We start from the raw sequence: 72,089 nt of genomic DNA, 5'->3' as shown, positions 1-72,089 counted from the left end.
GAGTCCGAACCGGACGTCTGACTAAAGAAGGTGGATCTTCAAGTGGAATCAAAAAGTTTGGAAGTGGTTTCCCAAAGAAGAAAGAACAAAGTGTTGACATGGTATCCCAAGGAAAGCCAAGAGGAAATGTCAATCGTCAACGACAGGTTGCTTCTATCACACCAGTCGTTAACACAACACCGAATCCAGGATTCACTCCTCAGTTTCAACAACAACAGCCTCGACAACAGGCTCAGCAGTTAAACAATAATCAGAATCGAGTACAAAGAGCTCCACAGTTTGATCCAATTCCAATGACATACACGGAGTTGTACCCTGCTTTGATTGAAAGAGGTCTTGTTCAAACTAAAGCACCACCACCAGTACCTGAGAAACTCCCATGGTGGTACAAAGCTGAGGTCTTATGCCCTTATCATCAAGGAGCACCTGGCCATGATCTTGAGCATTGCATAGCTTTGAAATATGAAGTCCAGAGGTTGGTTAGGTTTAATCTCCTCTCTTTCAAAAATTTGAATCCGAATGTGCAAGCAAATCCACTGCCCAATCATGGAGGGCATGTTGTAAACCTGATACAAGGAGGCCCTGGCCAATACCGGATCCACGACATAAACTTGTCAAGAGCAGATTTGGTACAAATGCATGCCATTCTTTGTCAAGGGCAGAATTTTCTCCAACATCACTATGGTTCCTGCAGAATATGTTGCATAGATCCTCATGGATGTTCTACTGTGAGAAGAGATCTTCAACAATTGCTAGATAATGATACTATTCGGATCTATAGAAATAGGAATGAAAATGAAGTTAACATGATAGGATGTTATCCGCATGAGCTTTTAGTCTCAGATATCAACTCGGAAATGCCTAAAGTTAACGTCATCGTTCCTCATTTCAACATGCCTGAGCGCATAGAAGTTACCTACAACAAGCCAAAGGTCCCTATTGCTCCTTTGATCATTTGTCTACCTGGACCTGTTCCTTATGACTCTGACAAGGCAGTTCCATACAACTATAATGCAACAATGATAAAGAATGGACAAGAAGTTCCTTTACCAACTCTTTCATCTGTCGTGAACATCGCTGATGTGAGTCGAGTAACAAGAAGTGGACGTGTGTGTACTCCACTACCTCCAAAGCAGCCTGTTGCTCCTGCAACCGGACAAAATCCTGTCAATACACCAATAGGGAATCCTGAGATAACTCCTGTCAGTAATACAAACACTGATGTTGGTCAATCCAGTGGAACCAATGTGAATCCTGATTTTGATTAAATTTTGAAGCTTATCAAAGGAAGTGAATATAAGATTGTGGATCAGCTTATGCAGACTCCTTCAAAAATCTCAATACTTTCATTGCTGTTGAATTCAGAAGCCCACAGGGAAGCCCTGGTGAGAGTCTTAGATCAAGCTTTTGTAGACCATGATGTGACTGTTGATCACTTTGATGGGATAATAGCCAACATAACAGCTTGCAACAATTTAAGCTTCTGTGATGAAGAACTCCCCGAGGAGGGTAGAAATCACAATCTTGCTTTGCACATTTCTATGAACTGTCAGTCAGACTCTTTGTCCAATGTGTTAGTAGACACCGGATCTTCCTTGAATGTTATGCCAAAGACGACTCTTGCTCGTTTGTCTTACCAAGGAATGCCTATGAAATTCAGTGGTGTGGTAGTCAAAGCATTTGATGGATCGCGAAAATCTGTTATCGGCGAAGTCAACCTTCCCATGACAATTGGTCCACATACATTTCAAATCACCTTCCAGGTCATGGACATTCAAGCTGCTTATAGCTGTCTGTTAGGACGACCATGGATCCATGAAGCAGGGGCAGTAACTTCTACGCTCCACCAAAAGTTGAAATTTGTAACAAATGGAAAATTGGTAACAGTAAGTGGAGAACAAGCCTTGATGGTGAGCCATTTATCCAATTTCTCTTTTATCAGTGCTGATGATGTGGAAGGAACGCAGTTCCAAGGTCTCTCTTTAGAAGACGAGTCTTCCAAAAAGAAAGCATCAATTTCTTCATATAAAGAGGCAGTAAAAGTAGTGAAAGATGGAACTACCACTGGCTGGGGGCAAGTTGTGATCCCTACCAAGAATGAAACTAGAGCAGGGCTCGGATGTTCACCGATGTTCTCAAACTGCACCAAGAAGGATGAAACCCTTCGTCCGATCAAAGAAACATTCATTAGTGGAGGATTCCTTAACCCAATTCCTCAAGAGGTTAATGTCCTTATTGAAGAATGCATCGAAGAAGGTCTCTCCAATGATGAAGAAGAATGGAAATGTTATCTCAATGACTCGGGATACGTATCTCAGGAAGAACCATGTCCTCCTTCAGAGAAATCCAAAGGCAAAGAAATTGAACCTGTTCCTGCAGAAATATGGGACACATTGGGACAACCAAGTGGAAAATTTGATTACATGGTGAAGTATACTGCACCTGAAAGTTACAAGATTGCGATTGAGGATATCCAACCAACTGGATGAGGAGATTCCTTTGAATATAATAGTCAACCAGAAGAGGCTTATCAGCCCTGTCAATTTTCTCAGCAGCCTAAAATTACTGAAAATTTCAACTACAATGTATCTGCCAAGGTTCATAATCTTGAAGATGGTTATTATCACATAAATGCCATTTTTGAAGATGAAGGGGAAGATGGCCCCGCAGTTGACTCGGAAAGTGTCGCTGATAATGAGTCTCTTCATCCTGAAGACTGGGAAATACATCCTGAAAATTCTGAAGATTGTGACTCGTCTTATGCTCTTCAAGAAGTAGAAGGAGACCGTTTCAACTCTACAAAGAACAAGGTTGACAAACCAGGACCTTCGAATCCTGCTCGACCAGCAGTCGATGTCAATACTGAAGACAATTCTGGGGAGATTTTTCCTGAATACATAATACACAGAGGAGTTCGTTGCTACTGGAAAGCTGTCGACGTTCCGAATGTTGTTCGCCGCTCAAAGTAATCACCTCGCTGTTATTTTGACCTCCTGCCTTGCCCAAAGCAGAGAGATGTTTTATAGGGCTTTGCTTTTAAATGTTCCGCCCAAATAACTTTGTGTATAGGGCTTTGTTTTAAAAGTTTCCCTCTTTGTCCTGCCCAAGGCAAATGAGTTTGTGTTTAGGGCTTTGTTTCAAAAATGAATCATAAATAAAGCGTCATTTTGAATTCCCTAAATTATGTGTTTTATTTTTTGCTTTTTTCTGGAAATGGTAATCCTAAAAAACCAAAATAAAAGAAAAAAAAAACTTTTTCAAAAAAAATCTGCATACACTCTTGCATTCATAAATTTTCTGAAATAAATATAAATCACATGTGCAGATTTACTATTGATAAACCCATTGAATGCAATAACCCTATGCCCTCTCCCAACTTTGAGTTTCCTGTGTTCGAAGCCGAAGAAGAGGAAGAAGAGGAGATCCCGGACGAGATCTCTCGATTACTTAAGCACGAGGAAAGAGCCATTCTGCCTCACAAAGAGCCTTTAGAAAAGATCAACTTGGGTTCTGAAGAAGACAAAAAAGAAGTGACCATTGGATCACTGCTTGATGCTGATATCAAGAGTAAGTTGACAGACCTTCTCAAAGAATATGTTGACGTGTTTGCCTGGTCCTACCAAGACATGCCTGGGTTGGATACCAATATTGTTCAGCATTACTTGCCATTGAAACCAGAATGTCCGCCAGTTAAGCAGAAATTGCGAAGGACTCACCCTGATATGGCTAACAAGATCAAAGTAGAAGTTCAAAAACAGCTCGACGCAGGTTTTCTTGTCACCTCAGAATATCCTCAATGGTTGGCTAACATAGTGCCAGTTCCGAAGAAAGATGGCAAAGTCAGAATGTGTGTTGACTACCGTGACTTGAACAAGGCCAGTCCAAAAGATGATTTTCCATTGCCTCATATTGACATGCTGGTTGATAACACTGCTAAGTTCAACGTCTTTTCCTTCATGGACGGGTTCTCCGGTTATAATCAGATCAAGATGGCTCCTGAAGACATGGAGAAGACATCTTTCATCACCCCATGGGGTACCTTTTGCTACAAAGTAATGCCGTTTGGATTGAAGAATGCAGGCGCAACTTACCAAAGGGCAATGACTACTCTCTTTCATGACATGATGCATAAAGAAATTGAAGTCTATGTGGACGACATGATAGCCAAATCCAGCACAGAAGAAGAACATATTGAATACCTTTTGAAGTTGTCTCAACGACTAAGGAAATATCAGCTTCGCTTGAATCCTAACAAATGTACTTTTGGGGTTAGATCTGGAAAACTCTTGGGTTTCATTGTCAGCCAAAGAGGTATTGAAGTAGATCCCGACAAAGTCAAAGCTATTCAAGAGATGCCTGCACCAAAAACTGAAAAGCAAGTAAGAGGGTTTCTCGGACGATTGAACTACATCTCCAGATTTATCTCTCAAATGACTGCTACATGTGGGCCAATTTTCAAGCTTCTCCGCAAAGATCAAGGGGTTGTATGGACTGAAGATTGCCAGAAAGCGTTCGACAGTATCAAAGAGTACCTGTTAGAACCACCAATATTGATTCCTCCAGTTGAAGGAAGACCATTAATCATGTACCTTACTGTGTTAGAAGAATCCATGGGTTGTATGCTTGGACAGCAAGATGAAACCGGTAAGAAGGAGCATGCCATCTATTACTTGAGTAAGAAATTCACAGACTGTGAGTCTCGTTACTCCATGCTCGAAAAAACATGTTGTGCTTTGGCTTGGGCTTCAAAACGTCTCCGCTAATACATGATCAACAATACTACTTGGTTAATCTCCAAAATGGATCCGATCAAGTATGTCTTTGAAAAGCCTGCATTAACCGGAAGGATTGCCCGGTGGCAAATGCTGTTATCTGAATATGACATTGAATACCGTGCTCAAAAAGCGGTCAAAGGAAGCATTCTCGCCGATCATTTGGCGCATCAACCAATTAATGAATATCAATCTCTCAAGTTTGACTTTCCTGATGAAGATGTCTTGTACTTGAAGATGAAAGATTGTGACGAACCATTACCCGAAGAAGGTCCTGACCCTGGATCAAGATGGGGCCTAATTTTTGATGGAGCAGTAAACGCTTTTGGCAACGGAATTGGGGCAATCATCATCACTCCCAAGGGTACTCATATCCCGTTCTCCGCCAGATTGCTATTTGATTGTACCAACAACATCGCAGAATATGAAGCTTGTATCATGGGTCTCGAAGAAGCCATTGACTTAAGGATCAAGATCCTCGACATATATGGAGATTCAGCCCTTGTGATCAACCAAATCAAAGACAAGTGGGAAACTTACCACCCTGGTTTGATTCCTTACAGAGATTATGCAAGACGTCTGTTGACTTTCTTCAACAAGGTTGAATTGCATCATATACCTCGAGATCAGAATCGAATGGCAGACGCCTTGGCTACTCTATCTTCCATGTTTAAAGTCAATCACTGGAATGATATGCCTACAGTCAGAATCACGCGCCTCGAAAGGCCCGCCTATGTGTTTGCAACTGAAGTAGTCATCGATGATAAACCGTGGTTCCACGACATCAAACGCTTCCTTCAAACTCAAGAGTACCCACTTGGGGCATCAAACAAAGATAAGAAAACTCTAAGGAGGCTTTCTGGCAGTTTCTTCCTGAACAGAGATGTGCTATACAAAAGAAACTTCGACATGGTTTTGCTCAGATGCGTGGACAGACACGAAGCAGACATGTTAATGCATGAAGTGCATGAAGGGTCCTTTGGAACTCATTCAAATGGGCATGCAATGTCCAAAAAGATCTTAAGAGCTGGATACTATTGGTTGACAATGGAATCTGACTGTTATAAACACGTGAAGAGATGTCACAAGTGCCAGATCTATGCAGATAAGATCCATGTGCCACCGACTCTACTCAACGTTCTCTCATCTCCGTGGCCTTTCTCCATGTGGGGTATTGACATGATTGGAATGATCGAACCAAAAGCTTCAAACGGTCATCGTTTCATCTTGGTAGCAATTGATTACTTCACCAAATGGGTCGAAGCAGCATCTTACGCCAATGTTACAAGACAAGTGGTTGTGAGGTTTATCAAGAATAACATCATTTGCCGATATGGTATTCCCAGCAAGATCATTACTGACAATGGTTCAAACATGAACAACAAGATGATGAAAGAATTATGTGAGGAATTCAAGATTGAGCATCATAACTCTTCTCCTTACAGACCAAAAATGAACGGCGCAGTTGAGGCTGCTAACAAGAACATTAAGAAGATCGTCCAGAAAATGGTCGTCACTTACAAAGACTGGCATGAAATGCTGCCATTTGCTTTACATGGATACCGTACTTCAGTGCGTACTTCAACAGGGGCAACTCCCTTTTCTCTAGTATACGGCATGGAAGCTGTGCTCCCCGTAGAAGTTGAAATCCCATCAATGAGAGTCCTCATGGAAACTAAGTTATCAGAGGCTGAATGGTGTCAAAGCAGATACGATCAGTTGAACTTAATCAAAGAAAAACGTATGACTGCTCTATGCCATGGACAGTTATACCAAGCAAGGATGAAACAAGCCTTCAACAAAAAGGTTCGACCTCGTGAATTTCGAGAAGGTGACCTCGTGCTTAAAAAGATCTTGTCTTTTCAACCAGATTCTAGGGGCAAATGGTCTCCTAATTACGAAGGCCCGTATGTTGTCAAAAGAACATTTTCTGGCGGCGCCATGACTCTTGCAACCATGGATGGTGATGAACTCCCACATCCTGTGAATGCTGATGCAGTCAAGAAATACTTTGTCTAAAAAATACAAAAGAACAGCTCGGTAAGTTGAAAACCCGCAAAGGGCGACTTAGGCAAAAATGAGCGTCTCGGTGGACTGAAAACCCGAAAGGGCGGTCCAGGCAAAAATTAGAGACAATAAACAGAAAAAATTCATCCTGGTAGATTGAAAACCTGAAAAGGCAATCTAGGCAAAAATTAAGGATTAATGACAAAGTAACTGCATCAGTCCATACTTCGTCACCTGAAAAGTCTGTACTTCATCGAAGAATCTACGAACAAACCATCGCCAATCTGAAGCGACAAACACAGTTGAAACTCAAAGTTGTTAAGGGGATAGTGGTTATTGCTTTCAATGTAGCCTTTTCCGCATAATTACCATTTCCAACTTTTGTAAATACTCTATGGAATCACGCCTTTGGCTGATCACCATCCTATTAAATAAATTTGAGCCTTGTGCCCATTTGTTTGCATTCTCTAATTCCTTTTAGCTTGCAAAATGACGCTTTAATCGTGTTATTCACTTTTGAAAAAAAAGAAAAAAGTTTTAAATGAATTTACCTTCACTTTTCTTTTCAAAATAAAAGCGAAATTTTCCTTTGAGTTGTGAACAACGGAAGGAACATCGGCAGTCGTCTCCATAGGATGAACAAAAGGGTTCTCCCTGAAAATTGTTGAAACAACGGTATTCTGGTCCCAGTAAAGAATTCTTGAAGCAATTACCCCTCGAGGTAAAAAAAAGCTCTTCTATCCCCAGTGAAGAAGGTCTTTTATCCCCAGTGACGAAGATTTTCCATATCCAGTGAAGAAGTTCTTTCATCTCAATAAGAAAAGATGCTTATCTTCCCCAGAGAAGTTTAAAGCACGCAGCATCATTCATCACCCGTGTTATCTACACCGTGTTGAAGAACATTTGCCAAGTATCTGGTTGTATTGCGACGTTGGTCCCTCTCCAGCATACTTCTTTGTCTGTCAGTATTGTCAGCATACATACGACATTCATGACATTCATCATTCATACATATTTGCATCATTTATGCATTCTTGCATTTTTCAATACTTACTTGTTTAGGATATATTTATCCTCAAAAAGAAAAAAAGAAAGAAAAAAGGAAAAAAGAAGAAAGAAAAAGAGGAAAAAGAAACAGATATGGGTGTGTCATCTCTCCAAGTAGGTTGTCACCCATAAACAGAAAGAACATCTTCTTTCTCCAATTCCCCACTGAAATCATTCCTCGTGGAAGAAGGTTGCTTTAGTTTTCTCCTCTCAAAACGAAAGAGAAAATCCCATCGAGTTCATTCCTCATGGGTACAAAGTCTTGTTTGACTGTCTCTTTCCAATTCATTCTTGGATAGAACCCTGTCTTTACCAAATATTCAAATTCCGATTCCTCAAACAGAGTCGTGAAAAATAGACAATAAGCAATAGCCTCATCATCTGAGCAGCTTATGTCTCTTCCAAAAGACTTTTCCTCTCTAGGAAATCAATCATGAAGACCATTTGACAAATCAGGGTCTTATTACTGTTCACAAGGCTGAATAACCAGTAATTTCCCTAGCAAAGTCTCCAGAATCATTTTATCACTCGGCTGATAATTGATCATGTCTTCAAAACCACTATCACAAGGCTGGTAGTCGGTAACCCTTTTGTTCTGGTTATATTATTTAACATGTCTATCACCATGCTGATAGTCGATAATATTAACCGAACCTTTGAAACTCTTTTTACCTTGTCAAGTCTATCACCATGCTGATAGTCGGTAATACAGTTTCATACCTCTCACCTTCGCAATATTAAACAAGTCTATCCCCATGCTGATAGTCGGTAATGTCGATAGGTAAGCTTTTCTTACAAAGCTATCATTCCCCAATGAAGCATACACTTGCTTTCCCGAAAAAACGGATTCTCTTCCTAAAACGGATTGAGATATCCTTCCCAATCTCTTTTCCCCAGCGGAGTCAGTTCTTGATATTCCCTCGGTAAAGATATCCTTGCATCATTCGCAATTTTGGTATCTTAGGTCCAAAATTTGCGTCTTCTGATATTTAAGTCTCTTCCACCCTATCAAAACGAAGATTTTTCAATCTTCATGTCTCAGGTTGAAGAAACTTAAATAGGGACATCTGTCATACCCCAATTTTTGACCTAAGATACCACCTCATATCATCTGCATATGCATCATTTGCATCTCTAACAAATTGCATAGCTTGTGTTTGCTACTTGTGACTCAGCAGGATTTGATCAGGAAATCACTCATCAGTACAAGTAACAATCAATTAGGGTTTTGTTCTCCCTTCATTTCAAATGAACCATCTTCATCAACAATCAACATTTGGTCCTCAGAGATTCATTTCAACAAGCTCAAAGGCTCTGAACCGACTGAATTAGGGTTTTGACTGAAGACAACATACTCTTGACTTTTACTCAGAATTTGACATAATGACTTGGGACATGACCTCAAGACCCCAAGTACATCATTTTGACCTAATCCATTAGCTCAAGACATCTCCTACACAAAGATTGATCAGACAAATCCTCAGATCAGGGTTTTGAATTATCAGGGACCAAAATCAGGGATCACATTTGGGAAACCCTAAAAATCTCCAGGAAGACAATCAAAGGTTTCAATCATCCTCAAATAATCCCTATGACAACATACAATGGAAATTACACCTCAATTCAAGACCTACAGTCATCAATTTCATCAGGTCGACAATTAGGGTTTTTTGACCTAATTCATCTGAACAACTGACTTTTTAATCAGGACATGGTGTCACAACTCAAACTATGGTTCAATATCCTCTAAAGCCTCAATGTGATTCATTCATACCATTCATTTGATAAGGATAGCTTGGTTCATTTGAAATCTCCAGAAACGCGATTCGTCTGAAAAAGTCAACTGTACAAGATCACCATGGACTTTTGGGGAATTTTGGTCAACCATGACTTTTGAAGTTTTAAATCATCAATATATGATATATGAAGTCATTTGATCAAGAAAAATCAAGAAAATCAATCAAGAATCAAAAAGTCAAAGTTTGACTTTCCATACTTAGAAAATTTTCTAAGTGTTTTTCAATGGTTTTTTCCAAACTTTGGAAGGGAATTTCTCAAAATTTCACCTACAAACTGAAAAAAACTTCCAACATGAAAGTTGTAGATTTTGATCCAATAAACAACTTTGACACATATAAATTTTTTCCATAAGATCAACCATTTAAGAGATATGGTGCTTCAAAGTTGGTACTTTTTGAAAACTTGACTTAAAACTTCATTTTTCTCAAAGTTCATGGATCTTTTTCACCCATTTCCTTAAAGGTCTTGAAGAAACTTTCAACTAGGGTTTTGAAGTGTGTAATATGAGCTTTCCAAAATGTCCAAGAGCATGAAAAAATATGGAGTGTAGCCATGGTTTTGAATTTTGACATTAGTGAACTTTTTCACTTGAATTTTCACCATTTTTCACTAAGTTTCAAGACTACATGACCTATAATCCAAGCAATGATGCATAGAAGCAATGATTGAATGATATTTTCTGATTTGAAGATCAGAATGGAAGAGGATAGGAAGCTTGGAAATTAACCATGGTTTAGTTACTTTTAACCATATGCATTAAATGCAAAAGATGCCATTTTATCTCTTAAGCCAAGTCATCATTCTTGATCAACTTGCAAGAGCTTTGTATTCAGAAACTTTGGCCTATAAATAGAGGTTCAAATCACTCTTCAATTCACACAAAAACCTCACAATTATAGGTTTTCTCTCTTCTTTCTTAGAATGCAAGTTTCTTAAGTTTCAAAGAGGTGAAATTCTCAACCTCTAAACCTTTGAAGTTCTGACCAAAGTGAGGGTTCTAACATCTCATAAACATCAAATGTGATGTGTTTGATCCATCCACACACCCCAAAAACACCTAAATCTCAGAGTCACTCTTCAACCACCATGTTTGCATAAAGAGAGCCTTATCATGCCAAAATTCACACCAGCCCATATATGTCCAAGTTAATCATCCAAACACATTCCATATATCATATATGAGCTATACCAATCATCATCCATGACCTGAAACACCTCCATCATCAAATTCGATCCTCACTTCAAAGCAACTGCAGATCGGGTTCCATGGATATACTCAGGTGAATTCAATCCATTCCAAGCATTCAAACATGTTCCATAAGGTCCACTGAAGCTGTTCAGATCATCAAACAACAACTGGAACTTCTCTTTTGCAGAAATCAATTTCCAGATTGGCCGTTTTTGAAGGTAAGTAACATGAGCTTCAAACTCTAACATACATGCATCATAAATGAAAAACTGGTTTACCATCATGTTTCTGCACTATCACTGATCATTAACCCTCAATCAATTGCATCATATCATGATCATACACGATTTCACATTGAATTTCAGTTTTAGGGTTCTTCGTGTTCATCACAAAATTGACCCCCTTAGAGTGAAAATAAATGAATTCTGAGATCACCATCATGTTCCTTGTGAAAAACCGAGTGAGATAGACCCTTTGATCGATCCAAACAACACAGTTTTGAAGATTTTTGAATTTCAGTTATGGTGTGTTCTTGGCGCCAGATTTTCGTTCAAAGAATTCAAATATTTGTTTTAAAATATAATGAGTTGAAAGCGTATCATAAACAAGCTGCACACGCAGCTCAGCTGGTTAGTGTTTTGGTTGGTAAGCACTAGGGCGTGGGTTCAAACCCTTTGGGAGACAAAACCAATTTTTTATCACCTTTTTTCTTCATTTTTTTTAACAAACTTTATCTAATTATTTAACCAATCAAATTAACTCATTTTTTATTCATTTTTTACACACTTCTTATTTAATATACCTATTTTGACAACATTAAAAAAAAATCACAAAAAAAGATTTATTTAATATGTTTTAATTAGGTTTAAAATGACATGTTTTTAAGTATTTTTAAATACTTTAAATATTGTTTTTTTCATTATTTGTTAACCTAATCACTTGTAAATATTTTTGTGATCAAACCCTAATCACTTAGGTCTTAATTAAGTATTAAAACTTGTTTTAACTTAATTAAGTTGACTTTTGTCAAATTCAAATCGTTTTAAAACGAGCGATCGCGATTCTTTTTCAAACGATAAACCACTTCTTTTTGATTAAATTCTTTTGACTAATCAATTAATTTTCAAAACAGTGGGGCCTCTCGAATATTAGAGAGTATAAGACCCACTCCTTTTTTTACACAGTCTTTTTATTCAAAATAAATAAACTTTCTTTCAAAACAAACTTTCAAACCGTTTTTCAAACGACGCGTCTGCTTTTCAAATATACCATGGGCCTCCATGTAGGTATAAGTCCCGAGCCCTTTCGTACATACCCATTCCAGTACATGAAATTAGGTATTTCATTGTACGCCTTTTTGTACATACACCTTTTTTGTACATACCTCGATCAGTTTGTTTTTTTTAAAACTTTGAATAACAAACCAAAAATGAAGGTTTTCTTTAAATCTTCCCAAAAAATACCATGGGCCTCCATGTAGGTATAAGTCCCAAGCCCCTTTGTAAATACCTGTTTACATAGCTTTGAGTAAATTCAAGTGGACCTCTCCCCGAGTGTGAGTCCCGAGCCCTGTGTATACAAATGGATCATGCTTACAGGTATATTTCCTTCATAAACTCCATTATATACACACACCTTGTCATATATATATGCTTATTCATAACCTGTTCATACTTGTTCATGTTTGTTCGTACTTGTTCATACTTGTGATTGTGTTATATGCTCATTCCACTTAGTACAACACTAGGTTCCCCATAGCCTCCTATTGGGCTTCGTGCAAAGAATCTCCACTAGTTTAGGTTAGGACATAGAGTATGGTTTCCCGGTGAAATCGCTCTAAGAGCTCAGACCAACTATACCATGCCTCCCCTTGGGCTTTGTACAAACGAGTGACCCTCCCATAGCCTCCTCTTGGGCTTACAATGCAAGGACCCTGGATTGTCCCTCCCATAGCCTCCTCTTGGGCTTACAATGCAAGGACCCTCGGATAGCCTCCTCTTGGGCTTCGTACAAGGACCCACGGGCTTCTTATAAGCATCCCCAATATCCAAAACAAATACCCTAGGAGATTAGACATTTATCATCTCTATGATAGGAGTATCTCATCTATATCATCACAAACAATCAAACAATCAATCAATCAATCAATCAATCAATCAAACTTTTTTGCCACAAGGTTGGCTAATCAATCAAACTGTTTTACCACCGTACTGGATGATTAATCAAAGTTTTTGTCACAAGGCTGACTTCATTGAAACTTTTGCCACAAGGCTGGCTGATTAATCAAAACTTTTTGTCACAAGGCTGACTTCATTGAAAGTTTTTGCCACAAGGCTGGTTAAACAACAAAAACATCTTTATCATTCTAAGCACCCTAAGTGGCATGGCCCCGGGCTTATAATGAAAAGATTTTCAAACAAAAATCAAACAGATGTATGTGATGATATAGATTAGATACATCGAACATTTAGATGACATTTGTCTCTTTTCCTTTGCTTCCACTAGCATAAGTGGGAACTACGATTGCTCTGACTTTCTCAACATCCCTTTGAGAATACGTAGGCACAAGGTCGATCCTTGGCGAGCAAAACAAAACAAAAAAAAACCATTCAAACCTTAGCACCCGTAGACCCCAAGCTACAGATGCTCTGATTCCCTCTAAGGGATATGTATGCAGAGGATATCGATGATCTTTGCGAGCATAATCAAACAAACACCTTAGGTCCCACCTATTTCACAACAGAACCTTCACCGTAGCATAGAATAAAAAACAATAAAGAACCCTGTAGAGTACTACAGATACGTTGGGTGCTAATACCTTCCCTTCGTATAACCAACCCTCTTACCCAAGATCTCCCCCCACTTTTAGGTTATTGCAGCTTTTTTCCTTTTCCTCCTTTGGAAATAATAAAAAGTTTGGTCGAAATAAAAGAAAAATCATTTTTTTTGAGCACTCGAGCCCAAAGAAGGCATCAGGTGTCTCATCCCACAAAAAAGAGGAACCAAACGATTTTTCGCCCGCGACAGACGCTATACTTAAACAAACTGGCCTATGAGCTATCCTCACCAAAGCCAAAAGCCGCTACTCGCCAATCTGAAAATGTCAACAGTAAGGGTGAGTCTCATTCAAATTAACAAATGTTATTGAATCATAAATAATAACACATCATAGTTACATCATTCACCCAATTGTTTCATAAACAGACATTCATACAAGTTTCATCATCACAAAACAATCAACCGACACATCATCAATATTTATAACACTGGAATACATCCAATCATGTTATAAAGGTCATGCATATGAATGCAACTGACACTATGCATGTGGTACCAACATCATCAAATGGGAATAACCCATGACCGATCCAACATCATCAAGATACGACCCTGCCAGCACAGATTCCACACAATGGGAATCATGCCCTTTACTGATCCAACACATCATCATGGATACAGCATCATCAATGAATATGAATGAATGCAAACATACATGAACATACTTATACCATCGTCAAGTCTAATGAGTAACATCTTCAAATACTCATTTCATCATCATCATCATCATCATCAACATCATCATCAAAGTATGTTTATATACATTAGCATCATTCAAATACAATCAATCATCATCATCATCATCATTAAAGAACATACATGTGTCCATATCAATCATCATCATCAATAAGAAGGAACATACATGTATCCACATCATTCCAAAACAAAGCAATCATCATCATACAATTCTCAACAAATCATCATATCATAATGTTTTTCAAAACGACATCTTATATTGTCACATTTCATCATATATGTCAATAATACATCATCCATCCAACAGACAAGATATTCACATCATCACGAAACTATCTCATAAGCTTCATCATACCAACAAACAAATCATCACATAATAATGTCTTAAACATAGATTGTGTCGTTACATCTCATCATATATGTCCACAACACAACATTCATCAAAACAAGCAAAGTCGTGATTTAAAAATAATCTCAAGCTACTAATCATTTCATCATCCTAACATAAAGAATAACTCATAAGCTTCATCCTGCTCGAAACGGCACTTAAAACAGGCCAACGGTTTGAAAGTTATGCATCTTAACATTTTTCAAAGAAAACAATTATCGCTACAGTACGCGGCGCCACACACAGTCTGCAGCGTGCAACGAATAGAAAACACGCCTTCGCGGCGCAAACAAAGGTTCACGGTGTGAAACGAGAAAAGAACTACGCCTTCGCAGCGCCAACCTACCTTCGCGGCGCGAACTGGCAAAAATCAGAGATCTCAATCGCAATTGACAGCATACGAACCTGAATCCCAAAATCCTCAACCTCGACCAAATCGATTCAAGTTGATCAAACACCACAAAACAGCCACACAACATATATCATACACACATATCACATATATTATGCATCATCAAACATCATACAACACCAAATTCATGGAACTCATCAAAATAGATAATTATCAACAAACATCCCCAAAATCCCAACTCTGTCATACGACTCAATTGACATGAAATAATATATCTATATCAGTCCTATTATCCATAACCCGATAATAGATGTTAATTGGAAGAGTCCCCCCTTACCTTAGCCAAGAATCTGGACTTTTCCCCTTCTTCTCCATCAAACCCGTAAGCCCTTTTCTTCACTTTCAGCAAGAATTCTCAATCTTCAAACTCGCTTATCTCCCTCATCGAGAACCTCCCTGACACAAATTAATATATCAAATCGAAGGAAATTTCGTGTAGAATCCGAATCTTCAAGAATTACCTGATTTGGAGTTACCAGCAGAGAGTTATGACCCATTTTGTGAGGGCTCCACCATGAATACAGAAATCTCTTTTCTCTATGAGCTCTCTCCTTCTTCCTCTTAGGTTTTCTTCTAATTTCCAATTTCATTCTTTTTTTCTTATTTTATGAAAATAAAGCAAAATAGCTTTAGTAATAGGGCCTACCAATCACACCCCCTCCATTACTAACCACAACTTGGCCCAATAGCTTATTTTACACAATTTCCAACTTAAGTCCAATTAAAATACCAATAATCCAAGAAATTAATTTAAACTCCCATTAAATTAATAAAATGTAAAATATGGGGTGTTACTGGTAACACCGCATCATGTCCATAAGTAAGTCGAAATGGAGTCATCCCAGTTGCCTCTTTTGGTGACGTCCTACATGCCCACAAAGCTTGATCTAACGTCTTATGCCAATTCTTGAGTTTCTTGCCTACATGTTTCTTAATCAGGCTAATTATCACTTTATTGGCTGCTTCAACTTGGCCATTTGCCTGAGCATGGTAAGGGGTAGAAGTCAACAACTTAATTCCAACCTCCTTTGTAAAATCTTGCATCTTTCGACCAGTGAATAGTGATCCTTGGTCGGTTGTAATAGTTTGTGGAACCCCAAGTTTGAACATGATGTGACTTTGAATGAAGTCTATAACGACCTCTTAGTCTACATTTACTAGTGCTACGGCTTCGACCCATTTTGTAAAATAATTGATGCCGACTAAAATATACCTTTGTTGTTTTGATGAAGCTGGCATTATTTCTTAAACCACATCCAACGCCCACCCTTGAAAAGGCCAGGGCTTTACAATTGTATGCAGCTCACTGGCAGGCACATGTTGTATGCCCCCATGCAACTAACATTCTTGACAACCTTTAGCAAACTCAATGCAATCTTTCAACATTGAAGGTCAATAAGCTCCTGAACGTACTAACAGCCACTTCATTTTATGTCCATCCTAATGTGCTCCATATGTTCCACTATGCACATTCGACACAACTACATATGCCTCACTTTCTCCAAGGCATTTAAGCAAAATCCCTCAGCTGTCATTTTGAATAATTTCTTCTCCATCATGACATAGCTGAGAGCCCGGTACTTGATCTTACGGTCTGTCAACCCTATAGAATCTCTCAAAAAGTCAACTATTGGCTTACACCAATCATTCTCTACTAAATCGTCGATGGTCAAGATATCAAAATTTTCACTATCTACAGCTCCTAACTTTATGATTGACAGATTTGAAGGTGACAATATAGTTGCCCTCACATTCTCTATTACTTAAATTGTCTCCTCATTTTGGTCTTTTAACACCTTGTACCCTGAAGCTTCTTGCGCTAAATTATTAGCTCTCTGATTCTCTTTCCGAGGTACATGCCGAATGTTTACTTGTTCAAACTTTTTGAGCAATCTGATGGTGATCATGAAGTACATGATTAGATTCTCTTTAAAAAAAACATTCAAAAGGAATAATCGAGAAGAAAGGAAATTGCATTGATATAAAATTGGTGATTCATGAACATTAGCACCCTTGAAAGCTCTCTCCTTCCTTATGCATAGAATGTGAAGTTTTTTACAAGTGATTTAGTACAAGTAAATACACAAAATCCTTCGTTGGATTCATTATTTATAATGACTACAAACTAACTGCCTACAGCATGAAACCTACTAAATGTCTGACACGTCTTAATGTAACCGCTCCCCAGGCGCTTATTTTGAAAAACTCCTGCGTAACTACTGGTGCTTTCAAATTTCAAATTTATCCCGATTAGGTGTTTGCTTCGACGGCAATCTCTAGCACATAAATATAATTAGAACTTTTTTATTAAGTCCCAATCTTCAACGTGGTCGACAGACACACTTCGACTATTTCACTTACACACTACGTCGACTTCTCCCTTTGCTACCTTATAACTTTTCAGCTCATTGTCGACCTTAACTCCTTACAAGTTGCACTTTGTAGAGTAGAATCCCTTAACTCATAGGACCCTTTCCTTAACTGCACTACTCAAATACCTTAAAGGATTTTAAAGGTAACAGGCATATGTCAATTTTATTAGGGCCCCATAGTGGGCGTTAATTATTCTTTCTAAAAGTTTAATGACTGGCAATCTTTGATTGTGTAGAGTTGTCTGAGGGTTTTAAGGTTATTGTTGTTTATAGAGAAAGCTTGCGCGAGATGGTGGGAATGTCTGTATTTATCTAGTTTCTAGGTTAATTGAATATCCTTTCTAAACCTCAAGGTTGAGATATTTATAGAGGTTTCTTGGGTCTTAATTCTTGGACCCACGGGGTGATTCTTCTGCCCCTCGTATAAGCGTGAAATCGTTATTTCCCATATTCTTTGGGAGAACGTGACTTTTCCCTTTGACTGAGCTTTCATACCATTAGGTGGGAATCAGGTAAATTTTACCCAAGCCTAAAGAGGAAGAGTGATGCAACTAATGAGCGAATGTTACGGTAAACGGGCGGCTAAAATAAAGCCCCCACTTTGGCCGATGTGTGGTATTCACCTACCCTTAGTAAATTTTGTATTATCTCATGTGGGCTATTTACAATTATACCGACATAAAAACACAAGGAATAAATTATGAAATCAAATAAGGGTGTACTAATCTATTTAAAAATATTAAAAAAAAAAAGAGTTGCTTCGAATAAGATTTAATCTAAAATAAAATAATATTTGATACTACAAATTTATGAGATCAAGAGGTGTGAAAAATAGATTGCTAAACGGAGGAGGTGGAGAAGGAAGATTTCTTTAGTTAAAGGATAATTTTAGATTCTAAAATCCATATACCATTTTGTCATTTCCAAATGCTTTGAAAATATCAAAGGATGTGAAAAGGAAATCACCTATTTTACAGACGATTTAACATGCCACCCTCTGAGTTGTTTCAGACACCCTCATTTTTGTTTAATTTCTAAATTGGCCATGAATAAATTTGGGGGTGGCAAGAACAAAATTTCCTGAAATTTGCGATAAATTGTGAAAAATACTGTAATTTATTGAAAATTTCAAAATTTAATGTAAATTTTTTATGTCGAAATGAACTACCGGATATTTTCAAAAAAATTCAATAATTTAAAAAAAATTTGTAAAAACCTAAGGGTAATAGCACCCATCATTGGGGGGACCAGATATAATATTTGAGGAGGAATATTAAATCCTCCCTTTTATGGCTGAAGAAGCCCATAAGTATGGAAGCCCAAATTTTCAGCCTAGCACACTAGCTGAGCTAGTTGATATTATAATAAGCACATATGTTATGTATGTGCATATAGTATTAGTATGAATTATTAGTTTGTTGATTTAATAGTTGATACTATTACTCATGTTATTCTCTATAATGAACTACTCACTTTCCATGTCAAATTTCACTTTCTTTTCAGTCAAACTCTGGTTTAATACCAAACTTGAGTATTCAAAAAGTTATGTCAGCAGATATTTCCCTTCTAGCACAAGAACTTACATAGATAATTATTATTGGTAATTATATTTACATGAGATTATGAGTTGAAACTATATCTATAAGTATGATATAGTAAATGAAAAGAAGGTATATCCCATCCCATGCATGCAATGCAACTAGGTAGCCCCATTGAAGCAGGTGAAAGTAATAAGTAACGTACTGCTATCTATCTTAAAAAGCTGTCATCATGGCACACAGAAACAGAAGCTCCAATATTCAATTTCATCATGTTTTCTTCAAGTCTATCCGACCAACCACGTGAACAATATTACTTCTTTATTTCACGTGTTTGTTTTCATTTCACACATAAAAAACGTGAGGAAATACAATGAACGGTTCAAACTTGACACAGAGTTACTTTTAAGATCAGTTTTCAAAGGCTATACATGTTACTGTCCTTGTTTCTTTATAAGGTATAGCAGAATCCCATGACAAGTCTGTTGAGTCACCTTCCATACCCTTTGTTTGTATAACTCTCGTTAGGTTTCAACTTTGGTACCTCATCAATGCTTTGTTTGCTTCTTACGATAAAAAAAACTCTATCTTATAGTTTATGTAACTTCAACAATATACCATCATCAAAAACTAATTTTGAATGTTTTACCACCGCATGCAACGATCCTGACGTTAAATTTTCGATGTTTACGACCGCATGCAACGACCCTGACGTTAAATTTTCAATGTTTACGACCGCATGCAACGATCCTGACGTTAAGTTTTCGATGTTTTTTTACGACTGCATGCATGGTTTTAAATTGCAGTTGCGATTTCGAGATATTTATGAGGGACATGTGATGTGATGAGATGAATTAATGATGACATAGAGCATGATGCATGTAAGTATAGACAAAGAGTTAGGTTTTGGTCTGTTTTGAAAAGTTGCATGGCAGGACGTGGATCACATTGGGCTAATGAAAAAGTTGGTTTCAATTTTTAACAAAGATAGCACTGGTTGGTGTTGAAACAGATGACACGTGTCGATTTCTTGTGGCTTTAGTTTGGCCATTTTATCAATGCATGTGCAATATCATCATCATCATATCAGTTTGGCAAAGAATATTTTTAATCAAAAGGACTTTATAAATTAAGCTCTTATATTATATATTACACAACATAAGCCATGATAAGTTCTTAAATATGAAAAGTACTTGTAACCAAACATGATCAAACTAGTTATATAAACAAACCTAATTAATAATATGCTTCATGGAAAAATAATTAAGCACATAGGTTTAAATATAATAATATATATAGGAAATTAAGCACTTAAATCTTAATTAATTAATCTCCATTAAGTAATTGCAAAGACAAGAGATCTTCCATGCTCCAGTAGTTATTGTCATTGGTGCAAGAACTTGATTGATCTGAGATTGTAGGAAACTGATGAGATGAAAATGGTTCCAAAATTCCTTGGTAAGAAGGAGGTGACATAATATTATTGCTGCTGGTGTCCATAGGTTCAGCTGTGTTGGGAATTTGGCTAGAGCTTGCTACTTGATTGTTATTATTTTCATTATTGTCATTTATTTGAACATCAGAAGAACTCTGTTGTTGTTGCTGAGAGTTTTGTTGATCAGCTTGTTTGATATGCTTCTGAATCCTTGTCCTCCAATAGTTCTTTATCTCGTTATCGGTTCGTCCCGGTAGATGTTTCGCGATTTTCGACCACCTGCATTGGTGAATCATTAATTTGCTAAAGAAAATCCTAAATATATAATCAAATACACTAAGTTTACACATCTTGTTTGTTTTTAGCCTCTCGATTTTTAGTTCACCGTCGAGAAGTAAGTATAGTCTGACAAATAATTGTTACGTTCAGAAATCGAACTAAACTTATTTAAAAATAAATGTTTTTAATAAATGTTAATGATAATTAATTAAAAAGGCTAATGATCATTTGTTTTACTAAATAAAAAAAATTGATTAACTAATGAAACTTTTTGTAGAGTGTAACTTACGTAGTGAAAAGTAAAAGCTAAAAAAAAGAAAAATATATTTCTTTTAATAATTCAACTAAGGTCATATATATACTTTTATATTGTGGTTTTAAAATAAAAACTATAAAGTGAAAATTTGTGTAATTTTTAGAGAGAAAAAATAACTTTAACTTTAACCGCAAAGTGAAAACTTGTGTAATTTATATTGAGAAAAAAAAGAAAATGTGAGGTTTTGAAAGTGGAGTATTTAAAGGTGGCAATGGTAGTGAGAGGCTAAGAATAAAAGTGAGGTAACATTTTTAGAGTGAGTTATATATATAAAACGGATCTTTGTTGAGATATAGATAAGATACTTGTTTTCCTTTGCTATATGGAGATAAATAATCTGTTTTCTTTGAAGAACAACTTGTCCAAGATGAATAATATTTCAGATTTCTCAATGCATCATGCATGCCTCAGGTAGAAACTATGGTTCACTTCAAACATCTCTTCTATTCTCTACATATAATAAAGATCTTTTTTGTTGTTATTCAATTATGGATTTTGTAGAGTATTTTCAACTCTTTGTATTAACTTCATAACTTGGAAAAATAATTTAAACTTCATTGTGTTGTTTTTTGTATTTTTTTATACTCAAACATTATTTGGTACATGTGCTTCTCTGTTTTTTAGTAGAATATAGGCACGTGTGACATTCATAACTTATTTTCTTTGTCTTAAAATAATAAATAAATAATAGTCATAAAAGCTAGTTTTGTTTTGTTAAAATGGTAGATTTTATATTTAAAAAATTTGTATGTTAATATTATTGAGTTAAGATTAAATAATTTGATTTTTGTTTGATAATTTACATTATCCTAAAAAATAATTAAAATTAAAATTGGGACTGTCAGATCTAAATTCGACGGTTACAAATACGATGAATACGTCTGATCTCGACTATCTGAAATATAGCTTCCTATTTAATTCTCGACTCTCAAATTTACAAGTACACCCTATGAAGATCCTAAATTTTATGTCATTAATTAATTATAACTAGAAGCTATATAAAGAAATCTAAAATGGATATTTGATGAGTTCTATGATATATAGATGAATCATAAAGATCCAACGGCTGAGATTATAAATTCTAAGAGTAGATAGATATACCTACACGAAACACCCATAGGTCAACTTTTGTATATGGGTTAGTTACTAACGTACAACATATTCGGTTTTCATTTACAATAAACCTAGATACTATATATTAAATTAAGAAAAAAACCTATGAAAAAATTTAAATTATTTTATGATCACATATAAAGTAAATATCACAAAAAAATATTTTTTTTATTTATTTAATTATCATTTAAGTAATGAATATTTTTTAACATGTTTGATTTTTTTAATTTCTTTTATTTTCAAACATTCTCTAATTTTCACTTTTTTTAATATTTTCAAAGCGATATCAAAGAATACAAGAAACTACTTAAAAAAGAGTAAAGCAACAATAAAACATAGAAAAAGAATAAGATAACTCGCTCTTTCTAGTGTTTTTTCGTTTCTTATTTCCACAAAAATCATCCATTATCTTTATTATAAATTGGAAGAAATACTGCCATAAAAAATGTTCATGCAAATATTTTCTATATGTTGGTTTTAATATACCATTATTTTAATTTTTTTTTTATGTTCTAAAAGCAAGAAACTTGCAAAATAGTAGATTTTTTTTATGATAATAAGTCTGACTTTTTTTTTTTATGGTCATCTTTCTGCTGTGGAGAATTTTATATTTAGACTGATAATTCATTTCATTAAATTTATCGATCTCTATAGTTTTTGTTGTTAACAAGAGAGTTTCTATGAGATTCAAACACCATAAATTATAAATATTATTTTGAACTTACTTCGTTCTAATATTTATTGTCTTTTTTTTCAGTCGTAGTGATAAGAGGAGAGAACTCAAATACAAAAATTTAGTGAAGACCTTAAAATCTTCTCCATCAAATTTTTTTCTCCAAAAATAATTTTCCGTAATTTTTTTAGGTGTTTACAAAATTTTTAATCATATATTTTCGCCTCTCTTGTTTTCTTGCATCATAGGCTACATATAAATATAATATATATTTTCAAAAAGTGTTTTATAACGTAGATATCTTATGGAAGTGTCATGCAATAACTATAGAAGTTTTAATTTAGGGTAATGATATTTGTACATTTTTCGTTTTTCAACCACATATTCTACAAATTATTTTATCTCTATCTCTTTCTTCGTATCACGTCAATATTTTATCACATTAACCAAACAATTTATTTTATTATTTTTTTTCTCAAAGTGTATACATCCATATAGGGTTGTACGTCAAATTTTTTTTCTTAAACCTATGGTATAACAAGAGTAAGAATATGATATGATTTCCTAATCAAGATCCTTAATGACATATACATTATTGTAGTCCTTTCTTTGAACTTGTAGAAACCCTAATTCTTTTAAATATTGTCGTAGTAAACTTTTTTTTTAATTAATATTGTAACCCTAATTGAACCATTATGCATCTTTTTATCATCATCATCATCTATGGCCTCCCTTTATTTCTTTCTATAAAACTTTCCTTCCTTACTATTTAATCAGCAATTTTTCCTAAACAAAATGTTAATGAATAATTACATATTATTATAACCTTTTTTTAATTATCAATTGTAGTTTGAGACATGGTCTTATTTATAGGGCGGGGTTGTTTAATTTTCTCTATAACCTAATTTCTTTTTTTTTTTTATTTAAAATGGTTAAGCATTCCTTAGGTACCTTTCTTTCTTATTCGTTTGAAATATATTATAATTTTCTTATTAAACTTATTAAAAAAATGTTTTAAAAAAATGATTTTGGGATGATTTTTTGGTACAAAGGAATTTCTTATTTTAATGGACCTAAAATACTCACTTCAAACTACATCTCAGGATATGGAAATTTATGAAACTTTTTCGCAGCCAATTACCACCAACTTTGTGATGAAGGGAGTACTTGGAATTGAAAACTATTACAATATAATTCAATTTGAATAAAGTTAAGAGCATTTTTATTAACTATTTCTCCTAAAAAAATAGATGATGCATTCAATTGCTCAAAATAAAATGTATGAAAACCTCCCACAAATATCATATTATATTAATGACATATAACTAGGTAGTTAGAGGGAAAGAGAGAGCATACAAAAAAAAGGAGAGATAAAAAGGAATTAAAAATAATGATATTTGGAGATTCGAAAATTTTATAAATAGATTTTGTACAAAGAATTAAAATTTGTAAACATAAAAAATGCTACAAACCCCAAAATATTGCATCTTTTCTCATGCAAAGAATTCCCTCCCACTTTATACACACTATTCCAAGTGTATACTACAAGCTCATCTATACCAAAAGCTAACAAGAAAGCTAAAGACTTTCTTTATCTTTTGAACTATGAAAAACAAAGATGGCAATTAAAACTTTTCTACATAAAATTAATTAAATCTTGATAAAAAGAATATTGATTTGTAGAGTTCATGGAAAACAAAACATGTCCATTTTTTCAATAACTAAATAATATAATTTAATATATATATATTAAAATTAAAATATTTTATATGGATTGACCTGTTTCCCCATTTTGCATGTAGTTCTATGATCAAGAGTTGTTCCTCGGGTGTAATATTCCCTCGTCTAACATCGGGTCGAAGATAATTTAGCCACCGAAGTCTGCAACTCTTTCCGGTACGTTTAAGACCTACCATGTATAAAAACATATTATTAATTATCATTTATGAAAAATATTATGGATCATAAGTAACCCTACCAAGCTAGGTCATTTTTTTAAGAATTAAAAGACACTAGTTTTTAGTATCATAATACAAGCCCTAAGTTAAACATAGTATTGTTTTATTTAATTAAAGAAAAGTAGAAGATTGATGATGAATATGTGATGTGAGATTAATTATTATTATTATTATTATTACCAGCAGATTTTGCCAAGGAGTTCCAAACACCTTCACCATGATTTGCAATATAGTTGATCAAGATCAAGTCTTCTTCCATTGTCCAAGGTCCCTTTCGAACATCAGGATCTTGTGAAGAACTGCACTCTTTTTTGTCCATTATATATTTGTATGAGAGAGAAAGAGAGAGAGAGGGAGAGAAGTAGTGTACATGAAGGAAGACATATGCTCATGACATATCATAATAATGGGAGTTGGAGCGTTTAAATAGAGGGAACACTAACATCATTTGTTAATTTTAAATTCCACTTTTTATACGTACCTAACTATGTTTCTAATACCAACATGCATGCATGCATGCATGCATGCATCACTATGTATGTGATTCTGTGTAGAGGCTATGTGTTTTTTTCTTTACGTTCTCTCAGTTTTAATTCTTGTGCACATGTATTCCAAATAACAAAAGGATATCAGTTTAACATATTTCTTGAAAAAGAGATAAGCTATTTGGACAAAAAAAAAAAAAACACATATCGTATATTATCTAGTTTTAAATTTTTAGTGTTTTTTTTCTTCCCATTCATTCTAAAGAAAACCTATATTTTGTTAAAATAGCATTGCTCATTGAAGAAATGCTATAAAACTACTCAACTGATTCGTAGTTAAGTAAAAGATTAATTTTTTTTTTTAAGCAAGATATTATATAAGGGAGAACTAAGGGTTCTCCAACCTATTTACACGAGAACACGGGCAAAACCCGACAAAAAAGAAAATTACAATTCAATTAAAATTACGAGAGAAATAATAGCGGATTTTTACTAAACTCGTAAAATGAATAAATGGAATGAGTAATTTTCCCGCAAAAAGACCACTTCCACACCTAAATCTTTATGTTCCAAACCGTATCATTGAAGTTCCACCCTTCCTCTCGAAAACACATCTCATTCCTAACCAACTATAAAGTCCAAGAAGTGGCGAGCCAAACTACATCTACCTTACTTTCTTTCACCTTTTGTCTATGAAAGAACAAATGTCAATCCATAAAAGTCGATAAACACTCATCCTCCAATCTATTTACTTTACCTACCCATAAAGCAATCTCACACCAAATGTTCTTTACCACTCTACAATCAAAAAAAGAATGATTCCTATTCTCTACATCATACACACAAAAAACGCATTTTAATTTATCTAGAGGAAAAGAAATACCTCTAATAACCAAAAGATCCTTCGTCGGAAGACGGTCAAGAAGGAGTCTCCAACCAAACGCCTTAATTTTGAATTATAATTACTTATAATTAATTAAACTTTATAATTATCTATGAGGTATCAATTTAATAATAAAAGTTTGACTTCAAGGATGAAATTTGAACCCAAGAAAAATTCCTTCGTTAGAGTTTACATCAAATTTATTAAGTTTGTCTTTACTGTTATTTAAAATAAAATATTTGTCTTGAAAATACAAAAATAGCAAATATTAGATTTTTTACCTTTAAGTAACTTAAAGGACGTCTTCTCTATGATAGGTCAAATAAATCCCCTATTTAAGACGTGATGTGTGTTGTTAATAGCATCCGTCCAAACGTATTATGATAAACTCATCTCACTTATCATCGTGTGCTAATTCTTTTAAAATATAATTTGTATGCTCTACAACATCATTTTATTGTGGAATGCACGAACATGAGTAGTTAGGAGTTATCCCGTTTTTATTGTAAAAGTTTTCAAACTGATGATGATTGACAAATTCACCACCATGATCACTTTGAAAAGTGGTTATTTTCAAACTAAAAAGGTTTTGGACAAGTTTAGCAAATTTAACAAAAGACTTTAAAGGTTTCTTCCTAATGTGTTAGGAATAGAGTCTAAGTAAATTTAGTATAGTCATCTACGATAACAAAGTTATAATAGTTACCAGCTATGGTTTGTGTCCTTAAGGGGCCAAAAAATCTAAATGGAGAAGCTCAAGAGATTTTGAAGTTGAAACTAAAAATTTTTCTATTTAAAAGAAACTCTTGTTCGTTTTTTCATTTGTCAAACATCACATAGCTTATCTTTTGAAAATTTTCTGTTAGGTAGACCTACTACTAAGTTTTTTGAAATTTTTTTCTATTTATCAAGTGAAAGTGTATGTATCCTAAACATCTGTGTCATTAGCATGAATATCCCTTCTTGGTAACCAAACATTTAGTATCATACCTTGACACATTATGTAGAACTAGCAAATAGATATTGTCAACCCCACTAGTACCCTTGACCACAAGAGTCTTACTAGGCTTATGTTCCATTAAGCAACTTAAGGTATGAAAGACAATCGAATAACCACTGTCACATAATTGACTAACTCTTAATAAGTTGTATTTAAGCCCTTAAGCTAACAAAAACATTTATGGTGATTGTGAAGAGATTTCCCACAACATATTCTCCTAGAATTTTCTCTTTATCGTTGCATCCATACGTGACGTGACTGCAATTTGTGGTCAAACTTGATAAACTTTAAAGTGTTCCTCGTCATATATCTTGAGCATCCGCTATCCAAGAACCACAATCCTTTTTGCATAGGCAAGACCATCCTATAAAGAATCAAACATATAATTTAGGTTTCCAGCTAGTGGGTCCTTGAGGGTTAATAAAAACACACTTAGGTATCCATACCATAACACTAGTATGAACCTTAATATTCCTAACATGACCAAGAGGCCTGGTGTGATCTTTATCACCCTAATAATGACAAGTTTTTTTAGATAAAATTTTTTTTTCTTATGAAGCAGGGTTTTTTTCTTAAAATTATTCTCTCAATCACTTGAAATTATAGAACTAACATTAGATAGTGAAATGATATGTGATAATTTTCCTTTTTAATTTTCATTTTTAATTTTTAAAGCTGGACAAGTATCACATTCCATTTTAACTACCTTTTCTTCTAAAGTATTTGAAACACATAATGCTCACTTACGAGAGATTTCATGTGCTTCCTTTAAGGATTCTAAGGCACTATTAAGATTTGAAATTTCTCTCTCAAGTTTTGAAATCATTTTTATTTGAATAAATATTTTCCTAATTGCGCCTAAAGCATCATCATGTATTTCTCAAAAATATTTCAATAATTGATTATAAGATGGTTTAAAATCATAATCAAAATCAGAATCATATATCTCTAAGCTTTTTTCTATTTGTGCCATTAAGCACATATTTTCATATTTGTTATCATCTGAGCTCGACTAAAAGAAGAAGAAATTTTGTCTTCTTCTTCTTCGTCTTTCCAAGTGAAATAACTTCTATGACCTTTGGTATGATTACCTTTTATCTTGTAAGACTCTTTCTTGTTGTTGTGTTTGCTCAGGCTTGGACATGTACTATAGTAATTGAAGGAGCGAGAAACACAAGAAACGAGGTTTAAATTGGGTTGCACCAAATATAATATTTTTCGCAACTTAAAAACAAAGTTAACAAGTGAATAAAAATATATGAACACAATGTAGGATCAAGCGCTTACCACTGCGCTAAAAGCAATTGCTGTTAGTGAGGGCGCAACTTTATTTCCTTATAGTATGAGCCCTCAGGGGCTGCACCTAAAGCGAGGTTTGTAAGCTCTCTCTAGGCACCATGGGTTGGGATGTTAAGACCCTTCAAATTCCTAAGGGTGACGCTGGATTTATTTATCCAACAATCTCCCCCCGTGTCAGCCGGGGGGATTCGAACCCATGACCATGCTCTGATACCACTTGTAGGATCAAGTGCTTACCACTGCGCTAAAAGCAATTGCTGTTAGTGAGGACGCAACTATATTTCCTTATAGTATGAGCCCTCAAGGGGCTGCACCTAAAGCAAGGTTTGTAAGCTCTCTCTAGGCACCATGGGTTGGGATGTTAAGCCCATTCGAATTCCTAAGGGTGACGCTGGATTTATTTATCCAACACACAATTATTTTTATCGTAGTTCACTATTAACGAAGTTACTCCATTCCACCTGCAAAGGTGATTTTGCCTTCTCAATAAGGACTTAATCCACTATAATCAAATTGATTACAGACAACCATATTGACTGCAACCAATGCCTTATTGAGACTCCTGACTAGCACCTAGCCTTCTCAAAGAAACAACCATCATAAGCTTCCGATCAACCTTGTTGAAAATGCCAACAAGTTCAGCTATTCCTTATCGTGAAACCACTATGACTGCAACCATACTCTTCTCAAGACTTCTAAATAGCACCTAGTCCCCCGAGGAAACAATCAGCCAAGTTGATTACAAGTGTGTATTACAAGATGCTTCAAATAAGAAGATTACACAATGTTTAAATACAACAACACAAAAGTGTTAACAAGTGTAATGTGGTGGGAGAACTGACTTTTTGTTTTGTTTTTTGCAAAACATGTTGCGGTTAGCAAGAGTCGCCAACGACTTTTATTTTATCCAATTTAGGAAAGGTATAAAAGAACAGGAAAGACCTTTAAAAGATTTTGATTTCGGGGGTAGGTTATACAAAGGAAGGTGTTAGCACCCTTTGTATCCATGGTTATCCATTGGCTCTTAAATTCTTAGTTCATTTTACTTGCTTTGTTTGATAAATGGTGTGTGTTTAGAAAATACTTCGAAAAAGTTTAACTTTATAATGATTCTCGTATGAATGTATACAAAGTGTTTATTTTTTGAAAGTATTTGTGAAAGAGTGGTGTTTGAAAATATTTTGTAAAAAAGCTTGACTTTGTAATGATTCGTGTAAGAATGTATACAAAATATTTGCTTTTGAAAATAACTTTGAAAATGTGAGGTGTGAAAAGTGATATGAATTTTTAGTTGTGAGCAAGCATTTAAGAGTGTCTTACCCATTCAAGGTCGTTTTTGTTATTTTCCTCTTCCTTTGTGGATAGGACTGTCCTTACCATTAGTTGGTAAGTAGTCTTATCTTTTGGATGTGACGGGACGGGCGTAGGTTCATCGCATGGTGTTAGGGACCAAATAGTAGTAAAATTCACATCTTTTATTGGTCCCTTTTAACTAATTTCTATTCAAATCATATGGTTTTAATCACACAATAGGTAAATATGTAATTAGTCGTGTTTTAATTCTATTTGAGTAGGTATTTCACTCTGTTTGCTAGTTTTGTAGAGTTTTTGTTTCAAGAAGTTGGAGATTTGAATCACAAAGAATGAGCCGAGCAAGAGAACCAAGAAATCAAGCCAAGAATTGGAAATCCACTCTGTTGGCGCCGCGTCCCCATGTTGGCGCCGCGAACTGAAGAAAATCCTACCAGCGTGTTTTAGTTCCAATTCTGACTTTTGAGTGGCATGTGCGCAAGGTGGCGTGAAAGACAGCAGAAAAGCACTTTTTGGAGTTATTGGTTTCTATTGGTCACTTAAGGAGGCAAGAGGAATAACAATCATTTCTTTTTGTCTTATTGGAAGGAAAAACTTTGTGTAATTTGAGATATATCTACATAACTTAGGTTTTTAATTTATTATTGATTGGGAAAAGACAGAATAGAGAGAAAATAGGAAAAAAAAAGCCAAAAATGAATTTCATCATTCTTGTGAGCTTGCAACCATGGTGATGAGGAACTAAACCCTTTTTCTTTGCTAAGATTAGAGGTTGCTATTCCTCATAACTCTATGTATCTCTCTTAAATATTCATGTATGTGAATCTCTCATTGATTGAATATAGTATGAATCTCTTGTTTTGAAATCTTATCTTTGATTTATATTATTGTTGAAAAAGATAATATAAATATTGTTTTAGAGATTTATTCAAACAATGCATGAATTGTAGAAATAGATCTATGTATTGTTTCTCACTTGTATTGCTAGATAATGATGGTTAGATGCATGTTTAGGTGAAGAAATTACCTAAAGTTTTATTTAACAATTATTACAATATTATTTAGGAATAAATGATATTGAGGCAATACTAGATTGTATTCATGAAATTAGAATTCATATACATGGTTTGAGGGAATGCATTAGTTTGGAATAGTGAACACTAATCTTGGCAAAGCACTTTTTATTTGAGAAAATCATATTTTACTATCTTAGTTTGTTTCTAAAATTCGAGATAAATTCCAAACGCAAATCAAACCAATTTTTATTTATCAACTTAAAATGATTGCAACTATAGAACAGCGGTAATATCACCCAATCTCTGTGGATACGATACAAAAAATATTTGTCTTGAAAATACTATTCAACAAATTGGCGCCGTTGCCGGGGATTGGCGTTTGATATTGCCAGCATTGCAATAGTTCATTGTTTTAAGTTGTTACTTTATTCTTAACTCTTTTGTGTTTCACTTGGTTTGCTAGTTTTGTAGATTCTTTTGTATGCGAGAAAAAGCTACCGAAGAGCAATTTCATTTCGACCCCGAAATTGAAAGAACACTCTGAAAGCTTAATAGCAAGACACGAAGAAGAAGAAAGTTAGCCCAAGAGAAGAGACAAAGAGAGGAGACATCTAATTCTTCTAACAATAAAATTGAAGAAGTAGTTGTAGACACCTTTGAAGGAGTTATGGCGGGTGTTGTTCCAACCGAAATGTCTGCAAATAGTCCAAGACGCGCCGCCCAATTTGCACGCAATGCTCAAGGTGGAGCAAATACGGAGATGAAGACCGGAATCCTTCAACTTGTTTATGCAAGTCCATTCACCGGAATGGATCATGAGGATCCTTTCGCACATCTCACCAAATTTTATGAGATTGCGGGTTCAACGGGAGTCGATGCGGCGAATGAAGAGTCATTGTTCAAGAGGCTATTTCCACATTCATTAGTGGGGAAATCCAAGGAGTGGTATCTTGATCAACCACCAAACGTGATGACGGATTGAAATCTATTGGAAGAGAAATTTTTAGAGAGATTTTTTCCTCAATCCTGATTCATGGAAGCCAAAACGGCAATTGCGGTTTTCACTCAAGGAGGCAATGAATCCTTAAATGAGGCTTGGGAAAGATTCAAATCCATGCTTAGAAAATGCAAGGGTCATGGTTTTGATGATCTCACACAAATTCACATCTTCCGCAATGGGCTTCAACCGGTGCACAAGACACTTTTGGATGCTACCGCATGTGGATCTTTAATGTCAAAAAGCGCGGAGGATGCAACAATGATAATTGATCGTATGGCACTCAATAATCTCCAAACTCAACATGATAGGAGTCCATCACAAAGGAAGTCGGGTGTTCTTGAATTAAAAACCAATGATGCTATCCTCGCTCAAAACAAAATTCATTCTCAACAAGTTGAGTTACTCACCAAGCAAATGTCAAAGCTCCCACAACAAATGAAGGAAATTCATGGAATGCAAATGACTTCTCAAGTAGCAAGTTGTGAACTTTGCAAAGGTGACCACCCTACCGGCTTTTGTCCACCACCCGACGGAGAGGAAGTTAATTATGTGAACAACCAACATCAAGGCTATCAAAGACAACCTCCGTACCAACATCAAGGTTATCAAAGGAACAACCAAGGATTTCAACCTTCAAGATTCAACAACCAACACAATCAACATCAAAGTCCGTATCAAAGTCCAAATCCACAAGGTCAAGGTCAACAAACTCAAGGCGGAATCTCAAAATTGGAAGACACTCTCAACCAATTCATGCAAGTTTCTATGGAGAATCAAAAGACTAATGTGACTGCCATAAAGAACTTAGAAAATCAAGTGGGGCAGCTTGCAAAACAATTGGCCGAACAACAAACGGGACCTTCTTTTTCCACAAACACTCAACCTAACCCAAAGGAGTATTGCAAGGCAATCCTTACAAGGAGTGGCAAGGAGGTGAGTAATAGGGAGAGGAAGGAAATAGTAGTGGAGGATGATGGATTTGTTGTTGTTGAAGATGAGAAGGATGAGATAGTGGTGGAAAAAGAAAAAGAAAAAGAAGGGGAGGAAGTAGCCGAAAAAGAGAAAAATGTGAAGAAGAAGAAAAGAGAAGGAAAAGGAGTGAGTACAAATCCCGTTCAAAACCTACCCTACCCACATGCACATCAAGGAAGGAGAATGCAAGACATTATGCTAGGTTCATGGATATATTTAAGCAACTTCAAATAAATATTCCATTCGCCGAAGCATTAGAACACATGCCAAAATATGCAAAATTCTTGAAGGACATTCTCACCAAAAAGAAACGATATCCGGACAACGAAACCATTATGCTTGATGCTCAATGTAGTGCTATCATTCAAAGAACTCTTCCAAGAAAAGAAACCGATCTGGGACGAGTCATCTTACCGGTCACCATTGGAGGTACTTATATTGGCAATGGTCTAATTGATTTGGGTTCTAGCATTAATCTCATTCCTTTGTCTATCATAAAGAGATTGGGGAATATTGAAATGAAGTCTACCCGAATGACATTACAACTAGCCGATAAGTCCACAATCTCACCTTATGGAGTTGCTCAAGACATATTGGTAAAAGTTGACAAATTTTTGTTTCCGGTAGATTTTGTGGTGGTGGATATGGAAGAAGATAGAGATGTTCCGTTGATTCTTGGAAGGCCATTTATGAAAACAGCCCGGATGATGATAGACATTGATGACGGACTCATGAAAGTGCGGGTGCAAGATGAGGAAGTCACCAAAAGAGGAAAATAGATTAATTGATGTGTTGAAGAGGAACGAGGGAGCTTTAGGTTGGGTGTTGTTCGATTTAAAGGGAATTAGCCCAGCTTATTGTATGCACAACATCATGATGGAAGACGATTTCAAGCCCGTAGCACAACCACAAATGCGTTTGAATCCGTCTATGAAGGAAGTCGTTAGGAAAGAGGTGATTAAACTATTGGAAGCCGGGATGATTTATCCCATTTCCGATAGCGCATGGGTGAGTCCGGTTCAAGTGGTACCAAAGAAAGGTGGGATGACGGTTATCCGAAATGATAAGAACGAGTTGATTCCTACAAGAACGGTGACCGGGTGGAGAATGTGTATTGACTATAGGCGGTTGAACCAAGCCACAAGAAAGGATCATTTTCCACTACCATTTATGGATCAAATGCTAGAGAGATTGGCCGGTAAAAACTTTTATTGCTTCTTGGATGGTTATTCGGGATATAACCAAATCACGGTAAACCCGGCGGATCATGAGAAAATGGCTTTTACATGCCCATTTGGTGTCTTTGCCTACCGAAGGATGCCATTCGTTTTATGTAATGCACCGGCAACATTTCAATGGTGTATGCAAGCTATTTTCTCGGACTTGATTGAGGAATGCATTGAAGTTTTTATGGACGATTTTTCCGTTTATGGTGCTTCTTTTGATCTATGCTTGAAGAATCTAGATGTGGTGTTAGGAAGATGTGTGGAAACCAACCTTGTGCTTAATTGGGATAAATGCCACTTCATGGTTATCGAGGGAGTGGTTCTTGGTAATAAAATCTCATCAAGGGGTTTGGAAGTTGACAAGGCCAAAGTAGAGGTGATCGAGAAGCTGCCCCCTCCAGTCAACATCAAGGGAGTACGAAGCTTTCTTGGTCATGCGGGTTTCTATAGGAGGTTCATTAAAGACTTTTCGAAGATAGCCAAGCCATTGAGCAACTTGCTCAACAAAGGTATGACCTTTAATTTTGATGAGTCATGTTTAGAAGCTTTTCAAGAGCTAAAAGAAAAGTTAGTCACCTCACCCGTAATCGTTGAACCTAATTGGAAACTCAATTTTGAACTTATGTGTGATGCTAGCGATTACGCGGTCGGGGCTGTTTTGGGTCAAAGAAGGTCTAAAGTTTTTCATGCTATTCACTACGCTAGTAAAGTTTTAAATGAAGCACAAATAAATTATGCAACAACGGAAAAGGAATTACTAGCCATAGTGTACGCATTGGAAAAATTTAGAGCTTACTTGATTGGCTCAAAAGTTGTTGTCTACACGGACCACTCGGCTATCAAATTTTTGTTGACCAAACCGGACTCTAAGCAAAGATTAATTCGATGGATTCTTTTGTTGCAAGAATTTGACTTAGAGATTCGCGATAAAAAAGGGTCCGAAAATTTGGTAGCGGATCATTTGTCTCGTTTGGCCAATGTAGATGTGACGATGAAAGAAAGTGAAGTGAGAGAGGAGTTCCCGGACGAGAAAATCTATGCGATAAAAGTGAGGCCTTGGTATGCCGATTTTGCAAATTTTAAGGCAACCGGTTTGATACCGGAAGACCTCACTAGTAATCAAAAGAAGAAGTTCTTGTCCGATGTCAAGCAATATGTGTGGGATGATCCATATCTTTTCAAGGTAGGAGTGGACAGCATTTTGAGAAGGTGTGTCACAAGTGAAGAGTCCAAAGACATTCTTTGGCATTGTCATAACTCTCCATACGGAGGGCATTATAGCGGTTTACGTACAGCCACGAAAGTCCTACAACCGGGATTTTATTGGCCGTCATTATTTAAAGATGCCCATGAACACGCTAAAAGTTGTGATCAATGTCAAATAAGTGGGGGAATAGGCAAACGAGATGAAATGCCACTAACCAACATGCTAGAAGTTGAAGTATTTGATTGTTGGGGTATTGATTTTGTTGGCCCGTTTCCTCCGTCTCTTGGTAATGAATATATTCTAGTTGTGGTTGACTATGTGTCCAAATGGGTTGAAGTGAGTGCCTCACCTAAGGCCGACTCCAAAACGGTAATCAAACTTTTAAAGAAAAACATATTTTCCCGTTTTGGTGTGCCTAGAGTTTTGGTAAGTGATGGTGGTTCTCATTTTTGTAATGCACCACTGGAAAAAGTGTTAGAACATTATGGTGTCAAGCACAAAATCACTACTCCTTACCATCCTCAAGCTAATGGTCAAACCGAGGTCTCTAATAGGAAAATTAAACGGATTCTTGAGAAAACCGTTTCAAGTGCACGGAAAGATTGGTCTACAAAGTTGGATGAAGCCTTGTGGGCATATCGCACCGCACTTAAGGCTCCAATAGGTTTGACACCATTCCAAATGGTCTATGGTAAGACTTGCCATTTGCCGGTTGAATTGGAACATAGAGCACTTTGGGCTCTCAAATTTTTAAACTTTGATTCCAATTTAGCCGGGTTGAAACGGAAAGATCAGCTTCATAGAGTTGAAGAATTGAGAGACACCGCTTATCACTCGAATAAACTTTACAAAGAAAAAGTGAAAAAGTATCATGATGGTAAAGTGAGGTCAAAAGAATTTCATGAAGGGCAAATGGTACTCCTCTTCAACTCTAGGCTGAAAATTTTTCCGGGCAAATTGAAATCGAAATGGTCGGGACCATTTTTAGTAAGGGAAGTTCGGAGTTATGGAGCAATTGTTGTGGAGGACCCAAAGACTAAGGCAAACTGGACGGTAAATAGGCAAAGACTGAAGGTGTATCATGGTGGTGATTTCAATCGAGATGTAAGCGTAATTTCGCTTATCGAACCTTGAATCATCATGGACCGTCGAGCTCTAACGACGTTAAACAAAGCGCTTGTTGGGAGGCAACCCAACGTTGTAAGTCCTACTTTTATCTTTGTTGTTTTCTTTATTTACTGGTTTCGTAATGTACGTGTGACGTTGAAATTCTGTGGAACATTGTTTAACAGTTGATTTTCAAAAAGCCTGCTAAGGACGCGCCGCGTCCCCTAGTTCACGCCACGAACTAAGTGGCAGAACCACATGTTTTCTAATTTACTGAGTACGCGCCGTGTCCACTAGTTTGCGCCGCGAACCAAGTGGCAGAATGCCATGTTTCAAAAACCATTCAGTACGCGCTGCGTCCTCCTTGTTGCGCCGCGTCACTTACGGAATTCAGATAGTCACTTAGCTTTTTAAGGTTCTCTCTTTTATCATTTCATATCTCTTCTCTTTACCCTTTCTTCTCAATCTCCCTCTCACAAGCAGAAAAACCCTATCTCCCTCACTTCACAACACCCACTCGCACAACCCTATCTGTCATCTTAAATTCTCACTCTAACACTCTCAATCAAGGTATGTTGTTCTAGATCTCTCCTTTTCTTTCCTTTTAAATTTTTTTTTTAGGGTTAGAAGAGAGGGATTGTTCAAGCTTGCATGTGTAACACCGTAGATTAATCACTAAAGTTAGTCTGTTTTGGTTGAATTGAAATGTGTATGAGTATCCTTTTTAACAATTGCTGTGAGGATATACTGGGTGCTATCATTTCTGCTTGTTGAATTTGTCTGGGTTTCGCCCAGGACGCGCCGCGTCCTTCTTGTTGCGCCGCGAACCCAGTCTAATTCAGCCACTAATTTTTGTTGCCTTATGCTGATGATCGTGGTCGTTTGTATTGTTGTGCTTGTTGTTTTTTTTTGTACAGATGTCTAAGCGCACTAAGACTTCAGCCCCCAGTAGAATGGTGAGCAAATTTCTCAGTGACGAATGTGAAGAGCGGTAAAATGACCTGGTTCAGAGAATAATTGTGGCCGAAAGGTTGGTCCAATTCAACCCGAATGGCAAGTTCAGCAAGATTGTCAGTATCATCGAAGGGCGTAAGTGGGGGAAATTGTGTGAGCCGGTGAGAGATATCAACTATGACATTGTGCGTGAATTTTACGCCAATGCCTTGCAAGTGGAAGAAGGAAGAACATACCACTACAGGACCAAAGTGAGGGGTAAAATTATTGTCTTCAACAGAGACGCAATCAACATTTTTTTAGGAAACCCCTTACATTTGGAAGAGGGAGAAAAATGCGCTTACCGCATGAAGAAGGATGCTGCAGATTGGGATTATGATTGGGTGAGCAGCAAGTTATGTCAGGAAGGTAGAACTTATGTGTGAACGAGCAAGGACATCCTAAAAATTGGAGAAGGGAAGACTTCACTTTGGAGGCTCGAGCTCTCCTTGTCTTAATTTTGAACAATTTCAGGCCACGTTCTCACACCACCACCATCCCAATAGAAGTGGCATGCTTGATGTCATTTATTATGGACGGACAATCGGTCGACATCGCCTCCATCATTGCCAATGAGTTGAGGAAAGTGGCAACAAGTGGAACAAAATTTGGTGGAAAGGCCGGAAATCTCATCTATCCAGGATTGATTATGGGGCTGTGCAAGAAAGCCAATGTAGCAATCCCACAGGAAGTACATTTCAATATTACCTCTGTGATTAATGATTATTTTGTGAACAGGTTTTGTGAGGGGGCAACAAACAGGGCTGAAAAAGCAGGAACCTCCACTTCCAGGCAACGTGCACGCCGTGCGCCTGCTTTCAATCAAATGGAGTTTGCATCCTACTGCTGCGAGAATTTGAGGCTTCAAGGAGGTCTCAAACTTTTCTTTTCGATGCCATGCAACAACAATTTCAGAACACCTTTTTGGCACCGGAGGCTCGCACCTTCCTTTCCCAAGCGGATTATTTGGCATATGCTAATTGGCCTGAGGGCAGGCCAGCTTTTATGGGGGGAGGCAATGGCCAGGCTAGTGGAAGTGGTGCCGCAAATGTGGATGCTGATATGGAGGATGTCATAGGCCCGGTCGGGGGTGGTGATGAGGATGATGCTTGAAGAGGAGTTGTTAGCTTTAGAGTAGTTTTTAAATTTCAGCAATTTTAATTCCTAGCATTTTAATTCTAGTACTCTAGTTAAAGTTAGTTTATTGTATTTTGATAGTTGGTACTTTTGAAGACTAATTTGCATGTTTTACTTGTGTGTGATTTAAACTGTGATTTGTGAATTTGAAATTTGATTTGCCCTACTTGCTAAATTTTTGTTTGCTTGTGGTTGTTTCATTGAAGTAAAGGAACAAGTTGCAAAAGATTGAGTGCTTAATGGATGTAATTGGGATGGTGATGATAAGAGTGGTATGAGGCAATTTCAAGGTACATTTTTATCGCTTACTAGACTTGGCAATAATTGTGTGATGGTTTGTGCAAAAGTACATAGCATAAGTTCTTTGAATTACATGTCTTTTTTTGAATCAATTAGAACTTAGCCATGTGTGAGGTAGCCTTCCAATGTATACTAAATTGCGGGATACCGAACATTATTTTGACACACTCTTATTATGTTTAATCATGCATTAATCCTTGTTGTGAACAATTGTGAAAATGATAGAGGCATTGATTGTTTTGAGAGAAACCACTTGGCCAAAATGTTAAATCAATCAACCTTGTGAGGAAAAATCTTTAGTTCCCCCTTTGAGCTTGTTGGGATTCATTTAAATTCATCATTGCATAAACCTTTGAATGGATGAATCCTATTCTTTTGTATGAGTGAACCTTCAACCAATTTGGTTGCAATTAATTTTCCTTAGGGAGCATTCTTGTTTATCAAAGTTGGTGTGAAAAGAGCTAAGTTGGGGAGAAACACAAGTGTTGCGAGAAAAATAAATAAAGAAATAAGTGGTCCATAAAAGAAATAAGCATTCCTTGTGAAAAAGAACAATTGAGTGTTTTTGAACCAAAGTGGAGTCAAAGAAAAAAAAAAGAAGTAACACTTGTCACGAGTAATAAGAAAAGGCTCCCGGTCGTGTGTTGTGAAAAAGTAAAGAAAATTGGATTACGAGGAGGTGTTATCAAGTGAATTGAGAAGAAAATGCTCCCTTAGGGTTTTGTTCGATTTTCCGAAATATTATCCCTTTTTTGTAACCCGAGCCACGCTATAACCTTTGAAAGACCTCTTGATTCTCATCTTGTTCACATAATTGGTGTTGTTTTGATGAATGCATAATTGGTCTTGTTGTTGATTTAATTGTTCGAATGAGTGAAAGAAACCTTCATATCTTCATTGTTCACAAATTGTGTTTAGGTGATTCAAACTTGACATGTACTTGTTGGAACTTTTTGATGTGTGTTTTTGTGTACAACCATTATGCCATTATTGTTTTGTCTAGCTTGAGGTAAATGTATCGTGAAGAAGCCATGTACTTTTGAACCATCCAATTGTTTGAAAATTTGGTGAAATATTCTCTTGCTATACTTGGTTTCCTTGATGAAAACTTTTGTTTAGGGACAAACAAAATGGCAAGTTGGGGAGAGTTGTTAGGGACCAAATAGTAGTAAAATTCACATCTTTTATTGGTCCCTTTTAACTAATTTCTATTCAAATCATATGGTTTTAATCACACAATAGGTAAATATGTAATTAGTCGTGTTTTAATTCTATTTGAGTAGGTATTTCACTCTGTTTGCTAGTTTTGTAGAGTTTTTGCTTCAAGAAGTTGGAGATTTGAATCACAAAGAATGAACCGAGCAAGAGAACCAAGAAATCAAGCCAAGAAGTGGAAATCCACTCTGTTGGCGCCGCGTCCCCATGTTGGCGCCGCGAACTGAAGAAAATCCTGCCAGCGTGTTTTAGTTCCAATTCTGACTTTTGAGTGGCATGTGCGCAAGGTGGCGTGAAAGACAGCAAAAAAGCACTTTTTGGAGTTATTGGTTTCTATTGGTCACTTAAGGAGGCAAGAGGAATAACAATCATTTCTTTTTGTCTTATTGGAAGGAAAAACTTTGTGTAATTTGAGATATATCTCCATAACTTAGGTTTTAATTTATTATTGATTGGGAAAAGACAGAATAGAGAGAAAATAGGAAAAGAAAGCCAAAAACGAATTTCATCATTCTTGTGAGCTTGCAACCATGGTGATGAGGAACTAAACCCTTTTTCTTTGCTAAGATTAGAGGTAGCTATTCCTCATAACTCTATGTATCTCTCTTAAATATTCATGTATGTGAATCTCTCATTGATTGAATATAGTATGAATCTCTTGTTTTGAAATTTTATCTTTGATTTATATTATTGTTGAAAAAGATAATATAAATATTGTTTTAGAGATTTATTCAAACAATGCATGAATTGTAGAAATAGATCTATGTATTGTTTATCACTTGTATTTCTAGATAATGATGGTTAGATGCATGTTTAGGTGAAGAAATTACCTAAAGTTTTATTTAACAATTATTACACTATTATTTAGGAATAAATGATATTGAGGCAATACTAGATTGTATTCATGAAATTAGAATTCATATACATGGTTTGAGGGAATGCATGAGTTTGGAATAGTGAACACTAATCTTGGCAAAGCACTTTTTATTTGAGAAAATCATATTTTACTATCTTAGTTTGTTTCTAAAATTCGAGATAAATTCCAAACGCAAATCAAACCAATTTTTATTTATCAACTTAAAATGATTGCAACTATAGAACGGCGGTAATATCACCCAATCTCTGTGGATACTATACAAAAAATATTTGCCTTGAAAATACTATTTAACACATGGTCATAGAGGGCAACATTGTAAGGATACCTTAACAATTCAAAGGGACTATCATCACTTTTCTGTAGGGTCATCGAGGGACAATATCATCTTTTCGTAAGCAACTCGAAGGGTCATTGAGGGACTATGATTTTTATATCGAAGGGACTATGATAATTTGTTCGTAGCCAATTTTTCCTAAGATATCCCTACGTTCAAGGGACATGACCAACTAATCAAAAGGAAACGAAGCGAGGTTACTCTAGGGGTGCAAGTGTGCAAGGTGTCTTTGATTCAATTATTTAATCTTGAGTTAGGTTCTAGCGTTCATTGATTAGTCTTGCCAAACAAATCCTAGTTACTAACAGTTAAATATGTATAGAAAATTAAAGTGAGGAATTTAAAGTTCCTACGCTATTGCATCGCTTTGGGAGAGTTACATAAGTATAAAGAATGTGGGGAATTTAAACCTAGACTATTACAAGGCTTCGGGAGCGGGGGTAAGATAATAAAACGGGGATGAAAATTATTACAAACCCAAAATTAAAATTAAGATGAAATAAAAGATAATATGTGCGACAATTAACAAATTATAAATGTCCACAAGAAATAGTCCAAGAGCGTCAAGTGTGGTACTACCTCTTTCTTTCTTCAACTTTCATCATTTTACAAGGACCCTCCTTACACCAAAGATTCATAACTACAACCTTCCAAAAATCAATCATTAAATCAGCAAGTTAAAAGAAAAAAGAACAAATTTACCGAACAAAATCAACACCAGGTGGTGGCTGGGAACAAACGCTCGTAGTTGTAGCGGATGGTGGCAGAACTCGCGACGTCAAAGCTGGTGGACGGAACGACTTCGTCAGTGTCTTTCCAATGAGCTTCTATTTCTTCTCCATTCATTGATTTTGAATTGCTAATTGTTTCTTCGATTTGAATTGTTGTGAATCTTTGAGGATTGGTTATAGGTTGTATTGAAAATATTTGGATTTTGATGATGAAGGTTTCAGTTTTATAAGAAAACTTAGTTCATGGCTTCCAAAATACATGATGTATATGATAAATTTGTGACATGGTGATGTTGAGAAAATTTTATAATAAAGTCTGGATTTGTGTTTGATTTTGGTTTATAAGGTTCATATGGTACTTAGTTGTTACTGTAAATAACGTGTGGAACAAAGTGGTTGTTGGAAATAAATGTCACTAGAAAGGGGGGGGGGGGGTTGAATAGTGTCCTCTTAAAAATTAAGTTTATGTGTGTGAGTAAGATATAATGAAATATAGGACTGGTAATAAAGAACACACAAAGGTTTATATTGGTTCACCAAAAGGGTTAGTCCAGTCTTCACACATAGTGAGATTTTCTTATATCTTACACTTTTATCCTTTAAAGAGGGATAAAAATGTTATGCTTTACACAACCTCAATAGGCTTTTACAATCACTAAAGTTTCACTTTAGATTCTTCTTTTTCTTTGTTACAACCAAGATTTTATATCTCTTGAGGATATACAAAATATTTAGTGGATGATATGAAGATGATTCACTATTTGGCAGTGATAGAATCTCTTCCTTTTCTTATGAATAAGATAAGCTTTTTGACTTTGATTCAAAATGATATTAAGCTTGAATGTCAAAGTTGTTCTTTTTCTTTGCAAGAGGAGCTAGTTATATAGAAGCTTGTAGGAATATATCCGTTTGAGTTCTGTTTGTACTTGCAAGACATAGAAATATCTTTCTTAGCTGGATGTGTACTTTGAGGATATCAGAAGATAGCCCTTTGAGTAGATGAGCAATTTGTCTTAGCTGGATGCGTACTTTGAGGATACATAAGATAGTCCTTTGAGGAGATGGTCATTTTCTTTTGAATAAATGCACGTTGGTTTATTTTGATTGGATAGAATATGCTGTCATTTGAACCAAATGCTTTTGCCAATGTTTTGATAAGATCATGTTAAAGCTAAAACAAAATATATGAGATCTAAACAATAAGAGGACCTGTAAGTGCACTTGTTTAGAGTAGTTAGAATGATTACATGTTGTCCTCAAAACTAAGAAGTGTTTCAACATTCTCCCCCTTTTTGAGGATGACAAACTTATTCTAGATTTTGTTTTAGTTTAAGCTCCCCTGCAAACATATTAACTTATTTGTTTCTAGGATCTGATGTTTTTAGATTTTAGCTCCCCCTGAATATATGTTGTCTATTTTTGGGAATGTTGGAATTTTGAGTAGCTGGTTGAGAAAAATATTGTAACACATGTTTTACAAATGTTTGAAACAGAATAGAAAAGATACTCCTTTTGTTAAAAATAGCATACATATTTTTAGCATAATCTAAAACATACATTTTAACATTTTAACCAAGATAATCATTCATAAGATGTAATCATACAACTTCATAAATGATGAGATCCAAACAAAAACATACATCTTCAAAATAAGTGGATCCAAACAAAAGCATACAGCTTCAAAATAAGTAGAGCTAAACAGTTGCTGCTACTAATTTTTTCAGATGTTTGATATGTTAAAGCATAAACTGACATAAATTAAAACATAAATATAGATACTCCCCCTTTGGACAGCCACAAAAAGAAGGGGGCACAGGAAGCCAACAACTACACCTTATCATCAGAGTCGTGAGGTGGAGCCTAAAGAAAAGGAAATTCAAATTCCGGGATGATTGGAGGTGGGATAAGTGGAAAAACCCTTGGAAGAAACACCTTAGAATGCCAGTCAATGAATGCCTGGTTTTGTCTGCCAATACTAATTACTGCTCTTTGAAGAGCAGATAAGTCATCTTGAGATGAGCTTGAGTTAGCCTTGTCATCCTCTTCAAAAGGTTTGAACGAGTTTTGAACAGGATCAGCAGAAGTGGTATTAAACCACAACAAATTGATAGAGCCAAAAGGTTCTTGATTAGTTGTTTCATGGTGTGTGAACTGTGGCAGAGAGTCATAGGAGTCATAGATAGAAGCTTGACTTAGGAAGTAATTGAAGGTACTCTCTAAAGGTGGATTGTTGAGCAGGGGAGATGAAGTGGGAGCAAAAGGATTTTCAGTGAAGTCTGACTCAGTGTTGGGCACAACAGTAGGAATGGTTGAATAAGTGCTTTGAGGAACGTGTGGAATGAGTGAATACAAAGTTTCAGCGTAGGGATCAAAGCCACCAGAGTATGTTATGCACTGAGATTGAGTAAGAACTTGATGCTGAAAGAGTAAGGTATCAAGATCATCATTCATATCAAGAGGAGGTATGTTGGATGCGATGTTCAGATCAAGTTTAGGAGATTGTAAGGGAGAAGGATCAAAAACAGGAGTTTAAGAGATTGGGGAAGCTTGAGACTCAGATGTTTGGACAGAAATATGGTCAGCTACAGTTTTAGGTGGAGATATAAACAAGATATTTCAGTGGGCAGAGTTTGATCAGGAGGAGTGGTGAACACTACTAAAAAATTCGCTTTTAGTGACCGATTTAGTGACCGAAAAATTTTGATCACTGTAGTGACCGAATTAGCCACCAAAATTTTATATTCATGAGAAAATTTTAAGAGGTCACTAAATCGGTCATTAAAATAAATCAGCCACTGATTTAGAGACCAATATTTTGTGACCAAAATTTTGGTCACTATAGTGACCGAATTAGCCTCCAAAATTTAATATTCATGAGCCAATTTTAAGTGGTCACTAAATCGGTCACAAAAAATATTTTTATATACAATTTAATTTTTATATATAAATTAGAGACCGAAATTTCGGTCACTAATATTTTTTGTTTTCTTTTTCTATTTTTAATCCTCTTTATAATTTTAGTATTTCCTTTTCATTTTTTTAAAGATTTTAATTCTCTTTCAAATTTAAATTTTTGCTAAAACTTTCATGTTTTTATTGTTTTAACATATAATATATTTATAAAAAACTATATGTATATATATTTAAATATAAAATATAACAATAGTTATTAAGTGGTGTAGTGGCAAGTTGTTAATAAAGTACACAGAGGTCACAAGTTCGATTCCTAGGTATCACAATTTTTAATTTAATTTAATTTTATGAAAAAGAACACTAAAATCGGTCTCTAAAATCAGTCACTGAATTCGGTCTCTAAATTTCGGTCACTAAATTCGTCGCAAAAGCTCAGCGACTAGCACTTTTTCAACCGAAAAGTAATGGTCGCTAAATCGGTCTCTAAACGTTTTAGTGACCGATTTTTAAGCTTTTTCGGTCTCTAATTCGGTCACTATAAGCGAATTTTTTAGTAGTGGAATGAGGGAATTGGTGAGTTGATTTCTTGTGGGATTAGTGGTTCAGTGGGTTGATGAAAGGTGAGACATGATCCTTGATGGGGGATTCCGTTTTTTCAATGGGTGGAGAATCAGTTTTAGAGGTTTCAGCATGAGTTGGTTTGGACATTTCAGAATCAACAATTTCTAGTTCAACTTGGTCTTTTGTGGTGAAGGTTTTAACCTTTTTCTTGACATCAGCTGTTTTGACCAAACGTTTTCGTTTTTGTGGGATTTGAAGCACAGGGATGTTCATTTTGAAGAGTCTACACCCATGAATAGATCCTGCACCCATGAAGGATGTGATATCATCAGTAGTGATGTGAAAGTGTTTAAACACAAGTGTCAAAAGCCTTCCATAAGGAGCAGTTCTACCCTTCTTGCATGTGTGTTTCATAAAGTTTAGGATGAGGTAACCTAGGTGAAGGGGATGACGGTTTAGGAGATGAAAGATCACCATAATGTCATACCTATATAATTTTTCTAAGCTTCCTGCTCGAGGAGTGATATTGTGAATGGACATTTTGTGTAAGATACGAGGGACAGGGTTCAGAATTGAAGACACTAGGGGTTTGGTGGTATCAACAAGTAGTTCACGAAAGACGCTATCCATAGTAGTGTTGTATAATCCAATCCATTCTTTTGAAAATAGATGAATGCCAGAGTCAGGTATTTTAAGGATTTGACATATTAGAGAGGGAGTTAGGGTTATAGTTATACCTTTGATGGTAGATTTGAGAATCATATCATTGGTATCTTGATGGATTGCGGCATAGAAGCACCGAACGAGTTTTGGGTAGGTTTTAATCTCAAGGGTCAGCATGTTCTTCCAACCTTGAACAACTATGAGTTCTTCAATATTGTAACCCCTGGTGGTAAAACTATCAAAGTCCATGGGTTTTCCGTAGATTACACTCTTGTTTCTCCACTTTGAGTTGAACAAGTCGAGTGCATGCTTGTTGGAAAAGATGACGTCCTGAGTTGACTCTACTTCAACGTATTCTGGGAAATCTTCTTCATCGGAGTCATTGGATACCTCGATGGTTGATTTCACAGGTTTTGTCTTTTGAAGACGTTTAGACTTACGAACCCCAGAAGCTTCAGCAGATTTTGTTTGTGTTTTGGGTTTTTCTCTTCAGGAGTCCAGGACGCTTGAGGTTTTGGAGCAGCAGGAGTAACGTCAGTTGGAGCAGTCATTTGAGTGAAGTTTCCTGTTTCAATGATGGACCACATATTTATATCTTGAGATAAGAGAAAGAGTCTCATTTTACCTTTCCAATAGTAGTAGTCAATTCCATTGAAGAGAGGAGGTTTGTGGGATGATCCTCCTTCAACAATGAATTTTGTTTGTTCAACCATTCTTTAGGTTGTTGTGATCGGTTTACTCTAACACGGTTAAGTGCAGTTTTTCAGAGCCCGAACTCTGATACCAATTGTTGGAAATAAATGTCACTAGAAAGGGGGGGATTGAATAGTGACCTCTTAAAAATTTAGTATATGTGTGTGAGTAAGATATAATGAAATATAGGACTGGTAATAAAGAACACACAAAGGTTTATACTGGTTCACCAAAAGGGTTAGTCCAGTCCTCACACACAGTGAGATTTTCTTATATCTTACACTTTTATCCTTTAAAGAGGGATAAAAATGTTATTCTTTACACAACCTCAAAAGGCTTTTACAATCACTAAAGTTTCACTTTAAATTCTTCTTTTTCTTTGTTACAACCAAGATTTTATATCTCTTGAGGATATACAAAATATTTAGTGGATGATATGAAGATGATTCACTATTTGGCAGTGATAAGATTTCTTCCTTTTCTTATGAATAAGATAAGCTTTTTGACTTTGATTCAAAATGATATTAAGCTTGAATGTCAAAGTTGTTCTTTTTCTTTGCAAGAGGAGCTAGTTATATAGAAGCTTGTAGGAATATATCCGTTTGAGTTCTGTTTGTACTTGCAAGAGATAGAAATATCTTTCTTAGCTGGATGTGTACTTTGAGGATATCAGAAGATAGCCCTTTGAGTAGATGAGCAATTTGTCTTAGCTGGATGCGTACTTTGAGGATACATAAGATAGTCCTTTGAGGAGATGGTCATTTTCTTTTGAATAAATGCACGTTGGTTTATTTTGATTGGATAGAATATGCTGTCATTTGAACCAAATGCTTTTGCCAATGTTTTGATAAGATCATGTTAAAGCTAAAATAAAATATATGAGATCTAATCAATAAGAGGACTTGTAAGTGCACTTGTTTAGAGTAGTTAGAATGATTACATGTTGTCCTCAAAACTAAGAAGTGTTTCAACAGTGGTGGTGGAGTATGATTCAGTAGGTTGCTTACTGTTTGTATTGGGTATGGCTTGAATTGATTGTTACAGAAAAAGGTTTGTGTAGTTGTTGATAGAGGTAGTAGACAAAAAAACATGGGGGAGTTAGTGATAATGGTTGAATATGTACAGCCTGGGTGTTTGACTTTTCATGTGAAGAATGTGTAGGATAAGGGTGGAAAATTGTTAGTTCCTCAAAAGTGTACAAAATGACTCTATTTATAGTGTAAAGTTAGGTAAAATAAAAATGGAATAAAATCAATCATTTAATCAATACAATAAAATTTCAAATCAAATTTTTATTTGATTTTGATTTTATATCATATTAAGAAAATTTATACCAATAATTCCTTTATTATCATTGCTTGGTCCCTAAGATAAGAAAAATGCTGCTAATAGAAATAAAAAAATTTAAAACTTCTCTTTTTGGAGTTTTTGAATATTTTATGATTTTTGTTGATTTTTTTACTAAAATAATGCATAAAGTGAAAATTGATTATTTTAAAAATGTCTATTTAATTAATACGAAAATTAAATTTAAATAATAAAAAAATGCAATTTTGTGATTTTTTTTGAATAAATGGAAATAAAGTTAGAACTAAAGTTAGGAACAAATAAAAGGGAAAAATGTCAGAAGTGGGATTCGAACCCAAGACCTTGTAAACGCAAGCTTTACACTCTTACCAACTGGGCTATGTCATTTATTTGAAATAAAATGGCATTTGCAAATATATGAGGGAAAATTTTGGGGTGCAACAGCTGCCCCTATTCAATCTTCCTAAACCTGAGGAGATAGATTGACATGTTTGTCATTTGTGATCTGAAGGTGGAAGAGGATTGAACACTTAAGTACCCAAAAATTTGCACTCACAGGTGCACGAAGTAACACTGTTGGTTGATTTTATTGCTTGAATGGGCTTAAAAATGTCATTCGGAGAGGTGACAGAGCGTTGTGGGAGATGGGCTTACAAATGCCATCCAAAGGATATGCTTTTTAGAGTGAGTGTCTGAAAGAGATACTTTTCGGGATGGATACCTAAAGGAGATGCTTTTCAGGATGGAGACCTGAAGAAAATCACTGTCAGGGGACTAAAGTGATTGAAGGGGCTTTTGCTACTGCTTAGGGACGAACGTAACAAAGCGATTGACGTAGATATCACTGCCTGGGGACTAACGTGATAAGAAGGAAACTCTTTTCAGAGTGTAGAACCTGAAGGAAATGCTCGTCAAACTGAATGTCTGATGGAAACGCTTGTCATAATGAATCTCTGTCTTGATTGTATCTGAGTTTTGACTATTTTCTGGAAAATATCCTAGAAAGGCACCTAAAAAGGATAGGAAACTGTTTTAAACAAGACTATGCTTTAAACAAATCTCAAGAAGAAATATCTTAAAGAAGACTACCTTAAAAGGCTCCTAAAAAGGATGGGAAATTGTCTTAAACAAGACTGCGCTTTAAACAAAGCTCAAATGTCTTAAAGAAGACTGCCTAAAAAGGTTCCTAAAAAGGATGGGAAACTGTCTTAAACAAGACTGTGCTTTAAACAAAGCTCAAGAAATGTCTTAAAGGAGACTTCCTAAAAAGGATCCTAAAAAAGGATGAGGATGGCGAGGAAAAAAACTCTACCTTAAACAAGGCTATGCTTTAAACGAAGCTTGGATCGCAAAGATGTCTTAAAGAAGACTTCCTAGAAAGGCCCCTAAAAAGGATATTGAATGGTCCTAAAAAAGACTCTAAAACAAGGAATTGTATCAAGAGTAAGATTCTCCTTGATGAGGATATGAGCTCAAGCGAAATTCAGTCCATCCCTCTTAAAAATCCAGAGTTCAAACGGGATCAGAATAGGGTAGGAAACTAAAAGAAAGATCACCCACGAGGATCAAGCTTTGTGGGGGAGACTGTCAGGAATGACACCAATATGAGTAAACACATAGGGGGGATAACAGATTATTCTTTTGTGGGTGGTAAGAATACCAATTGATCGCGGGAAGATTGGAAAAGCGAATATCCTGAAAAAGAGACAAAATTAGTTTTTATGCAATATTATGATGCATGAAATGCATTTTGTCACGATGTTCTCAAAATAAATGAGGATATTATATGCGTTATGTATGCATATGCTATGACAATTTGTAAATGATGTATAGATGCAAAATGTTACTGACGACAGTGGTAGCTTTGGATAGCAACATCCGGCTGGGGAAAATAAATCCCTGTCTGTTGTTGGAGACGAAGAATATCACTCTTCAACTTATGTTTAGAGCGACATTAATGGGGGTTCCCACTTTTGTGTGGGGATGCTCCGCTGGGAATCTTTCACTTCTGCTTGGGAATAAAAGTATTCAAGGAGATTCAGTTGTTCGTCGCTCTTTTTATTGGGGAATTTGACTCTTATGTACCCTGACTAGGGATAAAAGAGATGGATAATACTCTGATGTACTATCTGACCAGGTTTCAGATATGGGTGTCAACTTTCCTAGGGATAGCAACTGTGGATGAAACCCTGCTGGTGAAGAGAACTCTATTGGATAATTTTTAGTGTTGGATAAGTAAACTCAGATGAGGGATTAAATCATATAAACTGTGTCGAGGAAATAAACCTCTGATGGGGAATGAAGCTCCATAGGCTGTGCTGAGGAAGTTTTCACAATATGCTGGGGAAATGATTAAATTCCTTACCTGCTAGGGGACCTATTGGGGAATATGATCATGTCAAGCCGTCCATTAGGGAGATATCTTTATGTACTCTACTGGGGACGAAATCTCGAGTATACCTGGATGAAGAGAGAAATTCTTTCGTGCAGGAGATGTTGAAGAAGTAAACTCCGATGGGGAACTCTCTGGAGTGTGTTGGGGAAAGAATCAAACCTATGTCTGTTGGGCAATTCCTTGAGGATATGTCCTAACTGCCGCTTGAGAGTATATTAGATATTATGGGGAATATATCTTTGTTGGGAATGAGCTTGTGCAAATAGCTCTGTAGAGATAATTCCGCAAAGATTGCTTTGTGGAGATGATTTCGTTGGCATAGTTCCAAAGAGATTACTGTGTGGGGATATTTCCAAGAAACCGGCTCTGTGAGTAACTTGAACATTACCCTAACTCCTAAAGTATTTAGTAAGATTCCATCAGGTTTCAATTTTGCCATTGCCCCTATGGCTCCAAGTATTTCATCACTTGTTGTCGGAAGAAAAATGATAAGATTGATATACGTTGTTTGAACAAAGTTGGCAGTCAAAATTGGTACTGACTCGTAAGTGGATAATCCAACAGGATATAGTCGTACGCTTTAGTCCCTAACTTTTTCTTGGAACGCCTTATCAGGTTTTCAGTCCATCGGGATACCCTTTTTTGCCCAAATCGCCTTTTTCAGGTTTTCGACTTACCAGGTGTACAGTTCTTTTATATATATATATATCCCTAAATTTTGCCCAAACTCTTTTTTGTTTGCTGGGATGACCTTACTTTTGCCTTGGTATGTCAACCTAGTGGTCTCATTTATGTGTAGTTTCTTTTGACTATGTTCGCGTTCACAGGGTGTGGAAAATCTTCGCCGTCCATGGTAGTAAGTGTTGTAGCACTACTGGAGAATATTTTCTTAACCATACATGGCCCTTTGTATGTGGGAGTCTATCTGCCCCTGGGATCAATAGGCTAGTTTACCTGACGCTTGAAGTTACTGGTTAACCATCGGATTTAGAACTTCTGATAGTCTTGACCTTTCCAAGTAGTTTTCTAAAACTTGTCATGGGAGAGTGACACTGACACCATCTGATACTAGTAACTGAGTGGCTTTGCTGAAACTTGTGATCAACGTAACATGCCCCAAGTGATTCAAATATAGACTTGCCTCCCAGGCTGTTCAGCGCCTTTGAGAGACTCTTTGAATCCTGAATTGACTGCCCTAGATGAATTGGACAAAAACATGTCATGCCCCTTGTATATATTAGCCTTTAGCCAAGTGAGTCAGGCGTAGGAAATATTTGTGCTTTTCGATGCATTTCTGAAGCAACGTTGTCTGCCGGGAGGACTTTTAGTCATTAGTCATTCCCTATGTAGATTCCTCTTGATGCCAAACACTTGAACGTATGCAGACAAAGGTGTTGTATAATGAAACTCCTAAAATGCGATGCATATGTCTGTCTTGAAGTTTTTATAAAAATTTTTTTTTAGTAAAACAACATTTGTAAGAATGTGATATCAACTCAGGATTTATGGTAAACCTTAACGGAGTCGGGATACCTTTTGGTAACAATATGCTTTCGAACTAACCATGCTTCAGTTAGGACTTTTAAGGGTTGTGACGAGGCCTGGCTCACGGTTTAAGAAACAAAGGATAATGGCTCGAAGTTTATTTGTACCCAACCCGATCTCCGTGATGTTCTTCAGTCCTACGCTCACCTATGCGTTTAAGTCCCAAAAGAGTTTGGAATATTAACACTGACATTTGGTGATGGTTCAAAAATCGGAAGTTTACATGAGAAGGCAGTCATTCTTCTGGTAACATTTTTTCGTTGAGGATTTATAATGACCTCTTTCCTGACCTTGTTATCCCTGACTTTTTCCTGAACTGTTTTATTTGGGATTACAGTCAGCGGGATGCCCTAGTTTTTCCTAAGTCTCCTTCATAGGTTTTGACTTAGCGGGCTTCTTTTGATATATATATATATATATATATACATATTTTATTATTTTTATTTTTATTTTTTTGAAAAATATTGACTGCCTGACTTAGTGATCATAGGGAACCATCACCGATTATGTATGAAGGAACAACTGGCATAATTGAGTTAATTGAGGAACTACCCTGCCCCAAGTTATTCTTAAGGGTTTTAATTTGCATGGGAAGGAAAACTCCTACTTCTTAGGCTCAAAGGGGTTGACTAGGGATTAACTTCCTTATATCTCCACTATTTAAAAATTGAAACAATGCCTGTACATCGTCAGCACAGTTTGTTCAAAAGCATAATGTATGAGATCGTGGTATCATTTTTGTCATCCTCACTCTAAAGGCTTACAACTTTAACGAGCTTCTGTTGATGTTTTTATTGGCTGATTGGCATCTATGTTTGGCTAAAATATAATAGCAGCAAAATGTAATGCAATGTATAAGTCTTGCAAATATAAAAGAACAAAATAGGTACAAGCAAGATGTTATATGGAATGTCATGACATTGCGTCTACAGAACTGGAATGAAGATTCAGTCTGATACTTAACAGATACAGAATATTCTATGGAATATTATGTAATCCTATGCGGCGCAGATTTAAAGGTCAATAGAATCAAGTCAGAATATTAACGAATCAAATCAGAATATTGAAGATTCAGCAGTTTCTAATTTAGGAAATAAATTAGGAAACTTGTGATTGAAGACCTTTCTTGAAGCAGAAGATATCTGCAGATTTGTAACAACCAGTAGTGCTGTAATTTGTAATCCCAAGTCCAATTGGGAATAGGTTATAAATAGAAACCTTTGTAACCTAGTTTAAAATAGAAAAAAATAGAAAACCTTGTTTAGAAAATATGTAGTCATTAGGGTTTCTATAGGGAGACCACCCAAGCTATGGGATGACTGTCTTGTCCTTCTCGAAACCTGTAGGTAAGAGAAGTTATTGTTCTCACTCAAAACCTGTAGGTAAGAGTTGAGTATCATGTTCTTGATTGAAGCTGTGAAGTAAGATCAATTTAGTGTTCATTGTTTCTTGTTTAAATAGCTGTTGCAGAGTTGTAACAGTTAGGTATCACTAGGGAGTGAGCAGAGGTTCTCTTATCTTAGATGGAGTTCTAAGATAAAGGTTGAATTGGGTAGTGACTAGGTAAACTAGAGGTTGTTTATCTGTAAACCAGAGGTTGTTTACATAAAATAGTACTATTGATACAGAAATCTTCTTCCTGGCTTGGTAGCCCCCAGAGTAGGTAATTAAACCGAACTAGGTTAATAATTCACTGCGTTATTTATCTTCTGTAAAGTATTGTCTGTTCAGTCTTGGATGTTGTAACATCGTGTATAACATCAGGTTCAGGTGTGATAGCTGTTCCATTTACAGAACCAATGAAGTTTACAATCTGGTTATGGTGACTGAACAAACATGATCCCAATACTCATGGACTCCTTCTTAGGGGTAATTAAAAATTGGGGATCTTTCTGTTCAGCCTTTGCTAAGTTAATAATAGATCAGATGTCTTGACATCATGAGTGACATCCTGAGCCTGTCATACTAGAATTTCAGTTGGTATCAGAGCAGGTGTCATGTCTGTTTCTGGCTGAGATCCATGAGGGATACTTTCTGGTTGTGCTAAAGGTAGAAGATTGTTTGAACAAGAAGTGTTCATATTGTATGGTCCCTTGAAATGAGGATGGACCTATATGTGGAGGAATAGACCAACCTGATCAGAGCTGTTGATGCTGGAAGAAAGGAGAGCTATATCCAAAGACTTCATGCGGGAGTGAAGAATTTGAATTGAACTAATAAACCTGCATCTATGAACAGAGAAGAAACGTATCAAAACCTTCATGCGGGAGTGAAGATGTTGATAAGGTAACCTCTGTATCGATGTAAGTTTATCAGGTCAGGAAGTTGGTTAGGTCTAGTCTGTTGCTTGGTGCAGAAGCAAGCATTGTGCAGGGTTGAGTTGCAGTCAATCCTTGGATGTCATGCTTACAATTGATTCATGGAGTAAGCATTGTGTGAATTCTGTTGAAATATGGCTATTTTCCGCTGCATAGCCTCTGGTGCAACCCCTATTGTACAAGAAAGATTCTAGTGTTATTTATATTCAATAGAATGTATGGCAGAACCTTACAACTATAATTAAAGTGTCAAAGATACTTGAGTAATCTCTCAAGTCCACTCATAATGGCATGGTTTATTAGAGTTGTTGAAAATCAATTGATCAATGATATTCATAATCAACTGCAAGTGTGAACCTTGAAGAATTTCAAGGTTGGAGTATTCCTAGAAGGAGGGACAGATGTCCTTCCGGATGTTGGGACATTAGTACTGGTATGCAGCTATCAGCTGAAGAACAGATGTTCTGGTGCTAAACTAATGTAGTGTGAGAATATTGGTTTGGAACCTACTCTTGGTCTGGAAGAGGAGACATCTGATTATAAGTTGATCAGGACACGATCAACATGTACTTCTACTCCAAATCCTATTTTATGGGAGGTTAGAAGTAACAGCTCAGTGCCACGGAAAACTCATGAAGGCATTCCTTGCTGATCCTTTATGTTTAAATCAAGATGAGCTTACATCTGTTATTTTCCTCTAATCAAAGGAACCAGATATGTGAATTTTCATTCATAACCATAGAGCAGTTGTTGGAGTTGAATACTCTGTCTCAACCACAGTGAAATATGGTCAAGAATGTTTACTGCCCTAGTTGTCATCCAGAAAGGGTAGTGTTATTCGGAATCAAGGAAGTTAGATGGCTCAGAAGAATCTGACTAATTCAATGTTATGTCATGACTAAGTCTGTTCCAGAAACCTAAATGTGGGAATATCCTCCATAGGTACAGACTATGGCATCCATCATCTCAAAATCAGAATGAAAGTCTGAAGAAAAGCTTATTGAGATGCTGGCTATTATATTCCTTGATATGTATGGATGTTGCTGATAATTGCACTCTTTTCTTTCCACCCCAAGTGCTATGAATTAGTTGTTAAAGATGTTAACCAAGAACCATGAAGGATGATGTCATATCAGATGTTACAACATCATCTCGAGATCTTTAGTTTCTTTTTCTTGTGTTTGCCAAGAGAAAAATATATAAATGTGAAGAGGTAATTGTCATACCCCAATTTTTGACCTAAGATACCACCTCATGTCATCTGCATATGCATCATTTGCATCTCTAACAAATTGCATAGCTTGTGTTTGCTACTTGTGCTCAGCAGGGTTTAATCAAGAAATCACTCATCAGTACAAGCAAGAACCAATTAAGGTTTTGTTCTCCCTTCATCTCAAATGAACTATCTCCATTAACAATCAACATTTGGTCCTCAAAGATTCATTTCAACAAGCTCAAAAGCTCTGAATCGACCAAATTAGGGTTTTGACTAAAGACAGCATACTCCTGACTTTTGCTCAGGATTTGACCTAATGGCTTGGTACATGACCTCAAGACCTCAAATGCATCATCTTGACCTAATCTATTTGCTCAAGACATTTCCCACACAAGGATTGATCAACAGTGAAGTTTCAAGTCATCAGGCTAGGGTTTTGAACTATCAGGGACTGAAATCAGGGATCACATTTGGGAAACCCTAAAAAGCTTCAGGACATCAATCAAAGTGTTCAATCATCTTCAAATAATCCCTATGACAATATCCAATGGAAATTGTATCTCAATTCAAGATCCACAGTCATTAATTTCATCTGGTCGACAATTAGGGTTTTGACCTAATTTATCTGAACAACTGACTTTTTAATCAAGACATGGTGCCACAACTTAAACCATGGCTCAATATCCTCCAATACCTCAATGTGATCCATTCATACCATTCATTTGGTGAGGATAGCTTGGTTCATTTGAAATCTCCAGAAACGCGATTTGTCTGAAAAAGTCAACTGTACAAGATCATCATTGACTTTTTTGGAAATTTTGGTCAAACATGACTTTTGAAGTTTTAAATCATCAATATATGATATTTGAAGTCATTTGATCAAGGAAAATCAAGAAAATCAATTAAGAATCAAAAAGTCAAAAGTTTGACTTTTCATACTTTGAAAAATTTCTAAGTGTTTTCAATGGTTTTTTCCAAACTTTGGAAGGGAATATCTCAAAATTTCACCTACAAACTGAAAAAAACTTCCAGCATGAAAGTTGTAGATTTTGATCCAATGAACAACTTTGTCAAATATAAGTTTTTTTCATAAGATCAATCATTTACGAGATATGGAGCTTCAAAGTTGGTATCTTTTGAAAAATTCACTTAAAACCTCATTTTCTTCAAAGTTCATGGATCTTTTTCACCCATTTCCTTAAAGGTCTTGAAGAAACTTTCAACTAGGGTTTTGAAGTACATAACAAGAGCTTTCCAAAATGTCCAAGAGCATGAAAAAATATGGAGCATAGCTATGGTTTTGAATTTTGCCATTAGTGATCATTTCACTTGAAATTACAAGCCATTTTTACCAAAGTTATGAACTATTTTACCTTATGATGCAAGCAATGACATAGACAAGCAATAATTGGAAGATATTTCTGGTTTGTGATCAGAATAGAAAGAGATAAGAAGCTTGGAAGATTTTAACCATGGTTAGTCATTTTAACCATTTGCATTTAATGTGAAAGATTCCATTTTATCTCTTAAGCCAAGTCACCAAAGAAAGATCAACTTGTATAGTCTTGCATTCAGAATCCTTGGCCTATAAATAGAGGTCATTTCTCCATTCAAAATCACACCAAAACCTCACAAATCATAGGTTTTCTCTTCTTTCTTGAATTGCAAGTTTTCTATAGTTTTCAAAGAGGTAGAAATCTCAACCTCTAAACCATTGAAGTTCTTGCCAAAGTGATGGTTCTAACATCTCATAAATATCATATGGGATGTGTTTGATCCACTCACACACCCCAAAACACCCTAAATCTCAGAATCACTCTTCAACCACCATATGAACACATATTGAACCTCATCATGCCAATTCTCATTCTAGTTCATATCTGTCCAAAGTAACACTTCAAACATCATCAATACACTTCATATGAATGATCCAATCACTCATCATCAACCTGAAACACCTCCATCATCAAATTCGATCCTTACTCCAAGCAACTGCAGATCGGGTACCATGGCCACACTCAGGTGAATCCAGTTCATTCCAAGCATTCAAACACCTTCCATAAGGTCCATTGAAGCTGTCTAGATCAAGAAACAACATCTATAACACCTCCAGGCACGAATTCAATCTCCAGTTTTGCAAGTTTTTAAGCTAAGTGCTTTGAACTTCAAACTCCATCATACATGCATCATAAACGAAATATTGCTTTGCCATCTTGTTTCTGCACCATCACTGAATAATAACCCTCAATCAATTGCATCATATCATGATCATACACGATTTCACAATGATTTTTCATATTAGGGTTCTTCACAATTTCCAGAAAATCAATGATCTTAGAGTGAAAATAAATGAAATTAAATGGTACCATCATGTTCCTTATGAAAAATCGAGCAAGATAGGCTATTCACTTGATCCAAACAATTCAGTTTTAAGAAAATTCAAATTCAAATTGGGGTTGTGTTCTTGGCGCATTTTTTCGTTCATAAATTTTGAATATTGGTTGGAAAATATAATTAAATGAACGTGTGTGTATTACAAGCCACAAGCGTGGCTCAGTTGGTTGTTGTTTTGAGTGGTGACATCCAGGTCGTGGGTTCAACACCCTTAGGGACCAAAACTTTTTTTTAACCACTATTTTTCTTCATTTTTCTTTACAACTTTAATCCATTAATTAACCAATCAAAATTCATCGTTTTTACCTCATTTTTTTTACACTTCTCATTTAACATATATATTTTATGAATATCCAAAAAAATCACAAAAAAAATATTTATTTGATGTATTTTTATTAAGTTTAAAATGACTTGTTTTTAAATGTTTTTTAATACTTTAAAAATAGTTTTTTTACTTGGTTTTCAAAACTTAATCACTTGTAAATATTTTGTGATCAAACCCTAATCACTTAGGTCTTAATTAGGCATAAGCTTTGTCTTTATCTTAATTAAGTTGACTTTTGTCAAAATTCAAACTGTTTTTCAACAAACGATCAAAGTTTTTTTCAAAACAATAAACCTCGCGTTTTTAACAAAACAATCAACCATGTTTTAGAAAATAAAACATGGGCATCCCTTATGGTATAAGTCCCATTCCTTTGTATAAATTTAGGTTTTTTCATTGTATATACGCCTATCTTTTTATACCGCGATCAATTTGATTTAAACCCTCGAATAACAAGATCAAAAATTAGGGTTTTCTTTAAAATCTTCGTGGGCCTCCTTTAAGGTAAAAGTCCCAAGCCCTTTTTGTAAATATATATTTACATAGCCATGAATAAACTCAATGGGCCTCTCCCCGAGTATAAGTCCCGAGCCCCGTGTACATAAACTGATCATCCTTACAGGTATATTACCTTCATAAACTCCATTGTACACACACACCTTGTCATATATAATTGTTCATACTTGTTCATATTTGTTCATGTACTTGTTCATATTTGTTCGTACTTGTTCATATTTGTGATCATGTTATATATACTTGTTCAATTTAGTACAACACTAGGTTCCCCATAGCCTCCTAATGGGCTTCGTGCAAAGAATCTCCCTAGTTTAGGTTAGGACATAGAGTATGGTTTCCCGGTGAAATCGCTCTAAGAGCTCAAACCAACTATACCATGCCTCCTCTTGGGCTTTGTACAAACGACTTGTCCCCCCCATAGCCTCCTCTTGGGCTTACAATGCAAGGACCCTCGATTGTCCCTCCCATAGCCTCCTCTTGGGCTTACAATGCAAGGACCCTCGGATAGCCTCCTTTTGGGCTTCGTACAAGGACCCACGGGCTTCTTAAAAGCATCCCCAACATCCAAATAAAATACCCTAGGAGATTAGACATTTATCATCTATATGATAGGAGTATCTCTTCTATATCATCACAAACAATTAAAACTCAACTTTTTTGCCACAAGGCTGGCTAATCAATCAAACCTTTTGCCACAAGGCTGGCAGATTAATCAAAGTTTTTGCCACAAGGCTGGCTTATCAAAACTTTTGCCACAAGGCTGGCTAGTTAATCAAAACTTTTTGTCACAAGGCTGACTTATCAAAAGTTTTTACCACAAGGCTGGCTAATCAAACTTGTTTTTGCCACAAGGCTGGCTAAACAAAAATCATCTTTATCATTCTAAGCACCATAAGTGGCACAGCCCAGGGCTTATAATGAAAAGATTTCAAACAAAAACAAACAGATGTATGTGATGATATAGATTAGATACATCGAACATTGACATGACATTTGTCTCTTTTCCTTTGCTTCCACTAGCATAAGTGGGAACTACGATTGCTCTGACTTTCTCAACATCCCTTTGAGCATACGTAGGCACAAGGTCGTATCCTTGGCGAGCAAAACTTCTCCCTCAAACCACTCAAACCTTAGCACCCGTACACCCCGAGCTACAGATGCTCTGATTCCCTCTAAGGGATATGTATGCAGAAGATTGCGATGATCTTTGCGAGCATAATCAAACAAAAAAATTAGTTTCCCACCTATCTCACAACAGAACCTCCCTAATAGCATAGAATGAAATACACAGACAGACATAACAAAGAAACCTATAGAGTACTATAGATACGTTGGGTGCTAATACCTTCCCTTCGTATAACCAACCCTCTTACCCAAGATCTCTCCCCCACTTTTGCATTGCTTTTAATTTTGTGTTATTTGCTTTGCATATCTTTTAAGGTTATTGCAACTTTTTTCCTTTTCCTACTTTGGAAATAATAAAAAGTTTGGTCGTGACAAAAAAATAAAAATCATTTTCTTGAGCATCGAGCCCAAAGAAGGCATCAGGTGTCTCATCCCGATTTTTCACGCGACAGTAATCACTCAGAATGATCTAGTGTGAGTAGTAAATTCTTACTGACTAACTGGTAAGTACTTTGACAAGAGACTTAGTACTTATTAGGAGTAGAACCTGGATGCAAGACTGAGAAGAAGAAATCAGTCAAGATAAACTAGTGTGAGTAGTAAATTTTACTGAGTAACTAATAAGTACTTTGATGGGAGACTTAGTACCTATTAGATGAGAAGTCCTTCCAGTTATGTATTCAAGGACTAGTGTGAACTAAAGGTCCGTGTTCACTATTATCTTCACAATTTTAGGAAGTACGACAATGGTATCTGGTGAAGCATACTGATTCTGTTAAATATCTTGATGGGAGCTGGATATTGTACAATGTGTGTATGAAGAGCTCAGACTTATCTGCTGAAGATTGATTTATGGTTATACAATTATAATTTCTTCTACTTAAATTTGCAGAGTGTGGCAATCCTATTCTTGTGTAGCAAGCAAACTGAAGATTCTAAATTTGGAAACTGTGACAAATTCTAAATGAAGGGTGCTTCAAGGACGAACATCAAAGATGTCCTTAATGTGTATACTTCAGGGGGAGTAAGAGAGTATGAAGATTAGCAAAGACAATGTTATTTTGCTTCTAATCAAATGGAAAGTCTTTCAAAGACTAATCTTTAAGCCAGAAGAACAATGTCACACAAGATGTCAGAACATACCTCAAGACATGTTTATTCCTAAAGACCAGCAAGGATTATTCTTTGTATTATCATCTAAAAACATGTATTAATGGTGTGTATCACTTGTTCTGACTTAGTGAATGTTCCAACCTATGCACAAGTCCACCTGATGCAGTTCCTCTTCAAATAACATCTCTTGATCAAGACTTTTGTTAAAGTCCAGGTATGTTGTTTAAATTGCTCGGGTTTCTAGAGTCTTTTCCGTTTCATACTTTTGAGTCTTGTTTGAGTCTCTCATGTTCTTCTTTCGGATATGAGGAAAGTCTAGAGTCTAGGTTATGGCTGTCAAATTGTGACAATAATAGGGTATAAGGGTAGTATTCAGACATTGTTAAGTCTGAGGTCATTCTTTATAGTTGTTTTGTAAAGAGTATAGTCTTGTTTTGTGTCATGAACACAAATTGTTTCTTGTGTTCTAAGTCATTCTATAGAGAATTGTTATCTCTATGGATAGTCAGAGTATTTGAGTTTCTTTTGGTCTGGTAAGCTCATGTCTTAGGTGATGTCACAATATCACTTTTTGCTGTTATCCTGGAAGAATGTCTAGGACTGCGCATGAGAAGTTTGAAGAAGCAACATTATTGTCTAAAGTGGCAGTTCGGACGTAATGTGGATTAGAATGGGCAGGTTCTGATCTTGATGTTAGTAATATGTTCTGGCAATACATGATTACTCTCATAATGAAAACTTCACTAAGTGAGTGTGACTGTGAAGACAGAAGTTTGGTGATCTGATCAACATAGCTGGAGATAAGGAGGATTTGTCTAGTTCTAGTAAGAAAAAGTGTTAATCATTGTGTAACATTGAGAAACACCATATCAAGAGGGATTTCAAATTGTCTTGGCAGACCATTATTTGATATAAACATGGTAAGGTTATGCTCAGCAAAGTACAAGAAGTGGCAGTTCTTTATGTTGAGATTGTGGCAACCTCTCTATGTGTGCATCTAGTTTCAAGAGGTCATTATTTGATCACTTCAGGTGGAGATAAGTTAGTAGGCTAGAATCAGTTGAGATATGGACTTTATGGAGGATACTGTGTTTTAATGTCAGACACAATGTTATAACATCTAATTTCTCGTGTGAGTATCTAATGTAAATGAGCAACATTGCTATAGTGAGTGTGTTCAGCAGGATAGTTGAACAGAGGGTGAGCTCTTGAAGATATGAAGATGCATCTTATGTTTTCCATTCATCATTACAAGTTTTTCCTTGAAGAAGCTCAGACTATCTCAGATAGGGGGAGTGACTTCCTAGGTCAAGATACTTTTCCTCAAGAAGGTTGTCTTGGTCAGAAATGCTCAAACATCATAGAGAAGGTGTACTAATTCAGAAGAAGCACTTGCATGCGCTTGTGAAAAAGTTTGGTATAACACGGTGTAACATTATTGTTAGATATCTGTGAATGGTTGAACCTAACCATGAGCATCTAGAATCCACAATTCTTTCGCTGGACTGATGAGGTGGTTGTATGTCAACAAGTGTTGGAAGATTCTTCACGGTTGCATTAAACAATCTCAAGGTGTTCAGAACAACAGAGGTCCATGTCTATGACTAGTGAGTCAGTAGAGTGAGTGGGAGGTCTGTTACTTGGTCCATAGGATGCTTTGTCAAAATCTTTTGAAGAATCTTGAGCTATGTGCTTAAGGGGAGGAAAAGTGACAATGTCTGACAGGATGTCATGACATGTTTAAAGACATTGAATCTTCTGTGTCAAACAAGGAAATATGTCTTGAGTTTATCTCTACATATCAGTGGACGGTGTAAAGTTCAATCAATGACTATGCATGCGCTGGTTTTAAAGATAACTCCTATAAAAAAATAGTCAAAAACTGCTTTGGAAAGAGTAATTACTTTTGGAACTATTTCCTAATCAACCGTTTGACCATTGAACAAGACCAAGAAAATCGTTATTTCCTATAATCTCAAATGGCTATAAAATGGCGTCTCCATAGATTACAGAAATCAAACTCTCTCAATATGTCCTTCGTGTGTGTCCTTATAAGTTGTGCCTGGGTTTGGCATTGTGATAGGTTCCTTTGCCAAAACCTGTCAAGAAAAAGAAAAACACGGGCTGGGGATGTTTTATGTGTCTACCATGAGTTTTTCTGTAATAACAACAGAGATGTTCCATCATATACAACCTTCACTATAGGAACTATTTTCGTTGTGATTTGTGATATGAGTTATGAACACAATTGTGATTTGTGTTATGAGTTACGAGGTGTGGTGGGAAGATTTCACTCAAGTTCTCTCTTAGGCTATAAGCTAGGATTTGGTTTCTAGTTAAAGACTGAGAAAGGATTCTCTTATACCACCATTGGTCCTCCAAGACAAAGGCCTTCTCTCTTCGTCTTCCTCATCTACATCAGTGTTGCATGAAGATGTTCCACTGCATAGTATAACATCGGTCCAATCTTTTTCATATTATGGCTAAAAACGGGGAGAGAAGTATCATCTGATTTTGCTACTGTCAAAAGAATCAAAAGATTTTGTATAGACAGTGTAGACTGAAGATGTTATGATGTGGTTCAAGACCTGAAGAACAGAAGAGCCCAATTCTAAGAATGTAAAACTCTGTTCTTTTTTGTTGTCTTGAAAGTTGAAGCATTTATGATTTGCTGAATTTCAATGTATGTATAGTTTTAGCTAAAATAAGCCAAAGGGGGGATTTGTTGATGTTTTTATTGGCTGATTGGCATCTATGTTTGGCTAAAATATAATAGCAGCAAAATGTAATACAATGTATAAGTATTGCAAATATAAAAGAACAAAACAGGTACAAGCAAGATGTTATATGGAATGTCATGACATTAACTCATGACATCACGCTTGTAGAACTGGAATGAAGATTCAGTCTGATACTTAAGATACAGAGTATTCTATGGAATATTATGTAATCCTATGTGGCGCAAATTTAAAGGTCAATAGAATCAAGTCAGAATATTAAAGAATCAAATCAGAATATTGAAGATTCAGCAGTTTCTAATTTAGGAGATAAATTAGGAAACTTGTGATTAAAGACCCTTCTTGTAGCAGAAGATATCTGCAGATTTGTAACAGCCAGTAGTGCTGCGATTCGTAAGCCCAAGTCCAATTGGGAATAGGTTATAAATAGAAACCTTTGTAACCTAGTTTGAAATAGAAAAAAAAAAGAAAACCTTGTTTAGAAAAGATGTAGTCATTAGGGTTTCTATAGGGAGACCACCCAGGCTGTGGGATGACTGCCTTGTCCTTCTCGAAACTTGTAGGTAAGAGAAGTTATTGTTCTCACTCGAAACCTGATTCCAGTACTCATGGACTCCTTTTTAGGGGTTATTAAAAATTGAGAATCTTTCTGTTTTTCCTTTGCTAAGTTAATAACAGATCAGATGTCTTGACATCGTGAGTGACATCCTGAGTCTGTCATACCAGAATTTTAGCCTCCAAGTAAATGGCTATAGAAAGGACCGGTTAATGTACACATGAACATGTCAACCAACTCTCTGTCAGCTAAAGGAGGTTGAACCCTGTCTTCCAAATCTCTCCATTCCTGCACGTACTCTTTAAAGCCTTCGTCAGCACCCATGGACATACTCTGTAGTTGCTTGCAGGTTGGTGCTAGATCAGAATTGTACTGGTACTATTTGTAGAAAGGCGTAGCCAAATCTTCTCATGTGTGAATATTGGTCCCTTCTAACTGATAGAACCAATCCAACTTCGTTCCAAATAGAGTCTCTTGAAAGAAATGAACCCACAGCTTCTTGTTAGTAGTGTGAGGTCGAGTCTTCCGCACATAAGACCTCAAGTGCAGCTTAGGACACGAAACATTGTCGTACTTAGAAAAAATTGGAATTTTGAATTTAGGAGGGATGACAACCCCTGAAATTAAATCCAATTCCTCAAAATTCAGACCAGACACTTTCTGAACTTCCATAGCCTTCAAACGCTCTTCTAAAAGCTTGTACTTCTCATCAGCATGTTTGTAATACTCCTCTTCTTCCTTAGAGGGTTTTCCCGAACCATGGTTGCTTTTTACCTCAGTCTTGATGCTAGCATTATCTTCCTGATCACTGTCACTGTCTACAGGGATCTCAATTTCTTTGACCTGTTTAACCGGGCCTCTGAATCTCCTCCCCAGGTTGATGGCACCAATTGATTTTCTTGTTTTCTTTTTCTTCTTGGTCAAAAGTGACTTTCAGTTTTTCCTACCCCTTGGACAAGTTCAGGATCATCTCTTGGAACTGGATATTCTAGGCTTGAAGATCTTTGACAGTTTGCTCGAGAGCCATTTTCTGCTGAAATAAACAGCGAGAATATGAGCAACTTGTCGTGCAAACCTGGTGTGTATGTAAATGCATATGCAATGTTTTCAAGGATCTTTATGGAATATAGTTTGCAACATTAGAAATTGAATTTGGTTGCAGCGTTGTCTAAAGAACTTTGACTTTTCATATTTGAACATCCTTCTATAAGAATCAAGCTCACCATATCAAGTGAGTCATAGCCTTTGATTCAGGATATTGTACTTTTGAGTTTGAAGGCATCTGGCTAGAGGACAATAAATCCTCTTGCCCCCTTGATAGAAATTTGGCTCTTGATAATCCTTCCATAATAGCACCTGGAAATTGTGCGCCATGATTCCCTAAGATCCTTGAAAAAGATTAGTTAACATGTTATGTTATGATGATATGATGGTATGCAGATGCTATGCATTTAAGTAAAAGCATAAGGTGATGAGGAAAAGTAAGTCCTGCAAAGAGTTCAATTTGTTAGAGTGCAAACAAATCCTGCAAGAAATTTAAGTTGTTAGATAATGAATACAAACAAGTCACACAAGTAGCCTTAGGTTTAAAGGCTTGCATGAAGTCCAAAGGTAAGTACCCTTCCCCACTAAGGTTTAGTTGGCTCAACCTGTCCTAGAATAGTAACCGGGTTCTAAGAGACTCATATCATGGATCTTTCTTGAAGGCTTTATTTTTGTGCGACAGCTGCATCACCAACTAAAACATCCCGAAAGTTTGATATCAATAGTGTAGCCTTGAGTATCAACCAACTTCGGTCTAAACCAAAGCCGGCCATCTCACTAATTTCTAATGGTCAAAGATGAGTTAACTAGGGTTCTAAATGCAAGTTAGTGCTAACGACACCATGCGGAAGCCTAATGTTATCCTCGATACAAGCCTCAAGGAACATCAGTTCAAACCAAAGGGTCACACCAACTGTGGCTGCCATATCAACCATAGCGGTATACGTCGTACAGTCTGCTTGGTCTATTGCCACTTACCTAAGGAATCACTAGGTCCAAGTGTAGGACCTTTCACACAAGTAATACCCACAACAAAGCTTTTAAAAGTAAAGCATGTTAGAACAAGATTTGTTCTGATCAATATTCTTAGTTTTGATGATAACAATGTATATGAATTTTGTATGAGATAATTTGGTACTCTAATACTATGCAATTTCCATTTCAGGAATTATATAAAGAGTATGCACAAAATCAGCGCAAGAAGCACTGACTCAGAAGGTTCAGCATGCAACATCAGAACATGGTCTGGCAAGACATTAGAAGATGGTCAAGCAGAATCAGAACATGGTCTATGGAAGCATCAGAAAAACTTGAGATCAGAAGCAGAAGCACTGAAGTTCTCATGGTATCACGCTCAGAAGCACTTCAAGGTCAGAAGACAAGAAGATGCTCTGCACCAAGCTGTTTGACTCTGATGATATTCAAACGTTGTTCACACAAACATCAGATCAGAAGCAAGTACTAGCTGGCAGGCTACGCTGACTGAAAAAAGGAACGTTGAAAGCTATGAAAGGCAATGTCAGTAGACACAGCGAAAGCAAGGCTCGAGGTAGTTGACAAAAGAGTGAAACATTAAATGCAATGCTGTACGGATTACGCAAAGCATTAAATGCTCCCAACGGTCATCTTCTTAAGTGCCTATAAATATGAAGTTCTGATGAGAAGCAAGGTTACCAACTACGAATTTTGAATACAAGACTTTGTGCAAAAACGCTGAAACGCTGTTCAAATCAAAAGCTCTCAAACTTCATCATCAACCTCACTACATTGCTGTTGTAATACTTTAGTGAGATTAAGCTTAAACTTAAGAGAAAATCACAGTTGTGATAATAGCTTTATTAGAAGCATTGTAACTCTTAAAAGAATTTGTTTACATTAAGTTGTAAGAACTAGAGTGATCAGGTTGTTGATCAGTATACTCTAGAAAGTCTTAGAGGGTATCTAAGCAGATTGTTCCTAGAGTGATCAGGTTGTGATCAGTATACTCTAGAAGACTTAGAAGTTGTCTAAGTGGAAAACCATTGTAATCTTGTGTGATTAGTGGATTAAATCCTCAGGTGAGGTAAATCACTCCAAGGGGGTGGACTGGAGTAGTTTAGTTAACAACGAACCAGGATAAAAATCATTGTGCAAATTGTTTTTATCTTACAAGTTTTAAAGCTACACTTATTCAAACCCCCCTTTCTAAGTGTTTTTCTATCCTTCAAAGCAAACAAATCAAACAAGTTAAAGCAAGTAGTAAAATGATCTAACTCTAAGGTAACCCCTCATTTTAAGTTTATCCTCAGCAGAGTCGCCAGTTCTGTAATACGGTGGGAGAACTGACTTTTTGTTTTGTTTTTCGCAAAAACTGTTGCGGTTAGCAAGAGTCACCACCGACTTTTATTTTATCCAATATAGGAAAGGTATAAAAGAACATGAAAGACCTTTAAAAGATTTTGAGTTTGGGGGGTAGGTTATACAAAGGGGAGGTATTATTACCCTTTGTATCCATGGTTATCCATGGGCTCTTAAATTCTTAGCTCACTTTACTTGTTTTGTCTGACAAATGGTGTGTGTTCAGAAAATGCTTCGAAAAAGTTTAACTTTATAATGATTCTCGTATGAATGTATACAAAGTGTTTATTTTTTGAAAGAATTTGTGAAAGAGTGATGTTTGAAAATATTTTGTAAAAAAGCTTTACTTTGTAATGATTTGCGTAAGAATGTATACAAAGCATTTTCTTTTGAAAATAACTTTGAAAATGTAAGGTGGGAAAAGTGATTTTAATTTTTAGTTGTGAGCAACCATTTAAGAGTGTCTTACCCATTCAAGGTCGTTCTTGTTGTTTTCCTCTTCATTTGTCGATAGGATTGTCCTTACCATTAGTTGGTAAGTAGTCTTATCTTTTGGATGTGAAGGGACAGGCATAGGGTCATCGCATGGTCATAGAAGGCAACATTGTAAGGATACCATAGCAATTCGAAGGGACTATTATCATTTTTCCGTAGGGTCATCGAGGGACAAGATCATCTTTTCGTAGGAAACTCGAAAGGTCATCGAGGGACTATGATCTTTATATCGAATGGCCTATGATGATTTTTTCGTAGGAAACTTTTGCTAAGATATCCCTACGTTCGAGGGACATGACCAAGTAATCGAAAGGCAATGAAGAGAGGTTACCCTAGTGGTGCAAGTGTGCAAGGTGTGTTTGATTCAATTATTTAATCTTGAGTTAGGTTTTCTAGCGTTCATTGATTAGTCTTGCCATACAAACCCTGGTTACTAACAGTTAAATATGTACAGAAAATTAAAGTGTGGAATGTAAAGTTCCTACGCTATTACACCGCTTTGGGAGAGTTACATAAGTATATAGAATGCGGGGAATTTAAACCTAGACTATTACAAGGCTTCAGGAGCGGGGGTATAGAGAATAAAACGGGGATGAAAATTATTACAAACCCAAAATAGAAATTAAGACGAAATTAAAAGCTAATATGTGCGACAATTAACAAATTATAAATGTCCGCAAGAAATAGTCCAAGAGCCTCAAGTGTGGTACTACCTCTTTCTTTCTTCAACTTTCATCATTTTACAAGGACCCCCCTTACACCAAAGATACATAACTACAACCTTCATAAAATCAATCATTAAATCAGCAATTTAAAAGAAAAGAAGAATAAATATATCGATCAAAATCAACATCGGGTGGTGGCTGGGAACAAACGCTCATAGTGGTAGCGGATGGTGGCCGAACTCGCGACGTTGGAGCTAATGGACGGAACGACTTCGTCGATATGTTTTCTGAAGGATAGAAAAACACTTAGAAAGGGGGGGGTTTGAATAAGTGTAGCTTTAAAACTCTTAAGATAAAAACAATTTGAACAATGACTTTTATCCTGGTTCGTTGTTAACTAAACTACTCCAGTCCACCCCCTTGGATTGATTTACCTCACCTGAGGATTTAATCCACTAATCACACAAGATTACAATGGTTTTCCACTTAGATAACCTCTAAGTCTTCTAGAGTATTCTGATCACAACCTGATCACTCTAGGAACACAATGCTTAGATACCCTCTAAGACTTTCTAGAGAATCCGATCACAACTTGATCTCCTCTAGTTCTTACAAATGAATGTAAACAAATTCTTATAAGAGTTACAATGCTTCTTAATAAGCTATTATCACAACTGTGATTTTTCTCTTAAGTTTAAGCTTAATCTCACTAAGATATTACAACAGTAATGAAGTGAGGTTGAAGATGAAGTTTGAGAGCTTTTAGAATTTGACAGCGTTTCTGTATGTTTTCGCAAAGTGTTGCATTCAGCTTCTCATCAGAAGTTCTATTTATAGGCGTTTGAGAAGATGATCGTTGGGAGCATTTAATGTGTTGCGTGATCCGTACAGCATTGCATTTAATGTTTCACTCTTTTGTCAACTACCTCAAGCCTTGTTTTTCCTGCTGTAACTGACGTTGCCTTTAATAGCTTCTAACGTTCCTTTTGTCAGTCAGCATAGCCTGCCATCTTATACTAGCTTATGATCTGATGTTTGTGTAAACAACGTTTGAATAACATCATAGTCAAACAGCTTGGTGCATAGCATCTTCTCGTCTTTTGACCTTGAAGTGCTTCTAGCGTGATACCATGAGAACTTCAGTGCTTCTGCTTCTGATCTCAAGTTCTTCTGATGCTTCAATAGACCATGTTCTGATTCTGCTTGACCATCTTCTGATGTCTTGCGAGAGCATGTTCTGATGTTGCATACTTAAACCTTCTGAGTCAGTGCTTCTTGCGCTGATTTTGTGCATACTCTTTATATATTTCCTGAAATGGAAATTGCATAGAATTAGAGTACCACATTATCTCAAGCAAAATTCATATACATTGTTATCATCAAAACTAAGAATATTGATCAGAACAAATCTTGTTCTAACAATCTCCCCCTTTTTGATGATGACAAAAACATATATAAATGATATGAATTTGCAATCAGAATATCAGACGACTAAAGACAATTACATAGTTATAGCATAAGCATATAAACATAGTGTGTGAAAATGTCTCCCCCTGAGATTAATAATCTCCCCCTGAAATAAATACTGGAAGAAATTTATAAATAAAGGACTTCCCTTAGTATTTTTCATTTCAGTTGAGACGTTCACATAAGCTTAGAACTTCAGAGCATTCAGAGCTTCTGCTTCTTGCTTCCAATAGGACAACTTCAGAGCTTTGAATTTCTTCTTGAATCATTGCATGCTAGATTGTATCAAAACATTGTTGAATGTACCAGAGCATCATCAGAGCATCTCTACATCCTAAAATGTTTCAGAACAAGCTAAATGACAAAATTCAGAGCATGAATGAATCAGAACATAAAATATGTTTCAGAGCATATACTATGTATCAGAACATAAAATATGTATCAGAACATATAGAAAAAAATGTATCAGAACATATAGGGAGTAAGAATGTGTTAAAGCATATTCTATCACAAGAATATCAGAACATTCTTCCTTCTTGCTTCTGATCTTGAAGATTCACAACACTCAGCTTGCTTCAATTTCCATGAGCTTGTTTCTATATAGAATTGCTTTTCCCCATGTCTTTGCTTCTCATGTTGAGCTTTTTAGAATGTCTTCAATCCTGCAAAAACACTCAAAGACATAGAACTTGCAAATTCTGTTAGAAATGTGGAGACTTACTCCCAGCAACTGATAACATAAATCAGATCATTTATCACATTTTCTCCCCCTTTTTGTCATAACATCAAAAAGCATAAAAGATTCAGATGAAAAACAAAAAAATATGAGAGAAAAGAAGATAATATTCATTGATTTCATCAGAAGAATTATCATAAGATACAAAAGGAGATGCAAGAAGACAGATGCAAGAACAAGGAGACAACTAAGACACAAAAGACTACGACTAGCCTAGCTTAGACATAATCTTGGCCAGCATGTCGTGAATCCCAATAGTGCTTTCATTGTGCTTCTTCATGAAGTCTCTGAATTCTTCATGTGCTTGATCATGCTTATCCATGCGAGAAGCCAGAACTTCTTGATTCTGTTGAAGAGCCTTGATAGCGTTCACCAGAGCGGAGGGTTCAGCAGAAGAAGATGTACTACTATCATTCAGAAGGATAGCATTACTAGCAACGACATCTAAAGTGAGAATATCATCTTCAGCAGGATGATTCTCAGCATCTTCCATCTCAACATCTGAGTCTGACTCAGAAACATTTTCAGCAAATTCTGGATCAGGGATCTCATAATCTTCATTCTCCAAGGCTTGAAGAATCTCAGCAAGATTCTTTGGAGGAATGGGAGCAGCGACTTCTGAAGGGTAGACAACTTCAGGAATAACCATATCTGGTGCTTCCCCAGAAGGATTCATTCTTAGCCAGTTGAATAACCATTGGAAGTCTCCAGTCATAACCGGATATTGAGGCTTCCAAACAACCATAGTCAGACATGGTTCATCTTCCAACTCATCAGTGAACTTCTTCTCCTCAAGAGGTCTCCAGCTTCTGATTTGATGATAGTACTTGCCATCATCAAGATCCAAGTAGTAACCAGAAGATACAGATGCTTCAGCAACACATCTCCTCTGGATTTTCAGTGCATCATTCCAAAAATCCCTTCTAAAGCGATTCCATAAGCTTCGAGTAGCAGCATGATCCAGCTTGGAGTCATAAGCAGCTCTCAGAACTTCCATTCTATTTCTGAACTTTAAATTGAACAAAGCAAAGTCAATAGGA

The 72,089-nt window shown here is 36.2% G+C and overlaps 2 protein-coding genes across 2 annotated transcripts; one reads left to right on the top strand and one right to left on the bottom strand.

Moving 5' to 3' along the window:
* Positions 1-20,202: 20,202 nt before the first annotated feature.
* LOC131637353 (MYB-like transcription factor EOBII) lies at positions 20,203-25,236 on the bottom strand. The gene is made up of 3 exons (XM_058907950.1): positions 25,014-25,236; positions 24,655-24,784; positions 20,203-20,773 (listed from the first exon to the last, which is right to left on the bottom strand). The coding sequence occupies exons 1-3, from the start codon at positions 25,150-25,152 to the stop codon at positions 20,386-20,388; spliced, it is 657 nt and encodes a 218-aa protein (XP_058763933.1). The 5' UTR covers positions 25,153-25,236; the 3' UTR covers positions 20,203-20,385.
* Positions 25,237-32,085: 6,849 nt separating this feature from the next.
* On the top strand, positions 32,086-33,578 carry LOC131637360 (uncharacterized). The gene is made up of 3 exons (XM_058907958.1): positions 32,086-32,428; positions 32,588-32,925; positions 33,021-33,578. The coding sequence occupies exons 1-3, from the start codon at positions 32,086-32,088 to the stop codon at positions 33,576-33,578; spliced, it is 1,239 nt and encodes a 412-aa protein (XP_058763941.1).
* The last annotated feature ends 38,511 nt before the right edge of the window (positions 33,579-72,089 follow it).

The sequence above is a fragment of the Vicia villosa genome, unplaced genomic scaffold (genome assembly GCF_029867415.1).
Source record: "Vicia villosa cultivar HV-30 ecotype Madison, WI unplaced genomic scaffold, Vvil1.0 ctg.001969F_1_1, whole genome shotgun sequence".
NCBI classification, from domain to species: domain Eukaryota; kingdom Viridiplantae; phylum Streptophyta; class Magnoliopsida; order Fabales; family Fabaceae; genus Vicia; species Vicia villosa.
Note: the sequence above shows the minus strand (reverse complement) of the source record. Positions and strands in the feature narration are given on the sequence as shown.

Bases quoted from the DNA above. Each gene is read 5' to 3' on its own strand.
- LOC131637360 (XM_058907958.1), top strand. From the start codon at position 32,086: ATGATAATTGATCGTATGGCACTCAATAATCTCCAAACTCAACATGAT. The intron at 32,429-32,587 runs GTTATCAAAGGA...AATTCATGCAAG, and splicing joins ACCTCCGTACCAACATCAAG to TTTCTATGGAGAATCAAAAG. The intron at 32,926-33,020 runs GTGAGTACAAAT...GATATATTTAAG, and splicing joins AGAAAAGAGAAGGAAAAGGA to CAACTTCAAATAAATATTCC.
- LOC131637353 (XM_058907950.1), bottom strand. From the start codon at position 25,152: ATGGACAAAAAAGAGTGCAGTTCTTCACAAGATCCTGATGTTCGAAAG. The intron at 24,785-25,013 runs GTAATAATAATA...TATACATGGTAG, and splicing joins CTCCTTGGCAAAATCTGCTG to GTCTTAAACGTACCGGAAAG. The intron at 20,774-24,654 runs GTCAATCCATAT...TCACCAATGCAG, and splicing joins CATGCAAAATGGGGAAACAG to GTGGTCGAAAATCGCGAAAC.